Below are 72,089 nucleotides of genomic sequence, written 5' to 3'. Positions count from 1 at the left end.
TTCCCCAGGAAATTGAAGTCCCGGTGGAGAGGTCCATATGCGATCACAAGCGTGTCACCATATGGATACGTAGAGCTTCAGGATAATGATTCTAATAAAAAGTTCATTGTTAATAGACAGAGAGTCAAACATTATCTTGAAGGCAATTTTGAGCAAGAATGTTCAAAACTGAGGCTTGATTAAAGCTCAGTAATAGTCCAGCTAATGACAATAAAGAAGCGCTTGCTGGGAGGCAACCCAGTCATTTACAAAATTTAATTTTATTTGTTTTTGTTAATTAATTGATTTTTACAGGTATATGTCAAAGTATCTTCAAAAGGTAAAATAGCAATTGCTTGAATTCACAGAGTTACAGGGGAATTTGGAAGCTCACTGGCGTAAAAAAGACAGTAAAAAACGTTTTGGGCGTTAAACGCCCAAAAGAAGCACCCACTGGGCGTTCAACGCCAGTAAGGGCAGCCATCTGGGCGTTAAACGCCAGAAAGGAGCACCTTCTGGGCGTTGAACGCCAGAAAGAAGCACCTTCTAGGCGTTTAACGCCAGATTGACAGCGTCTTGGGCGTTCAGAAAAATGCCCAGTGACAAAGGACTTCCTGGCATTCAACGCCAGAAAGAAGCAACAGCTGGGTGTTGAACGCCCAGGAGAAGCAACAATTGGGCGTTAAACGCCCAAAACATGCAGCGTTTGGGCGTTTAACGCCAGAATGGTGGGGAGGAGGTAAAATTCGTTTTTCTTCACAAATTTTCTAATTTTTATATTTCAATTCATGATTTCTTGCATAAACATGTTTCAAAATATCATCCTTCAATTCCAAAAATTTTAATCCTAATTTCTAAAAGCCCTAATTTCTAAAATCCCTTTTACAAAAATATCACATGTATCTTAATCCATAAACACAAATCTTTTTCCAATCCAACTCTTTTTTTTCAAATCTTTTTCAACTCATCATATTTATTGAATTTCGAAATTGCCTCTCCCTCTATTCCTCTCCTATCCTTTCTTTTGCTTGAGGACAAGCAAACCTCTAAGTTTGGTGTGATTTGCCATGATCATTGAGCTAAAACTCATCAAGATCATGGCACCTAAGGGAACAGGAAGAGCAAGGATGTAACTTGAAGGAACTGAAGCGTCAGAAATTATCTCTTAAAGGATCAAGCATCCCACAGACTAGAGGAACACCCACTTCCCAAAATAAAGGTTGTTGAGTCCTAATCTTTGCCTTAACTCTGTGATAACTGTTCTTATTATGAATTTACCTTAGAAGTTATATATTAGTAGTAATAATTAGTATCTCTATTTTGATTTTATTTCCAATTAAGCTATAATTTATTTTTCTCATCATCATCAAACATGAATAAAACAGTAGATTTTTAGAATAAAGAGGCAATATTTTTTTTTCGAGTTCTTAATAAGGAAAATTCTAATTATTTATATGTGATGGCAATACTTTTTGTCTTCTGAATGAATGCCTGAACAGTGCATATTTTTTATATTGAATTTTATGAATGTTAAAAATTATTGGCTCCTGAAAGAATGATGAACAAGAGAAATGTTATTGATGATCTGAAAAATCACAAAATTGATTCTTGAAGCAAGAAAAAGCAGTGAAAAACAAGCTTGCAAAAAAAAAAAAGCAAAAGAGGTAGAAAAAGCCAATAGCCCTTTAAACCAAAAGGCAAGGGTGAAAAGGATCCAAGGCTTTGAGCATCAATGGATAGGAGGGCCCAAGGAAATAAATCCAGGCCTAAGCGGCTAAATCAGGCTGTCCCTAACCATGTGCTTGTGGCATGCAGGTCCAAGTGAAAAGCTTGAGACTGAGTGGTTAAAGTCGTGATCCAAAGCAAAAGAGTGTGCTTAAGAACTCTGGACACCTCTAATTGGGGACTTGAGCAAAGCTAAGTCACAATCTGAAAAGGTTCACTCAGTTATGTGTCTGTGGCATTTATGTATCCGGTGGTAATACTGGAAAACAAAGTGCTTAGGGCCACGACCAAGACTCATAAAGTAGCTGTGTTCAAGAATTAATAATACTATCTGAATTCTGAGTTCCTATGGATGCCAATCATTCTGAATTTCAAAGGATAAAGTGAGATGCCAAAACTGTTTGGAAGCAAAAAGCTACTAGCCCCGCTCATCTAATTAGAATCTGAGCTTCACTTAAAACTCTGAGATATTATTGCTTCTTGATTTCTTTTTATCCTCTTTTATTTATCTAGTTACTTGAGGACAAGCAACAGTTTAAGTTTGGTGTTGTGATGAGCGAATATTTTATACGCTTTTTGGGGGTATTTTCATGTAGATTTTAGCATGTTTTAATTAGTTTTTAATAGAATTTTATTAGTTTTTAAGCAAAAATCATATTTCTGGATTTTACTATGAGTTTGTGTATTTTTCTGTGATTTCAGGTATTTTCTGACTGAAATTGAGGGAGCTGAGCAAAAATCTGACTTAGGCTGAAAAAGGACTGCTGATGCTGTTGGATCCTGACCTCCCTGCACTCGGAATGGATTTTCTGGAGCTACAGAAGTCCAATTGGCGCGCTCTCAATTGGGCTGGAAAGTAGACATCCAGGGATTTCCAGCAATATATAATAGTCCATACTTTGCGCGAAGATAGACGACGTAAACTGGCGTTCAACGCCAGTTTCATGCTGCTGTCTGGCGTCCAGCGCCAGAAACAGGTTACAAGTTGGAGTTCAGCGCCCAAAACACGTTACAACCTGGCGTTCAACTCCAGAAACAGCCCAAGCACGTGAGAAGCTTTAGTCTCAGCCCCAGTACACACCAAGTGGGTCTCAGAAGTGGATTTCTGCACCAATTATTTTAGTTTAATTATTTTCTGTAAACCTAGGCTACTAGTTTACTATTTAAACAGCTTTTAGAGGATTACTTTGTATCTCATGACATTTTCATATCTGAATTACATACTTTTTGACGGCATGAGTCTCTAAACTCCATTGTTGGGGGTGAGGAGCTCTGCAGCGTCTCGATGAATTAATGCAATTACTTTTGTTTTCCATTTAAACACGCTTGTTCCTATCTAAGATGTTCATTCGCGCTTAAACATGAAGAAGGTGATGATCCGTGACACTCATCACCTTCCTCAGATCCATGAACGTGTGCCTGACAACCACCTCCGTTCTACATCAGATTGAATGAGCTTCTCTTAGATTCCTTAATCAGAATCTTCGTGGTATAAGCTAGAATTGATGGCGGCCACTCTTGAGGATCCGGAAAGTATAAACCTTGTCTGTGGTATTCCGAGTAGGATTCAAGGATTGAATGGCTGTGACGAGCTTCAAACTCGCGATTGCTGGGCGTGATGACAAACGCAAAAGGATCAATGGATCCTATTCCAACATGATCGAGAACCAACAGCTGATTAGCCGTGCTGTGACAGAGCATCTGGACCATTTTCACTGAGAGGATAGGAGGTAGCCACTGACAATAGTGACACCCTACATACAGCTTGCCATGGAAGGAGCCTTGCGTGTGGAAAAGGATTTCAAGGAAGAGTTGAAGTTCAGAGGACAAAGCATCTCCAAAACCCCAACATATTCTTCATTAATAAAGTAACAATTACTTATTCCAAACACTTTTACTTCTTACAATTAAATCCAAATAACCTTATTGGCATCCTGACTAAGATTAATAAAATAAACATAGCTTGCTTCAAACCAATAATCTCTGTGGGATCGACCCTTACTCACGTAAGGTATTACTTGGACGACCCAGTGCACTTGCTGGTTAGTGGTACGAGATCATAAGAAATCTTGATTTTGATATTGAGATTAGAATTTCGTGCATCAATATGTCCCAAAATTTTCCTTCATCCAGGTAATTATATCCTCCTCCTAGTGAAATTATTGTATTTAGAATAGCATTTGCAATTGTTGGATTGAATACTTCTCGAATTAGTGACTGGTTTTATGTGCTGTCCAGTAGCATTAAATATGAGATCCATTCTAGTCTTCGACCCTTTGTGGTATTAGGATTACGAGTAATTGCTTAAAAGTCTCTTAACCATAGGTCTTTCCAAATCCTAATTGTACTGTTGCTGCCTATTTACCATAGGATTCTTTTTTCCAAGACTTTTCAACCTTCCAAAACACTTTGCCAGCTTCAAGATGGGTTGTTTTCGGCCTCCGCCTTTAAAAAATTTGAGAACTTGAAATATTTACTCGTGTACACCATATATGGCTTAGTTATTAGTCTCCACCCTTGATTTGCTAGCATTGCAAGGCTAAAGACTTTAAGATCTTTAAAATTAAGATCCCTTTGAGATTTAGGTCTACAAGAAATTCTCCATCCTATCCATTGCATCATTCTCTCTGAGTCTCGTTATCCCCATCAAAATTGAAGCATGAGCTTTTGAATTTCATCAACCAGCGTTTCTGGTAGTTTAAAACAACTCAGAGTATAAATTGAAAATGCCGTTGCAATCGCTTTTATTAGTACTTCTCAGCCGCTTGAGAATAGCAAAGCCCTCTTCTAGTGCTGTGTAATTTTTGTGTCACTTTATTCTTGATATACAAAAATGTAGCTCTCTTAGATCTCTGAATAATCGCTGGTAGCCCAAGATACTTATTCTGATTGCCAATGTGAGGAACATGTAAGATGTGAGATATATGATCACGAATGTTCATAGGGGTATTTTTGCTGAAAAATACTGAGAATTTATCCAAATTTACTGCTTGTCCGCTAATATTTCATAAGCCTATAGGATTCGAAGCAGATTTTGACACCCTTCTTCTGTAGCTTTGATGAATAGAATTGAGTCATCTGTGAAAAATAGATAGTTGACTTTAGGACATACACCTTGGGATAAGTCTCAAGCCTGTAATCTCCAATTTTTGTTGTCCTCTGTGGAGCAAATGGGACAATCCCTTTGCGCAAAATAAAAATAGATAGGAAAAAGAGGGTCACCTTGATGCAACCCTCTACATAGTTTAAAGAAATCATGAGGCTAACTATCCACGGTAATAGAGTATGAAACCATTTTCACCCGTTCCTGAATCAATTCCATCCATCTTCTACAAAAATCCAACCTCTTCATAACCTCCCAAATGAAACTCCATTTCACCCTGTCATACACCTTACTCATGTCTAGTTTCAGAGCTAATTCATAATCATCGTATCTCTTATTCTTCAAAAAATGCATAAATTTACGAGCAATTAAAACATTATCACAAATCAACCGCTCTTTAATAAAAGCACTATGTGTGTCACTTATGAGTCTATTCATCACAAATTGAAGCCTATGCATCATAATCTTTGATAAGACTTTATAAAAAACACTACTCAAGCTTATAGGTTGAATCTGTTTCATGAATTTTGCATTCGGAACCTTCAGAATAAGGCAAATATGAGTGTGATTAAATAATTTCAGAATTTTATCTTCCGAGAAAAAGCTTCTAGCCACCTGAAGAACATCTTTTTTAATCGTTTCTCAGAAAAATTGAAAGAATTTAGCAGTAAATTCATCTTCTCCCGGAGCCAAAACCGAAAAGGTATTGATAGAAAAAACACCAGCTTTTTCACTTCTTTTTATGTGATTGGTCTGGTTAATGTACTGTTGGTGGTAGCATTGATTTTTGTTGGAATACCCTCAGTTTTCATTGCCGAATCTCTTGGTTTACTAGATGTAAAGAACTCTTTAAAGTACCGTTGGGTTGTTGATGCAATGTCTTCAGCGCTGGTGGCTACATTCCCTTCTACATCTTCTAACTCTTGCAACTTATTTCTTCTACTTCTAGTTTAAAATTTGGAGTGAAAAAATTTTGTATTGCGATCTCCCCATTTTAGCCATTGGACTTGAGATTTTTCCTTCCAATATGTTTCTTCTAGTTCAAGTGCATCTTCTAATTCAACCTCCCATACCCTGATAGTTGCTCCATTTGCTTGATTGCCCTTAAATGTCTCCCCTACTATTATTTCTCTAATTTTCTGAATTTTCTTTTTGGAATTAGAAGAATTCTGCTGCCACTCCACTATGCTATGTCTAGTTGCCTTGAGCTTCCCTGCCAGTCTAAACATAAGTGAAATCCTTAATGCCTAGCACCCAAGTATGCTTAATTAATTCCACCACCTCTTCATTTTCACATAATTTCTCTTGAAATCGAAATCTCCTCTTCGTTCTGCTCACCTCCTTATCCGAATCAATAAGAGTGGTTTGTGATCCGAACCTATTTCATCTAAGTGCATAACATAGCCATTTGAAAATTTTGCCCTCCATTGCATTGACACCAGCACTCTATCCAATCGTTCTTTCATAAAATTACCACTAAATTGCCTATTTGACCATGTAAATTTATCACTTTCATAACCCTTAGCTCATTTGAAACTCATTTCGTTGAACTCATCCTCATATTGGTTTATATCAACCAACCTGCAGCCATATCTTACACTTTCTAAATATGAACATCTTAGCCACCAGTCCTCATGTATTAATAAAGTCATTAATACTTCTTATAGATAATGCTGATTTATATTAGGTATGTCCCCTTCTTTTTCATGATGAGCTTTAATAGCGTTAAAATCTCTCATAACTATAATCTGGTCTCCACCGTTCTCAATCAATTGTAGTAACTTTGAGTATTGTTCCTCCCTAATAGTTTCATCTGTATGCAAATAGACCGCTAAAACCTCCCACTTCAAGTTACTTTGCTTAATCTCTAGTTCAAGGTGAATCGAAAATTTCTCTCGATTTAAAATCTGAATACTTACTCCATCCTTCCATGCCAATACTAAACCTCCAGATTAACTAATAGGATCCACCGTAATAGACTGATTTAAATCCTACTCTCATTAGAACTCTCTCTATATTCAATGTATTGTTTTTACTTTTGCACAAGAACAACACTTCGGGAGAATGAGATTTATTAATCTCTTGTATATTGTGAACTGTTAGAGGTTTTTCCAAATCTGGACAGTTCCACGACAGCATCTTCATACCTCTTTGGGTGCCCAATTTTGGGTGGCACCCTCTTCTATTGTAGCTGTCTCACGTCCTCGAAACATTACTTATTGGTTGCTGAATTTTCTTCCACCTCTATAGTAATTCTTTTAGCACTCGTCGCAGGTTTGTGATTCTACTCTTCTAGCTAATTTCTTTAAATTCAGTTTTTTCTTCTTCTCTAAAACTTCCTTTGTCCCCTCACACACCCTAATTGAAAAAGCACCAAATGATTTATTATGATAAGGCTGATCTGTTCCTTTTCCTTTTCCTATCCTTATTTCCTTCAGAACTCCTCTAGCTTCAGATTTTACTTTACCCGAATTGCTTAGTAGCAGCATCTTATTCACACTTTGGACTTCCTTTTCTTTTGCCCTAGCTTGTGAGCTCCTATCATTGACTAAGAGATTGGCAAAATCTCGTATGAGGCATATCAAAATTGGTTTTTTGTATCTAAGATCTCGTGTGTCGTTGCTAGAAGTATGATTTGGTTTGTTATTCTCCTTGTCTTCTTCAACTCTTCGACCAAATTGATCCGCTTTAAGCCATGTCCCCATGCTTCCTCTTCTATTTTTTTTTTTGCCATCGAATCTTCCAAATAACCATTGCAAGTACTAATTTCATGTCCAATTCCTCTACAATAGTGGCAAAAATTGCCAATTTTCTCATATTTGAATTGCACCTCCAAAATCAGGTTATTATTGCCTGAAATTTTCATAATTCTATGCAAAGGTTACCAGTACCTTAATAATACAATCTTCCTTTCCCCTCATCACAAATAAGTCGGTATTCGGAACTTGCCCTAACGATCCTCCTATCATTCTACCGTGTCCTTTACTTTTATATTTTTTTGATAAACCCCACAGCTGGATTCATATCAAAATGCAAGAGAATTCTTTTTATCTATCATCGAACTTTCCTTTCTCCAACGTTTGAGATGCATAATATAATTCTTAAACAACCATGATCTTTCTTTTTCTATCCTAAGCATATCCATTTCGCTGTTGAAAAAGAATTAGAATAAGTTTCTTTCATGGTCATCACTCAAAAGCCTTCTGATTGCCTCCTTATTGCATAGAGACCTGCTTCGGTGCTTCCAATGTTCTAACACAATTTTTAATCCACCAACAACCTCTCAATCACAATGTTCTAACACTCTCCTTAACATCTTTATCCTCAAATCTCAATATCTCATTATCTCCTTTTTCAATAATTGCATGTGTGGCATGCCTCTAAAGAGGCAGCAGATGTTGCCATTATTGAACCAAAGTTACTCAAAAAAAATCTCATAATTAAGATTTCTCTTAATCCTAATAGAATAGAATAAGATGACAATCCTAAAAATAGAACACTTTTCAATACAGGTGGTGGTGGAGGGTTTTTGATGCATTAAATATAATAGATTACATTACTTTTATTTTTATTATATTTGTTTGTAATTTGATAAGAAGATTCGTATCCAAAAATTCTAATAGTAAGTTAACAAAATATATATATAATGGATTGTAAGGCCCACATCGGTTGGAGAGGGGAACGAAGCATGCCTTATAAGGGTATGGATACTTCTCCCTAGCAAGACGCGTTTTGACGAGTGAGTGTGGGGGGCTTTTGGCTAGCATTTCTATTGTCAAAGGCAAAACCGTGAGGCCTTGTGTGCCAAGGCGGACAATATCGTGCTAGCGAGTGGTTTGGGCTGTTACAGATGGTATCAGAGCCAGAACTCGAATCGATATACCATCGAGAATGCTAGGCTCTCTTAGGGGGTGGATTGTAAAGCCCACAACGAAGCATGCCTTATATATATATATCGTCTTGCTTGTAATTTTAATTTGGATTATGTCTAGCTTCAGAATATTAAAATTACTCACATATTTTCGTTTTTTATTTTTTATTTTTTATTTTTAAATTTAATTTAATTTGTTGTATAAATAATCTCGATTAAATCGTCAACTTATACTAATATGACTCTAGGATTTTGTTATTTATCTATTATATAAAGGGACCAAGAATAATTTTGTGTCCAAATTATTTTATTTAAAATATTTTTTATTATTTATAATTTGTAGAATAAAATATTTTGTTATTTAGTATTTTGACTGATTTTAATTTTATTATTATTAACATATTTATATATAAAAAATTAGATTAATAGATACATTAGTACCTATTAATAATTTAATATACTAATTTTTAACGAGAAGAATTCCCTAGTTAACTGTTATTTTGTTGACCATTTTATTCTTATATATTTACTCATTTTATTATAGAATTAGAAAGTCAATTTATTTTTTTGGACCTAATTAAAAAATCAATTTAAATTTCTTATCTCGAGTAAAGTATCAATTTAGGCCCTATCTATTTACCCGGATGACAACGCAATCTTTGACAAAAAAAAAAGCGATTTATTTTGGTTCCTGATCTTGTATTTTGCCTGTAAACGTGATTTTTCTGTCAATTTCACGACGAAAACTTGACGGAAATTACTGACGTGTATAGACAAGTGGATGAGGTAGATGACTGAGATGGTTACGTGGAATAAAAAAACTCACGTGGCTTGATGGAAAAGACAAGGACTTATCTGTCCTCGTCAACTACACATGAACTGCGTTGTTTTGAGGTCTCCAGGCGTCTTTCAGTTTCGCGATTTATATGTTCTCCCACAAAGAGTAAAGACCCCTTAACCCTCTATTACAATTACCTTCTAAATCCTAGCAGAGAACCTTCTTCTCCATTAATTAAGGCAGTGGTGACAGCTTGCTGACAAGATTGCTGACGAAGCCTCTGACAGTGAAGTTGACGATGGTTGGACGACGTTATTGACGGAACTTAGACGATTCTATAGACAACACAGATTACTGAGGTTCGTGTTGCTACTGTCCCTTTCTCTATTTTTGTGTGTGGTCCTCATGTAACCATTGTTGTTTGTATTCAGTCATGGTGGGATTTAGAAAAGTCAAAATATTGTTTCTGTTGCCATATTTTAAGAGTTTTATGTATTTAAATAATATAAAAGTGTAGAGATGTGTTAAAAAATTAAAGAAAGTTGGAACAGGTTATTAAGATTGGGTGTTTATATTGATAGAGATTAAAAAAACTGTGTTACATGTTTAGATTTTTTAATTAGGATTTAATAAAGGTTTTTTTATTTTTTCAGATGGTTAAATGTCTGATTATCCCTGTATTTTACTAGAGAAAAATTTTAAGAAGGACATGAAGACATTTGATAACTTTATGATGTCGTTAATGTTACATATTATTGTTAGCTATAACTAGATTGCTTTTCATGAATTGCAAGAATTGAATGATAACACATTATAGTTTTCTAACACAGTCAATCTTTTTTCAAACAATCAACAAAATTATTCTATTTAGTAAAATCAAATTTACATTGTCAGGTGATACAACTATTTCAGCAACAGCCATTTTCAAAAAAAAAATAGAATCATAGAATTACTATCACCTACCCGATTTATTGGAGATAATTTGCAAATACAACTCCAAAGATAAACACAACAACTATCAATGGATAACTAAAACCCCTAATACAGTTAACATGTTTAGAATTTTTTATTTGCAACTCTAAGCTAGAAACTCTATCCTCTAGCTTACTCACTTGTTTCTCCGTCGAAACAGCTGGATCCAACAAGTGATTTTGCTTTGGATTCCGACTATGAAGACTGTGATAATTTATTTGCTCCTCTTCAAACAATGCAACATATTCATCCAACTATATAAAATATTTGCAATGAGATTTAGCAGTGTGCACAATAAATAGTGCAAAAAATAGAATTACAATGAGGAGATGCTTGCTACAGATCTTAACAGGACGAGAATATAACTAATTATTTCATACTTTAAAGTATGGACATCCAAAGAATAGCTTATTAGGGTTCGACTGTGTTGATGACATGAATCTCTTTGCATGAATCCCACAATTGCATTTTGGGATAACGAATCTTTTCTTCTTCCTCACTCCAGCACTGCCGATAGAGCTCACAGAAATACTCTTATCCTCATCGTTCAACGCATCTCTTCCACTCTCATACTCTCTACTATTGCTCATGGTGGTTTGGATTCCAAACATGAAACAAGGGAGAGAGACGACCAGAGTCGTCTAATAGGGTGCGTTTATTTTCGAGAACAGGACAAGACAAGACACTGAGAACAGGACATGACAAGACACTGATGGACAGAGACACAAAATTTTGTGTTCTTGTATTCTATTTGGCGATAAACTAGAACAAATTATGAAAATCCAATTTATTCTCATTTTTTTCATTCAAAAAATTTGAGATGAAAAATATAATAATAAAAAATATAATTATGAAAAACTAACAAGAATAATGAAAGAAAAAATAAAAAATAAGTTGTGTCCCTTGTTAGTGTCTCTGTGTCTTTCCTGTCAGGATGGACACAAAATACACTAATTTAGTGTCTCTGGACACATTGTCTCTGTCCATATCTCCTCTGCCAAATACGATTTTGTGTCTCTGTCACTGTCTTAGTGTCCTGTCTCTGTAAACAAACGCAGCCATAAAGACGCCTAAAGACCTCAAAACAACGCCGCTCATGTGTAGTTGACGAGGACAGATAAGTTCCTGTCTTTCCATCAAGCCACGTTGGCTTCTATCTTCCACGTAACCACCTCAGCCATCCACCTCATCCACTTGTCTATACACGTCATCAATTTCCGTCAAATTTTTGCTGTAAAACTGACAGAAGAATCGCGTTGGTAGATGGAGTACAGGGTCAAAAACCAAAATGAATAGTTTTTTTTTGTTAAGGATCGCATTATCATTCAGATAAATGGACAGAGACCAAATTAGTACTTTATTCTTCTTATCTCTTTCTCACCCCCTCACCTACGAGACTGGTTTATTTTTTTATTCATTCTCCGGACCTTCTCTCCTTTTATAATAACTGCACTAACCACAAACCACGTCCCCTAAGTATTTTCGTGGCTCATGGCAATTTATCAACTATTGTCAACTATTGAGCTTCATGTTCCTAAATATTCCTATCATTGAATTAAGCATTTCAAAGTTTGTTCTTTCTCTGAGACTGTGCCAACTGGAGTTAAAATTTGAGTGAAGCAAAAGGAACATATTTGTTCTTTATCTTACCTTCTGATAAAGAATAGAATAGTGTCCTTATGTTTATCAATTTGCCTGGTTTTTATTTTTGACATTAACTCCACCTTAAACAATTTTGATACTCACACTTATTCACTTACAAAATCCACCAATATCATGGTTTTGCAGATTGACGAAAAGCTTCTTCAGGAAGTGGTTAATATGGGATTTGACAGAAATCAATTGGTTGAATCTTTATGCAACAGGATCCAAAATGAGGTCTGTGCCCTTCATTCTCTCCTTTCATGTCTTCTTGATTGTCTCTTATTATTATCTATATATTTCTGGTACTGTGGCAAACTACTTGTTATTGGATAACTGGTTCCATGTTTCTAGTGGCTATCTTGGAGCTGAGTTTCAAGAGACTATGGTTGACTCTTTACCTTAGATAGTTGACTCTTTTAAGTCTTAATGGATCTAATAATATCTCTTCCTCTGCTCAATATCTCCCACTTGTTTATTTATTTTCATGTGGTTTTGTTGTTACCATGTTTGGTTAATGTGAGTGTTGAGCTGCAAAAGAGTAATGTCTGTGTTCTTTCAGCAATTGACTAATGTTGTTGGGAACCTTCATTTTTAATGTTTTTCTTTAATTTTTCAATATGAAGTGAATGACCCTTTTTGCCTTGTGAACATGGAGGTTACTAAGGAAGAGCTTAATGCAAAAATGAGAGAAAAAAGTTTCCAACTTTTGGTCTGAAAAAAACCATGCAAAGTTTTCAACATGTTTGTGTTTTGTTTTGTGGCGGATGGGGCTGGTGATGATTTGTTTAAAGAGCTATGGAGGCTGTGTAGGGCCATTAATGGATGCCCCTCGTGTTCAAGACAGAGTTTTCTATTTCCCTCAGGGTCACATTGAATTGGTATGATATACACTTCTTTACCTTGTTTCTGATTTTGTTTATGAATTTCATTTTTTTCCATTTTTGTGCTATGTATGCTTTCAAATTTAAGCCTTAAGGGGTTTGGTAAGTGTTATATAATTTTGATTTTTTTCTTTTGTAGTTGCCAGAACCTACAGAACAAGATTTGAGGCAGATGAAGAACCAGAAATCTCCCAAATACGATCTTCCGTCGAACAAGATATTTAAAGAACAAGATTTTTTCTCTTCTATCAGAAGGTTAATAACTTTTGTTAGAAGATACTTATGTAGGATACAATATTTTGGTTTTTTATAGTTTATTAGTAGTAAATCCTAAGTGGTCTAATGTATATTTTGATATGGGTATGTTTAATTTAGTGTGAGATGTATGAATACTCATTTATGATCATCCTAATATTTTTAGTTCATTATAAATATATTTTGTTAAAGGATAATTTTTATTATTTAAAGAATATTGTATGGTATTTTATGTATTTATTTTTATTTTATAATTTTAACTATTTAATTAAAAAAATAGGATTATATACATAATCATATTACTAAATATTAGGTTTTAGAAAAAAAAATTATTAGATATATATATATATATATATATATATATATATATATATATATATATATATAATATATATATATATATAGAAAATAAAAAAAAAACAATGAGGGACCTAAGGCTATACTTATATACAGTAGCTATAGTATACAAAAAAAAAAGAGGGATCTAAGGCTACGCTTATAAAAAGTAGCTATGGTATACAATGTGGCTACGCTTTACAAGTGATGCAGTAGTGTTGAAAAGCGTAGCCTATTCTAAAAAAATGAAAGCTGAAAAGCGTAGCCTTTGGTCCTAGACAGCATCACTTGAAAAGCGTAGCCTATTCCCAAACACTAAAAGCGTAGCCCTTGGTGCAGAAAAGCGTAGCCTTTGAGAATAGGCAACGGCTGAATAGGAATCACCTCAAAAAGCGTAGCCGTAGCCCAAAAAGCGTAGCTGTAGCCTAAGGCATCATTTTTTTTCACTTTTGGCTACACTTTTCAAATATACCTAAATGGGTGTTTTTCTTGTAGTGACTTCAAGCATTCACATCCTTCTCATTTATTCATCATTTTTTTATTATCATCTCAATACAAATGCATAAAATGGAAGGATGGGAAAACAAAAAATAGAAATTTGCATTACATATGGAAAAACAACAAAATAAAGCAACATGAAGTGAGGTTGACATGTGATGGAGTTAGTTATAGTTTTTTTTCACATCTTTGAAAAAATAAATTTATTACACTTTCACAGACTACAAATTATGTTTTGGTTTTAGCCTTGAGGGATAAAACATAACGTAAAAGATATAAAAATTTGAGCTACATTGAGTTCCGGGTTGAACAAACTTCTATAGAAAGTGGTTATAGAAAATAGTTAGAGAATATAATATATGTTCATGCCTGCTGCATCGGGGAAAAAATGGAAAAAATATAACAATTAGTCATGCAGTACTAGGTTCGGGTATAATTTTTCTTCTTTCAACTCAATTATTAGATAATTGTTACAATAATCTACCTTGAGAGATATAAGATACAAAATTTATGAGCAGTGACGAATTCAGAAAATTTTGATAGTGAATGCAAAATTTATATAACATGATAATAATTTTTATAATAAAAATAATATGTATATATAAAAAATTAAATATTAAATTATCTATTAACCACTATATATTTGTGTATAAATATATGTATTGTTTAACTTATTTTTAATGTGTATTTTATATTTTAACATATATTTTATACATATAATTATTTTTTATGTACATATAACATGATTATTGTTATAATTATATTTTATTATTATTGTAAAATATGATTAACCTTCAAAATATCTAATATACAAATTAAAATACTAAAATAATAATTTAAATAATAATATATAATTTAAAATTCTATTTTTTTAGGTTTTATATTTTTAAAAAGTTAAGTAAATTTTTTTTTTGAGCAATGCTTGGGAACCAAAAGGGTATTAGCCAAAAACCAGCCAAATACCTTTGGGTGAATTCAAAATCTCTACAAGTTAATATATATGGATGTTTCTTCTGTTAAGTATCAGAATGTTTCTTTTTCATACTAAATGGATGTTCTTTTATATATTTTTCGAATTTTTTTGTATTGCAAATGTGAATGTCTCTATTTATTTAAGAATTTCATATTTTTTTTTTAAATTTTATAAATATTTAATTATTTTTGCTAAAATATAATTAGATGTTTCTTTTGTTTAGTATTAGGATGTTTTTTTTCATATTAAATGAATGTTTTTTTTATAATTGTATAGTTTGCAGTCTTTTTAATCATCAAAACGGCACGTAATATCCAAAACGCAGAGAGCAACATCCTCATATAAACAATGGAATCAACTTTCTCCCAAACATTACAAACAAAATTATCAACCGTCTCCTGACCCAAATAGTTAACACCGTCCAGCCAATTGGATGAGCTCGCGGTTGGTGACGGAAACTGTTAATGGCTCTCACAAGTTTGTAATCAAAGGTTACTCTCTGGCGAAGGGGATCGGAGTTGGGAAGCACATAGCAAGCAAGACCTTCAGCGTTGGAAGGTACCAATGGGCCATATACTTCTACCCTGACGGCAAAAACTCTGAGGACAACTCCGCCTATGTCTCCGTCTTCATTGCCCTCGCCAACGACGGTACCGACGTTAAGGCACTCTTTGAGCTCACCCTCCTCGACCAGAGCGGCAACGGCAAGCACAAGTTCCATAGCCACTTTGACCGCTCCCTCGAAAGCGGTCCCTACAATTGAGGGCGTCGCGAAGTGCATGGAAGTCGCCGACGCTTTCAGCAGCATTGGTGAGAGAGAGAGGTTTGTGTGTGTGATTGTTGGAGGTAGGTAGGTTAATGTGAGAGAGAAGAGGAAGGTTTTTATAGGTTTTAATTAGGTTTACTTGATTAATTTTAAATTTTTTAAATTTTGAATTTAAAAAATTTAAAATTAATTATTAATATAAATTAATGTAGTTTTGTTTAGTTTTTTGCTGGTAATCTCTTGGTTCCATATACTTTTCCTTTTTCTATTAACACTACCATCAAAATTTCTCTCTTTCCATATATATTACTAAACAATTATTTAAAAAATCACTTTCCAACACAATTAGAAGCCGACTCGTATTGATATTCATAGTTAAAAAAGTTCTTTCAACTAATATAGTTGCTATGCAAAAATTAAAGCTAATTTGAAAAGAAGATAAATAATATTCTTTTTAGTTGATTTTTAAAAAAGAACACTAATTTCGTTTAAACCTGAGAATTGATCATTCTAATGAATATCTAATATAAAATTTTTAAGTTGACGATTAAGTACCAAAAGTTGAATAAAAAATTATTGTGGGGTCAAATTTAATAATTTAATGAGGACAAATAAATATTATTATCATATACTACTCAAAAAAATTCCAAATTGTAGCCTCCACACCTCTACAGTTGGAACCGTCCCTGCTTATGAGATAATAACTGAATATAACAGTTCTTGTTATAATAAAATTTCTAGGGACTCCATCACATATACTTAATTAAAATGCAGATACAACAAAAGACAAAATAACTAAGAAGCTAAAAATTAAAATACATTATTACAACAAAATAAACTTAAAATGCACCACAATTTTCAAGCTATTTTATTTCTAGTTCTAGTATTAATTATTAGACCCTATCTAGCTGATGGAGTCATATCAGTACTAATTAAATTCACACTGAACTGTTCAACTAAATCTTCATTTTGAAGGTCACAAATATTATGTTTTCGGGCTAACTCTGCGGCCAAACAGTCCTTCAACTGTGTCACTATATCTCTCATGTATGGCCTTTGCACTGAAGTGGCAGATACAGAGGCCATTGCTATTTCAACCGCTTTCCATGCAGAATTATTGTCAAAATCTCCTTGTAACCTTGAGTCAACAACTTTTGTTATATCCCCTTCAGCAATCATTGAATTAACCCGTTGAATTATATGATGAGTTGTGTCTTCCTTTATTATTATCACTGGTTGACCTGTAATTATCCTTAAAAGAACTACTCCAAAACTATACACATCACTTTTTTCTGTCAATCTATTTGATGTTGTGTACCTAACACAGCGAATCAAATAATAATTTCGTTAGTTAATTTTTCGTTATCTCTTATCAAAATGTCTTTGATGGATAATTAATCATATCATTGAAATTAAACACATACTCAGGATCTAGGTAGCCTGGAGTTCCCGCCACATTGGTTGACACATGTGTGTCGCTCTCAGCCGCAAAACATTTGGATAATCCAAAATCAGCCAGTTTGGCATGGAAGTTTTCATTTAATAGAATATTTGGACATTTCACATCTCTGTGAATTATTGGTGGCTTACAACCATTATGCAGATATTCCAATCCTGAATTTAAATTTCAATCATGCATGAATAGTTAAGAACTAAAATTTGATAAAGAATTTTGCATGTGTTTGTTTCTTTTTTCTCTTGATTACCTTGGGCTGCATCTACTGCTATTCGAAGTCTATCTTCCCAGTTCAAAGACCTTCCCCTATTGTTTTTTCCTGTTAAAAGAAGGAAAGAAAAAAAAGTAAGAGATTTCACAATATTCCCCTATTGAATAACATGAATAGAAAGAAATATAATATTCTTTGACTTAGTTATATTGTATTTTAAAGTAATAGAATATTTTTAATTAAAAACTTTTTAAAAATATAAGATCAATTATAATTTTAGATTATAGGTTTAGTAAAATTACAGGGACTTCGAGAAGATAATTCAATTAAAATAAAAATAATTATGATTGTACCTGAAAGATTTTTATCTAAATCTCCATTTTTCATGTATTCATAGATGAGTCCTATATTAGTTTCTTCATTGCAATAACCAATAAGAGAAGTCAGATTTTGATGATGTACTCTAAGCTTAACCTGTCATTCCAAAACCATTTTTTTGTTTTGGTCAAACATAGCAACAAATTTTGATTGAGATTTCTTTCACTTGTTTTATTCTATATCTCAATATTTTGGGCACTTGCCTCTGCAATAAATTGTTGATATCCTTGCACTGATGATAACGAAAGCATCTTGACAGCCACTTCAATGTCCTCAATAAAGCCATGGTAAACTGTTCCGAATCCACCTCTGCCAAGAATTCTATCAAAATTGTTGGTCATCTTAACCACCTCATTAAATGAATACTCTCGTTGCTTAGTTTCCATTTCTGACTCCTTAATTGGATTATGACGCCTCCCAAGCACAACGTTCTTAGCAGCATCTGATTTTCACGAAAAATTGAAGTTATTCGCAGAATCAAAACCCGTGCAATCAACCAAACTTATTTAATCTGTTTCATAATAATATTCTTTATATTCATAAGACTGTATAAGACAGTTAGCAGCAGTTACCATAGGTCTTTCTTCGGCGAACGATTATAACTGCTGCAATCCCTAGAAGCAGCAATATCCCTGCAATTGATGCTACCACTGTAATAACTGCATTATTCTTTTTCTTTCTTGTAGCATTTGTTTGCAGGGTGCATGAAGTTGTTACACATAGAAGATTTGGATTTTTCCCCACACTAGAATAAGCATTAAGAGGACAACAAAGTTAATGCAAGGTTAGTTATGTATTCGGTTACAACTTGTAATCTCTAAATTGTGAGAGTAATTAACTAATTATTATTAGAAGACTCAAATAAAAGAAAAAAGCTAGTTCAAGACATCATTTTCTAATAGGAAAAGTCTAGGGGGCAGCAACTTTGTTAAATTCTGGTCAGCATATAACTAGCAAAGAAAAGTAAGCCATTGGATGAAATCTAACACCAATCTCACACCATTAAAACCATCATTGATGGCTATTTGATGGCTACAAATCACAAAAGTTGCTGGCCCCCTAACATTCCTCTTTCTAATATTAAGTAGTACTATGATACAGAAGTACAGAACCAAGATAATATACTATTGATTCTTGGTTTTAAGTATGTATCAAGGATAATATATACCTCAAGGTTAATCGACCATCACTTTGTTTTTGAAGGAGTTCATTTGAAACTGACCCTGTTAGGTTGTTGTTTGCCAAGTTTCTGCAAAAGCACAAGACAAATATGACATAGATCCTAATCAAATTTTATAACCGATAAAAAATCACGTGGACTTACAAGTATTCTAGTGATTGCAGTTGCGCCAAAAAATTAGGTATATTCCCACTTAAACCATTGTCTGATAAATCTCTGAGAGGGGATTTCAAATGCACAATTACAATCCAAAAGGAGAAAATTGAAAGATAATCAAATCATTGGGTCCATAAGTCCATCATTTAGACGTGATCAAATGAGATAAGATAGATACTCACAAGGACTTTAACATAGTAAGCTTGGAGATATCAGTCAGTATATGTCCGGTGAGTCCACTTGAAGACAAATTCCTTTATATATTATTCCATTTCCAAAAAATATAATTATTTCAATAATGAAATTATGCAATTAAACGGATAATAGTTTTCTAATTTAGGTGTTATTTAATGAATGATAAGCTTACAAGGATGTGATTCTTAGAAAGCCATCAATAGTGCTACAGTCTACACCTTGCCATTTGTATGCATTGGGAAGACATGGATCTCCTTGCCAGTTTCTACTGTTCACCCTATAAGCCTTCTTAATGTTTGTGACTGCATCCGCTGGTGGTGTATATATGTATATATATATTCATCATATTCTAGAGTACACATGCAAGAAGCAAGCTAATTAAGTTTAGACAAAATTAAATAGCAGCAATAGTATACCGTCGTCTTTGTCGGTTTCTGACTGTGATGAGAAATTTTTCGCTAAATAAATCTCAAGAGCACTGATAATGGGTGGAAGGGTGGAAGATTCTGTCCGAATAAGTGAAATGTTACACTTTCTGCATCCAGAGGAAAGTCCTCTAACATGTTTGGTGTATACTTTTCCGTATTTGAGTGATTCAGCTGTATTCCAAGTCTCACCATCCATGTTGATATTGAATGATCTTGTATGATCTGCACCCAACTGCTGAAGCTCCGTGAAGTGTAGGTAGAAATAGTATTGGTGCTGAGTTTCATTGTCATCATTGTCCCAATGGAAATCTAATGAGGCAGTAGCAGTTATTGATGTGGCTGCAGTCTCTAACACAACTGCTGGTGGATTAAAGGCATCCTGATCAAGGGCATGATTGCTATGGTTGCTGCTTATTAGTCTCCACTTGTCGTCCCAATAAGGCTCCCATATCCGGTCATAAGGATCATCTTGATACCTGTATACCAACATAACATTTGTTCCCATCACTTATATAATAATAACAACAATTTAATATAGAGAAATGGAATATTGGTACAATGTACAACAATTTACCACCACAGCACCACTAACCCCGACAGTCATGCCCTGCTCAGACCAAATCTAGTTCCTTGCACCAGATCGCAAATCATAATGACGATGGCAGTGGCAAATAATGGTGCAAGAGGCAGAAAAGTGAATGAGCTGTGTGCTGCGGGGGATGAATATTGATACGGCCATAAAAATTGTACGTGGTGGTGGCTGCGGAGGTAATGATAAGGAAGATATAATTAAGAGAAAAACTGAAAAAATATTTGAGTAAAAGGTGATTATTAAAAAAGAATTTGGATAGTCCAAATTTTGAATTTTTACTTTCTAAAGTGTGATTTTTCATTCTTAAATGATTTTTTTCTTATATTTTTTCTTCGTCCTGTCTATGAAATAAATAGTGAGAGATCACACTTTATTCTCTAAAGTAAAATTCAAAATTTAGAGGATTCAAATTTATTAAAAGAGATGAAATTCATTGTTAACTTTACATAAAATTGATACTTAAGAACGGTTCGTTATTAATTTCAAGTGAAATTGACTGCAACTGAGTTTCCACTATTAAAAAATGGAAAAGTCTAGGGGTCCAGCAACTTTATCAAATTCTGGTCAGCATGTAACCAGCAAAGAAGAGTGAACCATTGGATGAAATCTCACACTAATCTCACACTATTAAAAGCCTCATTGATGGCTATTTGATGGCTATAAATCCCAAAAGTTGCTAGCCCCTAACATTCCTCTTAAAAAATTATAAATAGAAAGAAAGAATTAAAATTTAATTTAAATAATAAAAATAAAATTGAATCAGACTAAATTTTTAAATAATATTACAACTTTTTACATATATTAAGGACAAAATGCATATATAATTTATGGGAAAGTCTAGAGGACCAGCAACTTTGTTAAATTCTGGCCAGCATATAACCAACAAAAAAAGTGAGCTATTTAGATGAAATTTCACACCAATCTCACACCATTAAAACCATTTTAATGGCTATTTGATGGCTACAAATCACAAAAATTGCTGGCCCCTGACATTCCTCATAATTTATTATTCATATATTGATACATGAGATTGAAACATGTATATATATACAAAAGAGTCATCTGTTTTCTTTTTATTTTAGTGTGTTTTATTTTGTGAACACAGGATGAATTTTCCAACCGATCTAACAACTAATTAATAAGTCTCTATTACCATTAAGTGTTGAAATATGAATCGATCAGTTATATTTAAAAAAAAAAAAAAAAAAAAGGACTCACCTGTATATTAAGTTGGTGATAGAACTAAAATACAACCTTCGGAATCGTGCCAATCGTGTAGATGAGTCTATAGTGCTATAAGTAGAGTCGACATTGCCCAAAACCCTCATTTCTATAGCTGAAATGAATGGTGTCCCTGTGCCTTTGTTAACCAAGCAGATATGGATATAATCCAGCGATAGAGTGTGAATGATCTCATAGTTTATGCTGACTGAAGAATTTGTGAATTTTACCGTGTCCCAAAAATGAACTCCAAGATAAAGATCAAACTCTGGAAGCGTATTAAGACCATCATAGTTTCCATACAAAAAACTAGCTCTGATTAAATATCTAGTAACACTTGTTACATTTATTCTGTAACAATTTCTTATTCCATTAGGAAAACTCCGAAGGTAATTAAAATATTGTGGATGAGTAGTCTTATCTTGGGGTGACACAGTTTTACTCACACCAGAATCAATGAAATTAGCATCTGAAATGTAATTGATTCCTGTGTTCTTTTCAGTGTAATTGGAATTTTCAGGTAGCCCACAATCTATGCTAATAAATCCTGATAATAGAAATTAATTATTAATCAAATTATATATTAAATTAAAGAAATTGTGAAACTTAAAAGTGAAAATGACTTCTTCAAATTTTAGTAAGTAATCGAACCTGATTGATCCTGGCCTTGGACCGTTGCTATGAAAGAAATAGCTCCAAGCAATAGAAAAACAGAATTTGCGAACATCTTTTCCATTGCATGCATATCCTATTTTGTTTGGGGTGACAAATTGCGAGGGTTCAGTGCTTCTATTTAACTAAATAAAACTCGCGATTTTTAATATACAAATTATGTACTATTATAAAGTTGACCCGTAAGGACAGTGACAATTAAAAAGTCCTCAGTCAGCTTTTATTATTAAGAAATTAAAATGTTACTCTCTTGTCTTAAAAGGAGTTAAAATAATATTTTTTTATATTTATAAAATATATATTTTTATCTCTTATAATTTTTAAAAAATTTTATTTTTAATGCATTTTAAATTTTTTGTATTAACAACATTAATTTTATCTATTTTTTTAAAAAAAATTAATTTTTACAAAAATACTCTTTAACAAAAATTTTATTTTTTTGTGATTAAATTTGTTTATTAAAATATCTTTTAACAAATTATTTATCTACTGATTAAATTATTTTTTAAGACATTCTTCAATAATTTTTAATTATTAAATTATAATTTTATCAAAAAAAATTTTAACAATTATTTTTGTACTTTATTATTGACTTTTTGATATTAATGTATATTATTTTAACATTAAATTAAAAAAATCTTATTACTGTTAATATGTATAATAATTAATATTAATAAATAATTTGTTTCATATAACTATTAAAAATGATTAACTTTATTAAAACTTAAAAATAAGTCGAGATGGATAAATTCCAAATTTAAAAAATTAACATCTCATTCCTTCACATCGTTACAAAACAAATTTCTTAATAATTAAAATATTATTAAAAGATATCCTAAGAAAAAATAATTTAATCATTAAAAAATTTAAAAAAATATTTAAAGAAAATTTAATTTAATCAATAAAAAAATAATTTATTAAAATATATTTTGGTAAACAAAATTTAATTAAAAAAAATAAAATTTTTGTTAAAGAGTATTTTTGTAAAAATTAATTTATTTTTTCTTAAAAAATAGATAAAGTTAATGTTAGTTAACACAAAAAAAACTTAAAATAGATTAAAGTTAATGTTAGTTAACTTTAAAAAAAAAACTTAAATTAATTTATTTTTAAGACACAGATTAGGTATCTATTAAAAATTGAAAACTATGTTTGAATCCCTTCTTGCATTGTCTCTTTTAATGGTAAAGGAACTAATATCTGATAGTCAACATTTGCATCATATAATTTCTTTTCTAGAAAGAATGCTTCAATACATTGCTTGACAAGAATTTGACTGTTTAAAGTAAATATAATTCTAATAGGTGAAAAAAATATTTTTCGTCACTTATTTAATATTATATAATATCTGGCATTTTTCTGTGTTTTGTTTAGAATAAATTGGGAATGGTAGTTAAAAACTAAATTGGCTCAATAAATTCTTGATTTAATTATATTTGTTTGTCATTACTTTTATAAGAAACAAAGTGATCGAATTAAATTAATCAAGTAAATTTATTACTTTTGACATGTGATACATATTAAAAAAAAATATTTAATTTGAAATATTTATAACGTTTTAAAAACCACTACTTCTCATAAAAAGCCATTAAACTATTCTTTATAAATATTATTATCTTTCTTTCTTTCTTTCATGTAAATATAATTAATAATATAATATCATAATAATTCTATGTTTTTAGTTCGCGTGTGATGCCCTGTGCATTGCCTGGACATGAACACTAGTAATAATTAATCAAAAGGGTAGTGCTAGGGAGCCAATGGCTTAAATGTACAATGTGTACAATGGACTAAATCTTTGGTCCATGAATAAAATGAACATCACCATACTATCTAGAATAACCATCCGATACCAAGGATAACCATCCGGATACCAAGGATAATAAACATCTCAATAAAAAATTAAACTAATTTTGGGGTTCACCAAGGATCGAACTTTTGACCTTTCGAATCTAGAACTCTAATACCATATCTGAAACCACTCATCCCAAAAGTGTAACCTAACAGGACAATGTAACACTAATGATCATATCTCTAATACTTCTTAAACCTCCATTGTGCACATTGTACGCTTAGGCCATTGGCTCCTATACTTTATAAGCATATTCGTAGATACCTCAATAATTGTTATATATAAGATAAGCAATAAAATCAACGATTATTCAACCCCGCATAAAGGAAAATATATGTGTGAACAAATCAAATACAATTAAATTCCATTTTGTTTATTTCTTGTGTCATTTTATAAGATTTCACTTTGATTTTATCAATTTTAATTCTCAACATACTTATGATGAATTTATATATTAGAATAATTTAGTGTAGAACTGTAGATAAAATACTTATGATGAACCTATAAACTAAACTAAAAATGTATTAAGTGAGGTTAATTCACTTATTCAGAATAAGCAGTTTTGTCGATTTTTTTTTTTTTAGATTCTCGACTCAAATTCTGTTATGTATTGAAAAATAAACAGAAATATCTTTGTCATTGCATACATATCCTATATTTTGTTTGGGGTGACAAAGATTACGATAGTGGTTCTGTGCTGCTATATAAATCAATACTTCCAATAAATATATATTAATTTTTTTTAAATAAATTGTACAAAAATACAATAGAGTAAATTATGTACATGATTTGTGCGTAACACAGATCATACATTAGAGATCTAATAATTAATATAATTAAATATCACTTATAGTTATTAGTATTTGTTATATTCTTTGTGTAATTACAATATAAATTATTTTTATTAAAGTTTTAATTTTTGGTATTTATATCAGTAACAAAATGTAACAACATTTATTTAAATACATAAATATAATAATCTTCACATTGAAGTAAAATTCGTTAATATAGACTAAAAAAATTATAAAATTATTCGGTTTTTAAAAAAATAGATAATACAATAATTTTATATATTGTACAATAAATTTATTATATAAAAAAATTAAATTAAAAATAACAACTATTAATATTAATAAATAAATATTAACAAATTTTTATAATGGATCAATATTTGATAGGAACCGGTCTTACACTAGTTTAACACTACTTTAACTAAAGCTCAAGATTTTTAATATACAAATGATGTGATTTTTAAAGTTGACCGGTAAGTCAGCTTCTGATGTTCCGTCCTAGGATTTTTTATTTATAAAAAAATATAGGTAACTAATAACTTTTTTAAATAATGTGAATTAATAAAATTAAAAGAGTAAATTAATTTTAAATTTAATTAGTAGCATTAAATTAGAGTGTAATATATTTTTATTTAATTAATAATTATTTATGTTGTTCAAAATATTCATTGTTTACTTAACATTCCCTATTATTTATTTATTGTGAGGTAATGGTTTATTGATGGTCTCCGTCCCATCATTCCTTAAACCATTGAAGCACAATAAAAACAATCAATGACAAGGTATACCATTTTGGTCTTTTTGTTACAAAGTACACAGCTAAGTCCAAGTCTTCGTTTACCTGCTCAATAACACTACATGTGGATTCGTAGCTGTGATTAATTAAATATATCTAAATTCAAGATGTTTTTTTAATATTTTTTAATCTTTTTACGTAAGTATAACTGGTACTTTTGATAAAAAAAAAAAAAAATCATATATATTACATTTACAGCTCTTGAGCCAATAAAATAACAAAAAGGAAGTAAAATATTTTTTTTTATCTCAAATATTTGAAAAAAAACATTAATGTGTTTCTATTATTTTTGTTTTATTTGTATTCCAAATATTTTAAGAGTGTCATGAAAGATTAATAAAAGTCATTTTCATTTATCACATTAGTCGTTTTCATTAATGAAAATTACTTTTTCTCTGTGATTTTTTTTTAATATTTTAAAAATATTTTTATCGTTAATAAAGTTATAAGACATTTTTGTAAGAAATTAGACAATGAAAATATTTTTAGTTATTTACTCTTTTGAAAGAACATTATATGTATTTTTTTTGCATTAAAATTAAATTGTTAAAAAAAGCGATAAAGAAGTAAATTTATCTTATTAAAATTATTAAAGAATGGTACAAATATATATGCTCACTCTAAATATGCCATATACTACATTCAACGGAAGTTGACTACGTTACCCCTCAAATTTCTTTTAAATCCTACTTTTGCATTTATAAACCATATTATGGGTTTAATAACCTTAGATTCCTAGTAGTCCAAGTCATAGTCAGCTTCACAGAAATTTTAAATAATATGTTTATTTATATGTATATATATAAATAAAAGAAAAATTTACAGTGAGTAAAAGAAAAATCGGTAGATATAATTATGGTAGATATAATCATCTTATCATCTGAACATAAGAAAAATGGGTATAAAAATTAAAATTAGGTAACATTCTAATAAGAATAATATAATGTAAATTTGGACTTAAATTTCAATTAGATATCAAATTCAGCTTGAATATATAAGGTTAGGTTGATGAAATCCAAGAGTACCGTAACATCAACAAATAATAAATAACTCATATATAGAATATAATGTCACTTTTAATAAGTTAAAATTAAAACTTCATTTATCAACAAAGTCTGAGTGTCTGAATTAAAGATCACAATTTAGTCACATGCTCAGGCATTAAATTACAAATTATAGACTTGACTCGAGGAGTTTAAGGTAAAAGTAAAACTGAATCGAAGAGAAACTAGATGAAGGTGATGCAGTGTTCTAGTGTAACAAAGTGATGAAAATGAACTTATATTAATGATTGCAATTATATTTACAAGAACAGCTATGTGTATATATAGCAGAGTACGCACTACTATAGCCAAGAGTTTGTTACACCGGAAAACAGAAATATCGGAAAGTTTCCTTTAACAGAAAGTACCTGAATTCTGTTAAAAACTACATCTACCTCATACTCTAAGCTATTAATCTATATTCTATACACTCCTTCACTGACGGACACTTGAAAAAAATATATATATCTGCATGAAATTTCTTATGTGAAAAAGAAAAACTTGATGCAGAAAATATACATTTGGAGAACATGCAATAACTTCCGGAGAGAATGAAAACAAAATACAAGATGTTGGAACATCAATTCCATCTGCTATCAACCTCATCAATGACCCATACAAGGGAAATTTTCTATTTTGTACCAAATTTTTGGATCCTTCATGTGGACAGACTCTTTCCTCCTCATCTTTGCCTTTTATTCATGCAGACCTCATTACTCTTTACATATCCCAAAATCAGTTGAATGGTTCAAGATTCACGTGGAAGAAGAAAAGCTCTTCCTTCTTGAGGATTCAAGAAGCCACACACTAAAGACGCAGGTGATTTTCTAGTTTGAGACATTTTAGCTAGGTGCAACCAAGCATTGAATTGCTACCAGTTTTTTCCGCACCACATAGGCTAGCAGTTTCAATAGTTTCAGGCAAGAAATTGTACTGCTTTCAGGGTCTTTTGGAAGCCCAATACCTGTACAGGAAACCAAAGTTTTTGATTGTCAAATTTACCATAAGAAACATAATGACATAGTACCATAATTCTGGCAAAATATAGGAAATAGAACATCTGCTTTACGAAAAATGAAAGCATCAACCTATGGAGCTAGCGCTGTGTTTATATACATATATTTGATGAATTTAATTTTTTTTTGCCAAGATTACCCACATCTGATGTCTTTCAGTAAGCGCAACCAAGATATGATGGCCAACACACAAAACAAGATGCTTGAAACTGCGCCTTTCTCAGAGTCAATAACTCAATATACATCAAGGAAGGAAGCCTTTTACAAGAACCATTCATTAGTTTATCATCGGATGCTTGCATTATCATATCCACGAAACGACATGCATCTTCTTGCAATCTTAGACTCTACATTTTAAAACAGAGATAACTATAATTAGACAGGGACAAGGAACAAGGAAAAAGTACGAGCAATGATGGAAATTTTAAATAAAGCATAACATCAGCACAAAAAGCTATAAACAGTATGTAACCTTGATTATTTGCTTTCTTTGCAGCAGAAGCAAATTCTTTAATTGACATAGTGGGTGGTTCAAGAGATTCATTGGTATAGCAAGTTGCTCCATTCATAAATAAACCTGAACAAAGCAAGGTAGGATTATTCAGTCAATAAAAATGTAGAGAGACAGTGCAAGAGGTGGCTTTGCAAGACATGGACAATGCAAACTTAGTGCACCTCAATTCTCACCTTGCCTCAGCCATGTATTAATGTTGACTCTTCAATCTTTCCTATAATAATAAAAACCAACATTTCATTTCTTTTTGCACTCACAAACTATATAACACCTTATGACTATGAGTATATTAGAGATCGTAGATATTGACATACAGAAGTATATTGGGATACTAACATTCAATTTTGGCAAATGAAAAGAGTCAGATGAGCAATACATATCGAATTCCATGAGCGCAAATCTGGAAGACCCAATGCAAGAGTATGCTGAAAAACATAGAACCTGTCAACAAATAAAATCTAGGTTTAGACCAGCCTTTTACACACAGAATTAAGATAAATTTAAAATATACTTTCATAAATATTATATATAGAAAAATAGACTGAAGCACTTTTATCAAGGTGACAGAAATAAAAACAAAATTAAAATTAAAATAAGATGGCATAAGAAAAGTAAGCTATTTTTTCCTAAATGGTATGACTTTTCAGTTGTTACCAAAAAAGCAAGATAATCCATTTCATGAAGTATTGCCTACCCGAATGCCACTGACTCGCTTTCATTGCACACTACATGGTGGAGCATGGATTAGGATCATAAAGAAAAGGCGGATCTGCAATAAACCAGACAAATAATGTAAGCAATATAGAAGCGATCATGAAAAAGTTTACCGTTTTGTTATTTTCTAAGCATCTAATTTGTTATCCTTAAAAAATTGGAAAAAATGGCACCCATAAGAAATGAAAAGATAATAAATATTGACGTGGTGTATTAACAAGAGAATGAAAATGGTTGATGCAAACGATTATAATAGGAGAGCAGTGAGTTTAGGGAAGAACAGAACAAAAAGACTTACTTGGAATGAATTGAATCCGTGGGTGTTCCATCTCTTCCAGCTTACGCCTCAAAGGACATTCTTCCCCCATGTAGATATTTTCTATGGAGGCAAGCCAATGTTTTTCTGTGATATTCTCAAGCTTTTGACAGTCACCAATTGCTAAGGTTTTGAGAGAGGTAAGATGGTGAAGCCCCTTGCAGTCAAGCGTCTCCAGATTTGGAAACTCGCGCAATATAAGACAATCAAGAGAAGCAGGAAGGCAACCCTCTCCTGGGAACGACTTTATATCAAAGCATGAAGCAAGCTTAAGATTGATAAGGCCTTCACACTGCAAAACATTTGATGTAATCCAACTCGCTAGTTTCTCGCACTCAATGACCTCAAGAATGTTCAAACTCGGAGGGAGGCACTCCTCAGCAAAACAATCGATTTTTCGGCAATCTTCTATACGCAGCCACTGTAGGTTGGGCGCAGCCAACCCTAGCGACGGCAAGGATACTAGACTGGGGCACTTTGAGATCCTTAAAAAAAGGAGATTCGGAAGAGCCTGTGGTACCTCAACATGAAGTTTTTCCATGCTTTGGCATTCACTGATTACGAGTTCCGTGAGATTTGGAAAGCCCGCCATTGGAAACAACGTCAGTGAACCACACCCCTTTACCTCTATCTCCGTTAGCGACTTGTGTTGCACGTGCTCGGAGAATGTTAATTTTGAACAATCAGAGATTTCCAGATATTGTAATGAAGCCGGCAAATAATCTCCTGAAATTGATATCGCTGACTCACAGTTAATTATACGCAGACGATGGACACGTGGCAGTTGGATGTGCAGTAGTAGCCACTCCAATACGGAATTCGCCAGCTGGGTTCCTGAAATTAATATATTGGGCGGGAACCCTTCCCTGTAAGACGCAGAAGGACCCTCTACAAGTAATCGGTGAAGCTTGGGAGCCCTCGGCAGCGGACATGCAAGCTCTTCACATTCAACAATCTCAAGTTTCTCCAGAGACGGAAGGTGAGCAGGCAGACCTCCCCTCAACACCGGACAACTTCTTATCTCAAGGAATCTAAGCTCAGGAAAACCATCAAACTCATCAGGAATATGCCACTCTCGCCAACCACACATGCTCTTAATTTTCAGAGTTTCAAGAGACTCGAAGGGTGTCCTCTGCTGAAATGATCCATTTTTTTTGTTGTAAATCTCAAAATCGATTCTCTCCAACCCATCAAGATTAGAAAACTCCAGATGCTGTAAAGAGGGTAACTGTCCCAATGAAGGAAGCTCACAACAATTCATACAACAATCCAGACTCAATTTGGTCATATTGGAGTAGCAAGAAAGGCCTAACCAATCTGGGAATGTTTCACCCCGATAACCCCCAATTGATAACTCTTTCAAGTTTTGATGAGGTTGTAACTTGTCAAGTATATCTCTTTCAGTTTGAACATCATCAATGTCACCATCTCGAAGCCAATTCAATTCTAAAGTGTTGATGTGCTTCTTGTTACCCATCTTTGCCTCCAAAACTTCACCACTATTCTTGACTTTCTCTAACTTGGAAATGCAAAATGAGCCATGGAGATTGTCCAGCGTTCCCAGTTCTCTTATCCCATTTTCTTCATGCTCGCCGACGATATAATCACTTAAGAAGTTTAGATGCTTTAACTTGCTCATTCCCTTCGGCATCTCTTTCAGACGAGAAGCTCCTCGAATATCAAGGTGACGCAGGTTCACAAGATCTTCCATGCAGCTGGGAAGCATCTCTAATCGAGCACAATTCTTTAACTTCAAAGTTTGGAGATTGTATAATTTACATATTGACTCGGGCAATGTCACAATAGGTGCATAAGAGAGATTCAAGTAACGCAAAAGAATCAATTCACCTATTGAATCAGGCAATGACTCTATAGAAGAGCGTTTAAATGACAAAACTCTTAAACACCCTAATTGTTGTTGTAAGAGCCAAGAATCGCTTTCAATATCAATTGATTGACGACGGCGAAGCAAAGTAAAATCTAAAAATGTTCTCAGGTGTACTGCTCCATTATAGGCCTCTCGAAATAATTTGATGCTATCCTCAAATTTTGTAACATATGACAAATGACGAGTTTTGTTATCTATCATGCATCGATTGCCAAAGTCTTTAAGTTTGAAATAGAATTTCCCAGCAAAAAATGTTGCTAGATCGCGCATAAGATCATGCATTATAAATAACTTTCTGTTAGTACCAACAGGTTGAAAAAACGACCTTGCAACTAATTCATCAAAATATGCACAACCAATATTTTCTAAGGTGTTGTTTTCCTTTGGTTGTAAAAGATCTTCAGCCATCCATAACAAAATTAATTTGTCTTTGTCAAATTGATAATCCTCTGGATATAGTGAACAATAAACAAAACATCGCTTTAAATGTGAAGGAAGGTAGTGATAACTAACTCTTAATGCAGGACTGACATCTTCCGAGAGTTCCCAAATTTTACTATCAAGTACATTCTCCCAATCTCCTTCATTATACTTATTGCGCAACAAACCCCCAAGTGTCTTCACAGCCAAAGGTACCCCCTTACACTTTTGAACAATTTTTCTACCAATTGGCTCTAAAATTGCATATTGTTTAGAACCAGAAGAAATGGATGAATGCTTCAAAAACACTTTCCAACAATCTTCCTCCGACAATAAACTTAGTGGGTAATGTAGACTGTTAGGTGCGAACACAGAAGCAACATTTCCGCTACGGGTTGTTAGGAGAATCTTACTCCCGTTATTCCCATAGTGAAAAGGTTTTAGAAAATTCTCCCACATGTCTGGTTGCTCATCCCAGACATCATCTAAAACAACAATAAAGGTCTTGCCTGTCAACTTCTTCTTCAAATCAGTCTGAAGTGAATCAAAGTTATCTGTGTTATAGGGAGAAGAATCTATTGCCCCTATTATTGTCCTTGTAACATGAACTGGGTCAGGATTTTCAGCAACACACACCCATGCTCTGGTGTCAAATTTTCCCATGACTTTGGCATCATTGTAAACCAATTGAGCCAAAGTAGTTTTTCCTATCCCGCCCATACCCACAATGGGAATCACAGTTACATGTGATTCAGCATCGCAGGTATCATCTAACAGCAATTTGATTATGTTCTCCTTGTCTTCGTCCCGACCAACTACGTCAGAACTAATAACGAGAGATGTGGATGGAATTCTCCAAGATGTGTCCAACTTGGCACTCTTTTCCAGTCCAAGTTTACCTTTTCGTCGTACAAGAGATTCTAGTTTGCCAACTATTTTTTCAATGACATTGACATCCCTATCTTCAATAATTGAATCAACAGGGCGAGACCAGGAAGAAGAGTTACCTGGAGTGGCAGTGGCAGCTTTAGTGGAGAGTTCATCGAGAAAGTCATCAGCCATGTAGAGAGCATCTTGGAGATCAACAAGCCACTTCTTCACTCTATCGTTACGGAACTGCTTCAGCTCAGCATCATCAAGCACATGTTCAACATCACACAGAATTTCATCCAACCTTTCAAGCAACTCCAGGACAGAGTCATTTCCTTCCAGAAGAGAGTCATCTTCAAGTATTGAAGATAGCTTCTTTGAAATAGCATCAACAAAAGAAGAGAGGTAAGCTCCACCTTCAAGTTTTGAAGCCATGATTCTAAATCAAGTGCAGCAGATGATGAGAAAAGAATGAAAAGGGTTGAGAGAAGTTGTTGTAGCTAGATCTATGTAAAGTATTCAGTTCTCTGGGTTTTCTCAAGCAAAAGGAATCTCAAGTGTTTTCCGTTTGCAGAGCACAAATAGGGTTTTTTTCAGAAATTAAAAAAAAATTCATATTTCTCCTAAAACCATTTTTAAACTTTAAATATAAATAATTTTTTTTTAAAATAAAATACGACTTATATTTTAAATTTTTTTTATTAGATATGGCTTATTCCAGTGTACACGGTGTATTTCTAGAGAGAATGATAATAATTGTTATTGTTAAACATGGCTTATTTTTTTTTGTACTCCGTACTCAGAGAGAATGAGAGAAGGAGAGAGCGAGAACGAGTGTTTGAGGGTGGAACAGAGTGAGAATAGCGGCCATGCTGTCGGAAGAGATAAGGGGGAGAGTGTGGGTGGGGTGCATCCGGTGCCAAGGAGGGTTTTTCACGGGAGGGTTTTTCAAAGTCTACAAAGATCTCCTTTAGAGATAAAGTCATTGGTCCAGAGAAATCGAAAGCCTTTGCACTTGCAGGATCTCTATCTGGGGATAGTATAGCGACAGTGGTGGGCAAGCAGGGCGATCCCCAACTCTCCATGTGTAAACTTCACTGAAGAAGCCAAGCTTTGTTTGGCAGAGCGTTATCGAGAAGCTTTGGTAATAAAGGTTCTTGATAAAAATTATAGTTACACAGCTTTTTCACACAAGCTTCGGATGGTTTGGCGCATCAAATGTGGCTTTGATCTGCTTGATGTGGGGTTTGGGTACTTCATGGTAAAATTCGATGCAGGTGAAGATCGTGAGAAGGTCATGCTTGGTGGCCCGTGGTTGATTGAGGGACACTATGTTGCTGTAAAACTGTGGGATATAGATTTTCGGCCATGTGAGGAATCCTTCGGGTCTAAACTTGTATGGGTTCGGATTTCGGGGCTCCCATTCTGGTGCTATCAGGAACAAGCCATGATGCGTATTGCTTCTGCAATAGGAGTTCCCATCAAAGTGGACTTAGCCACTAAGTTGGCTGAGAGAGGACGATATGCCCGAGTATGTGTTCAAATAAATTTAGGACTGCCAGTGATCAAGCATATCATTGTGGAAGGCGTAACTCATGTAGTGGAGTATGAAAGTTTAAATTTAATTTGTAACTCTTGTGCACGTTATGGTCACGATATGGCACAGTGCTTGGGTAGAGACTCTAGGGAAGGAAAGAGTGCTGATTCCGATGCCACCAAGCCACGAGACAGTACAAAGGCAGTGCCACATCCTGAGACCAAAATTCACAATTCAAATGAAGTAGAACCTGATGTGGTAAGTGGCGTTACTGGCGAGAATCCTGCACCGAGTTTACAAAAGGATTTAGAGGCTAATAATTTGGAAGGAAATAATGTTGAGGAGGCTTGCATGCATGATGAACCAGGCTGGGAGCAAGTTGTGAGGAAAGGTAAAACCAAGTTGGGCCAGAAGCAATCTAACAAGGTCCAAAGAGGCACTAAATCCAGAACCGATTCGGATAGAGTAATCAGGCCCACCATCCACTTCTCTCACACGAGTGGATCCAGCTTTTATCGCGCCAGGGTCGGGTCACGAGTCAAGGTCGGACACAGCGCTTTCCGTGTTGGTGAGACGTCGATCTCCTCAACCCGACACACCCCAGTGCCTTGCGGGTCCTCTCTCCGGAAACGACCAAGGCCGGGGTCCCTACAAAGCTCGCCAGTTGAGAAGAATGGAGGCACGGTGGTGGAAGCATCGTCATGTCTTCCTACAACCGTGAAGGAGGATGTTACCGTGGCGGTTCCATTAGTGAAGGAAGGCGCATTGCCGGCTGTTATTGCGTCGGTATGCGAGAATAAGGAGACATTCCATGGAGATCCGGAAAACCTGAAGGTCACGGGAGTCACTTCTGCTGGGCAAGCCTCGGTTTGAGGTTGGTGAAGCACTTTGATTTCCTTGTTTTATAATTTTATATTTTATATTATGGATAGCTTAAATATAATAGTTTGGAATATTAGGGGTGCTTCTAATAAGTTAGCCCGGGTGAATTGTAAAGAGCTGGTTAGGAAATTTAAACCTGTAATTTTTATTGTGGTTGAAACTCATTGTCCTTTTCAACACTTGAAACTGTTCTGGGAAAGACTTGGTTATCACCCTATTGGTATAGTGGAGGCGTCAGGACATAAGGGGGTATCTGGTTCCTTTCTGCAATGCAGGGTGTTCACTGCAAATGAGTTGATGCTTTCGATCAGTGTGTTACAGTTGAGGTTCAGGTAAATAATGTGATTTGGAGGTGCAGTGGTATCTATGGTAGTCCTCAATTTAATACCAGAGTTCTGCTATGGGATTATCTTGTTACTCAGTCTTCGTCTTTCTGCGGGCCATGGATTGTTCTTGGTGATTTTAATGAAGTACTATTCTCTCATGAATCTAAGGGTTGCCTCTTCTCGAGTTGTCATGCAGATCGGTTTGCTACATCTCTAGGGGATAGTAATCTGTTTGACTTGAAGACTATTGGAAGACGGTTTTCTTGGTACAGAAGGGTTAAAAATGGTGTTGAGGTGGCAAAAAAACTTGACCGGGTCTGTATCAATAGTGGTTGGCTATCTCTCTTTCCAGAGGCTTATGCAGAAATTTTAAATAGGCTTCAGTCTGATCATTGTCCTATCCTAGTGCGCTGTGCAGGTCGTCCCCAACCGAAAAAGAATAGACCTTTTCGGTTCATTGCGGCTTGGGCAACTCATCTGGAGTATAGAAATATTGTGAACCAGTCATGGCAGGCTGGCTACAGAGAGATGCATGGCAAGCTTTCAGAAGTGCAGAAGAACTATTTATTAGAGTTTAATTCTAAAGTGTTCGGCAACATTTTCGTTAGGAAATGCAAATTGGAGAGACAGATTAATTTTCTTCAGAAGCGACTTGAAGTAATGGAGGATTTGTCTATGCGGCAAAAAGAAAAACAACTGATTGAGGAATTTAATAACACGCTTGTGCAGGAGGAACTTCTATGGTTTCAAAAATCTAGAGAGCAGTGGGTAAAATTTGGGGATAGAAATACCAAATTCTTTCATGTCCAGACTCTTGTGCGGAGAAAACATAATAAGATTCATGGTCTCTTTCTTCAAGATGGGGTATGGGAAACGGACCCGGATGTCCTTAGAAGGGAAGCTGAATCCTTTTATAAACACCTTTTCTGCCAGTTGGAGGATGTAGACTTAGGTTGTCTTGGTGATGTGTCGCTACCTTCCCTGAATGATGAAGCCTGTTGTAGCCTCACAGCGCCAGTTACTCTGGAAGAAGTTAAGTCGGCCATTTTCAGTATGCATTCTTTTAAGGCGCCGGGCCCTGATGGGTTTCAAGCTTTATTCTTTAAAGAATACTGGGAGATTGTTGGTTTTGATGTTTGGACTATGGTTCGTCATGCGTTCTCTGGTTTGGATATGGATCCAAGGATGATGGAAACTCTTGTGGTTCTTATTCCGAAGGTAGAAAACCCGATTTCCATGAAGGATTTCCGGCCAATTAGTCTCTGTAATGTGGTTTACAAAGTTATAACGAAGGTCCTGGTCAATAGACTTTGTCCCCATCTCAAAGAGATTATTGGGCCCCTTCAAGGAGGGTTTATCCCGGGGAGAGGAACCCCAGACAACATCATTGTAGCACAAGAGGTTCTCCATTTCATGAAAAAGACAAAGTCAAAGAAAGGCACCTTGGCCTTTAAGATTGATCTAGAGAAAGCGTACGATAGAGTGGATTGGGGATTCCTGAAACAAACCCTAGTGAGTTTTGGCTTTCCTCCTCCGACAGTCAATCTGATTATGCGTTGTGTCACTGCTTCCTCACTGTCTATCCTCTGGAATGGGGATAGATTAAATAGCTTCATTCCGAGCAGGGGTCTTAGGCAAGGAGATCCTATATCACCGTATCTGTTTGTGTTGTGTATGGAGAGATTGTCTTGTTCTATTAATCAGCAAGTTGATAAGGGCTTGTGGACGCCGGTTGCGATTTCTAGAGGGGGTCCAAGAATTTCTCATTTGATGTTTGCCGATGATTTGCTTCTTTTCTGTAAAGCTGAAAAATAGCAAGTTCAAACTGTAATGGTAGCTTTGGAAAATTTCTGCAAAGCCTTTGGGATGAAGGTTAATGTGGAGAAATCTAAAGCTCTATGCTCTAGGAATGTTTCAGCAACAAGAAAAGAGATTTTCACTGGAGTCTCCTCCATCAGATTTGTCCAAAACTTGGGCAAGTATTTAGGGGTGAACCTTAATCACTCTCGGGTGACACCCGCTACTTTCAATGATGTTCTGGACAAGATTTGGGGAAGGCTAGCCAGCTGGAAAGGGAGATTGCTTAATAAGGCAGGTAGACTCTGTTTGCTCAACTCGGTAGTGACTGCGATTCCTACTTATCGTATGCAAGTATCTCTCTTCCCTAAAGGGGTAACTAATAAGATAGAATCCATGATGCGAAACTTTCTATGGAAGGGTCAAGCTTATGGTAGAGGCTTGAATCTAGTTAACTGGAAAGTGTTGGTCACCCCTAAGAAGTTTGGAGGTCTGGGAATTAGAGATCCTTTTTGTGCCAATATTGCTCTTCTTGAAAAACTAGTTTGGCAACTTTTTCACCATCCCGATAAGCTATGGGTTCAACTGTTGACAGAGAAATACCATTCTTCTAAGGATGATTGTCTTAGTCGGTCTCGAGAAAGGGGATCTTATGTTTGGAAGAGTATATGTCGAGCTTGGGATATCTTGAAGGAAGGTTTTATTTGGTGCATTGGGGATTTGGAACAGAACTTTTGGTTTTCTAAATGGAGAAGAGAGGGGCGACTGTGTCAGGAGATGGATTATGTTCACATTTCTGATTCGGATCTCAGGATCTTGGACCTTTGGTCATCTGGACAGTGGAACCTTGAGAATATCTATTCTCCTCTGAATCAGTCTCTGCAGAGCAACATTAACTCTTATAACCCAGATGTTCAAGCTGGTTCAGATGTCGGTTGGTGTTGGACTGGTGCGGTTTCAAAGGTTTATGATGCTCATAGTGGTTATTTATGGCTCAGTAAGAAGATGTTTAGTTGGGAGGATAGGGGTAATTGGCTTTGGCTTTGGCGTCAATATGTTCCAGAAAAGCACAAATTTTTGGCCTGGCTATGTCTTCGGGAGGCTCTTCCTACTGCTGCATTTCGTTTTAGGAGGGGCATTTCGCACACGGATAGCTGTCCACGATGTTTCTCAGGTCAGGAATCGGTATTACATTGTATTCGGGATTGTCCAAAAGCCCAACTTATTTGGCAAGTTTTAGGGATCTCCGATCAACCAGTGGATTTGATGAGTTGGTTCTTACATAATAGCAAACAGTGCCCCTTTAGATTCTTTTCTGGTCTTTGGTGGATTTGGCGTTCGAGGAATAACGAGATCTTTCATCCTCACGACCATTGGACCACAGACAAGGTGATTGGTATGGCTTTGTCCTTGGAAAAGGAGCTCCGAAATATTTTTGAGTTGCAACGACTGTCTATCCCCTCAACCATTAGTGGCTCTTGGATTCCCCCCTCAGTGGGTACCTTTAAGATTAATTGTGATGCTAGCTATCCTGACAGTGGTGCTCGAGTTGGTTTTGCTTGTGTTAGCAGAGATTTGAAGGGAAGGTGGCAACGAGGCTGTCTGGGAACAATTGAGAGTCGTAGCATTTTGCAAGGAGAGTTGTTTGCTATTTAGAGAGGCTTTCTTTTAGCATGGGACTCGGGACAAAGAGACATTATATGTGCGACAGATTGTGTGGATGCTTTTACTATTGTCAATAATTTACAAGATTGCTCTGGGTTTATTGATCCTTTGGTGTTAAAAATTCGAGATATCATGTCTTGGAAATGGCGTGCTGATCTTCGGTTGATCTTGAGAGATGCAAATACAGTAGCAGACATCATGGCAAAGACCGCAATGAGGACCCTTTCTCCCCAAGTGGAGCTTCCGTTGCCTTGGAAAGAATTTGAGAGTAGTATTCAGCGGGACTGCCTTTCTTAAGCAGTTTCTTGTTTTTTTTCTCGTTCTTAGTTTTTGTTTATTTTCTTTTAAGTCACCAAAAAAAAACATGGCTTATTTTTTTAATTTATAATTAAAAAAATCCTTAAAAAAGCTATGTTTGTTGTTTGTGTATTTTTGTGTACTTCTATATATTGTTTGTAGATCTATATACTATTTAGGGATGATAATAATGGATTAAAAACGTAGAATTAAAAAAATTAAAAGAAATTCGCAGGGTTAGACGAACTCTATAATTTTTATAGAGTTCGCTGGTGGGTGCGGCAAACTTATTCTAAACAAAAAAAATCGTATTTAAAAAATTAATGTTTAAAGATGGTTTTGGGAGAAATATAAATTTTTTTTTATTTCTGAAAAAATCCGAGCACAAAAAATGAAGTAAAAATGTTCTTTGCTTTAGTAACTAGATTAAGGTCTGAGAGTTAAATTGATTATATAATATATAATATATTTAAAATACTATTAGATAATATGTAAGTTAATGTTAAATTTAGAAGTTAATTTATAAAAAATATTATACAATATATTTATTTGACAATTTATATATAATTTAATATTATTATTTAATAGAAAAATACAAAAAAATATAATTTTAATATAGAGAATAATTATATTTAACAGATACTTTGTAATTTAATTAAATAATTAATTATATGTATTTAATTTAATTGATTAAAAAATTAAAATTTTATATTAGCCTATCAAAATTAATTTAAATTTTGTAACGGTTGATAAATGATAATTAAGATAATAAAAATTAATTAAAAATTTAATAATTATAAAATTAATAAAATTATAGATAAATTGAATTATAAGTAATAAAAAATTTAATTAAATTTTATTCACCAAAATTTATATAATTATTTTTTATTTTTGTTTTTTAAATTTTTACTTTTGTCTTTTATTTTATTTTTTTAGGTTATATTTAAATATTATAGTACAATGATAAAGATGTTAGATGAAATATAAATATGAATATTATTAATATTTTGATAATTAAAAATGACATTCAATTTTTTTATTTTATTTTATTTCTTATGAATAATGACAACATGTATTTTTAATAATATTATTTGAATTAAATAATATTAAAAAATATAAATAGTTAAAAGAAAAAAAAAAGTGATATATAAGCGATAAAAATATTATATAACTAAGAATATAATGAGATAAAAAATAGAAAAAATAATAAATACAATCATACAACATTTAGTACATACGTTTTTAGCAACTTAAAAAAAATTATGGTTATTAACCAAATTAAATTTTAGTTGTGCAAAAAATTAATAAAAGTAAAAAGAGAGAAAGAAAAAGAGATATGAAACTATGTGTCAAGAGATATAGAATATATACAAAATGAATGTTAATTTATATAGTAAATATAGAAAAAAATAATGAATATAAAAAAAGAAAAAGAATTAAATTTTAATTAAATTTATATCTATTAAAATTTCATTAATGGTAACAATATTATTTTTAACACTATTATTACCACTAAAAAAATATTAAAAGAATGTAAATTGTTAAAAGGAAAAAGAAGTGATGATATATAAGCCACAAAGACCTCATGTGTCTTATGAATACAATTACACACCAAAAAAAAAAACTATACAATCACATAATTACCTAGTATATACCTTTAGAAAATTTTAAAAATAAAAACACTTATGGTCATAAATCAAATTTTAGTTGTGCAAAATAATTAGCAAGAATAGAAAGAAAAAACGAAAAAAAGGTATGATCGAATGAAATTATATAAAAGGGAATAAAAAAATGTATGAAATAAATATTAATTTATATAGTAAATATAAGAAATAGTAATATAAAAGAAGAGAAGAAATTAGATTTTAATTAAATTTTTATTTATTAAAAAGAATTAATATTAATATTAAAAGTAACCGTTTAAACTACATAAAATAAAAAGTAAAAAATATGAAAAATTAATATTAACCATCAATTTTGTAATGAAGAATAATGAAAAATGAGAAGCAATATAGATTTGATATGAAATAATAAAATAAATTTTATAATTCAATTATAGTTATTAAAGAGAAATAATATTAAAAAATATTATAATATTATACAAAGATATATATGTTATTATAAGGGGATGAAGGAATAAGAATTTTATGACGTATTATAAAGATAGAAAATTATGTTATCTAAAAAAAATTATTTAATAATATAGAGTGAAATTAAATATCGAATAATGATTGTAGAATTATTTTGTATTATTTTTTAATATAAAGTTAAGGTTAAACACTAATTTTATAATGAAAAATAAGAAGCAATAGACTTGATATAAGATAATAAAACAAATTTTATAATTCAATTATAGCTATTAAAAAAATAATATTTTAAAAAAAATCTTATGACACTGTACAAAAATTGGTTATTATGAGGAGATGAAATAAATCAAATAATAGAAATTTATGGCATATTACAAAAATAGAAAATTATGCTACCTAAAAAATTTTTATATCTGTGGCAACATAGAAAAAAAATAAAATGTCTAATGATGATTGTTGAACTATTTTGTATTTTTTAGTATATTATATTATGATATTATACAAAAATAGGTTATTACCAAGAGATAAAATAATAAAAATTTTATGGTATACTATAAAAATAGAAAATTATACCACCTAATTTTTTTTTATGTGACAATATAGAGCAAAATTAAATATCTAAGGGTAATTATGGAATTATCTTAGGTTCTCTTTTAATATATTATAAATAGATAGATAGATATTTATATAATGTTAAAACATGGATAATAAATAATTAATAAATATTCATAACAATTGTTATAAAATCTTTTATTTATTTCGTGCGTCATTTTATTAGATTTCATTACCATTCTTAATTCTCAACATAATAATAAGGAGTTGTTTCTTTAAAAAATTTATCATTTATTTATCGGTCTGAGAAAAATAATAATGCTAGAAGTCTAGAACAGTTTAGCGTAGATAAAATACTTATGGTGAATTTATAAACTAAATTGAAAATTTATTAAGTAAGGTTAATTTACTTGATTAGAATAAGCACTAATTTAAATAGGTTTATAAGTATTTTTTTATTTTTAATTTATGACAAGTTATAGGATTAATATTTAGTATAATTTTTAAAATTAAATTATAATTTTTTAAAAAATTATTTAAATGTTTATGAAGAAATTAAAAAAATTATTTTTTTATAATAAAAAACTTTTTTATCATTTTTTTAAATAAATGTTTTTAAAATTAAAAAATTAAATACAAAATAATTTATTTATAAACTAATTTTAATATAAATATTTATTATTTAAATTCTTTTTTCAAATAAATTTTAATTAAGTTGTTTACTAAAATTCAACCTAAGTAATTTTTTTTTATAGATGTTTGACTTAAATTCTATCATGTATTAAAAAATAAACAAAAATACCTAAGAAAATTTTCATTTGCTGTAGAGCAACCATGACAAAGGAAATAAGAAATGCTACATGTACAAAATTTTTTTGGCAACTAACTTAAATAAATTGGTTCGACTACAATAAAAATCACTTTTAAAATAAAATGGTGCTCTACTAGTGCATAATTTAAAGAATTTGCAGTATATGTATAAACTTTTTTACACTTTGGAACATAAATTTTTGTTAGAAAACACACAAATTCGAAATATAACACACAAAAATTAGAAAATAATACAAAATTATCGATATAGCACAAAGTTTTGTACATAGTACACAAATTTTTGAACCATAACACAAATTTTTGCTATACCAAAATTTATGTGTACATTCTTTTATTGAGTTTTGATATACCATACTACATCATATGTGTAAATCAAACAAAGTGAAACAACATACACATTCCTTCATTTTCACAGCACACAAATAATCGAAACTAATAGTTTGGTAATTCACACTAATTTGACAGATATCATTAAACATATTTTAGTTTATCATAACACACAAATATTTAAGCGTAGCACATATTTTTGTTCATTATAACACACAAATTCACGTATATAGCACAAAAATCAGAATCATAAAATAACACTAATTTTTCGAACAACTCAATTAAAGAAAACTAAGATCATCATAAATAATCATAATCAAGAAAAAAACATAAATATCGAGTATAGAAAAACAACGCAAGTAATCGAAGTTAATAGCCTGGTAACTCATAAATTTGTCCGAAATCATTAAACAAATTCTGGTTTATTACAGCACACAAATATTTAAGCATAACACACATTTTTGTTCAACATAACGTACAAATTCTCACATATAATGTATAAATATTGCGCATAAAAAAACAATATAAAAGACATTCGTACCTTTTTAATTTCACTCAATAAAAAAAGATACATCTAATTTACAAAGAAGAAGAAATGAACCAACAATAACAGTAAGAAGAACTTAAAAAAAGAAAAAAGAAGAAACGTAAGAAGAAAAAGAAGAACAACAACAACAAAACGTTGAACACAGAAAAAAAGAAGAATAAGAAGATGGTGGCAGTGGCAGCAGCGACGAGCAGATGACATGATGGTGGTAGTAGCGATAGCGACAATGACGATATTTAAGAAAAAAAAAAGAAAAAAAAGAAAAAGAGCGTGACTGAAGTTTAAATTTTAATAACTTAGTTAATTTGGCTAATGAAAACACTTGTATACGTAGTATTTTTGTAATATTAATATTAATTAATTTACGAATATGAGTTTTACTTTTAATTTTGGGTAATTTCGGATACACCTCTCTGCCTTTTTAACACTTCATTTCATTGTGGCAGCTGCAATAATTTAAAATTTCAATGATTTGTGGCACCTTGGGTCCACATGCAGCAATTTAAAATTTCAATGATTTGTGACAACGTGGGTCTACATGCAATAATTTATCCCTTTTTGATAATGATAATACATATAGTGGAATTTTGTAGGACCCTTTTGATTTTTCTTATGAAAAGTAGTGTAAATTGCTTCTTTATTCGTCGTATTCATGCACAAGAACTACAAATTATTGCCACTATTACAATCTTTTTTTAATATTAGGAACATCAGAATTTCCAGCAACACATACTTATAGTCAAATTTCTCCTTCCTGAACTTACCTTGACCTTTCTGAGTGAAAGTTTCAGGGTAATTATATTCTTCTTTTATTTTTCTTTTACAAACACAAACACGATAAGAATTAGTAACAGATTGCTACAAATTAAAGGATATTCACTTTAGTCTTTCTCACAATTATATTGATGGTTGTGCAAGTACAAATTAAAATAGTGGAAACAATTATAAGGGAAAAAATAAAAGAGAAAAAAATTGTAAAAACTTAGGTGGTGTTATGATATAGCTAGGAAAAAACACATTATACAAGTTGAATCATAGATGGATTCTGAGACATGAACTTCGTCATCACTCGCTATTTTACTGTCAGATATGTAGCACATTAGAATATCCAAAATTCAAATATGTAAGAACTCAGATCGCTTAAACAGAATGTAAATGGTAAGAAGAAGCTTACACGATCAATGAAATAGTGTATATATCCATACCAATAAAAGAAATACTGAACTAAAGCATACACCCAATGTGAGATTACAAAATGAATTTTGGTACTCTATGCCAAGTTGCAATTTGTAGTAAAAAATTCAAGTCAAAGAATGATGCTTAGCATGTACCTAAGGAAAGCAGGCATAAATTTAGTTTGGACTTGAGTCAAAAAGATAGGCATGCATATTGCCAACACATACATACAGCTTGCAATTTCAGGTACCTAACACCCAATAATTCATTTTTTAATAAAGCGTTTCTAGGAACATACTTGTTGATAAAATCTACAATAACATGTGGCCGGCGACAAAGTCGTGGGCATCAAGTCTTTCGATTTTATATCCACAGTGAAAAGACAGAAACCATATCACTGATTATTGAGTTGACTGCTAAGCACTTTTTTAGTTTTTAAAGAGAAAAAAAAAGGAGGAAGTTTGTTATCTTAATTTCCCAGGGAAAGACTATGGTAATGAGATTAGTATATCTTCAGGACAATACTTGGAGGCTAATATATGATTTTTTTTTTTTGGTAATCATTTTATAAAAAATAAATAGGCTAAAATGATATTTTACCAGTTTACCATGGGATCAATTAGTGAATATCGATTTTCACTTTTTGGGATAGAATTCTCTACCCTTCCACCTATCACCAACGTTCTCGAGATTTATCTTGTTAAAAATTTCTAAAAGCCACAAACTAAAAAGGATCATGTGGTATGATAACCCTATAATGCTATTTATCTAATTAAGCATAGTCCTTAATTTCCATTCTCATTATTTATAACTTTTCGATTTAAATCTATGTGTGTAGAGAATGACTTAAAATTATTCAGAACTGGTGTTTACCAAAATAAAATGGTAGTTGATGCTATGACAAATATGATTTACTTATAAATTTGTTTCTTATTTTGATATTATTCCTTGGTTTTGCTGCATAAAATGTTTTGCTGGTTCATCTCTTATGAAGTTATGAGTTGTGACAAGAAAGCTTTTCAATAATTTTTTATATTGGTATTTACGGTACATTTTTTGGTTCAAATAAATTTCTTATTTAGTTAATCTGAAACCATTTAATATATATTCCTTTCATGCTTCTGTTTGTTGTTATATGATATTTTATCCCCCATGTTAAGGTGGCTTTTCTTTTATTATTATTTTGTACTAGTTATATTGCAGTATTTATGTTTAAATTTTTAAGACAACTATACCTTTAAATATTGGCTGCATAGCGCATACAATGTAAATTGGAAGAAAAAGAATAAAGCAATTTAATTGAGTGATTTATGACCATATTAATCGCTTATTATTTCAATCATGAATTTATGCATGAATTCTATTAATAATATATTAAACCAAAGTTTAAAGTAGCCTCTAGATATATTGTCAGCGTATAATAAATGCTTAATTTACACAATTTAAATATAATTTATCTAATTAAATTATTTTTTAATTTTTTATTTCTAATTAAAATACTTCTCAATCCTTTTAATGTATTTTCATTATTTATCAAATTTAATATTGATTTTTAAATATAATTAAAAATTCGTTACTATTCATTTATTATGTAATAAAGGTAATCAAATGTTACAATTATTTTTATATGTTACTATTCTTAGTCTTCTAACTCTTTACTATATTATGTCACATCAGTTTAAGTGGCTAATTAATACTATTTATTCATTATTTGTCTAGTTAAATTATTTTTTAATTATTTTACTTCTAATTGAATTGCTTTTTAATTCTTTTACTTCTATTTTTTATGTGTTTGATGTATATCATAAAAAAATTCGTTAATATTTTCATTATTTATTAACTGTGATATTGATTTTTAAATACAATTAAAGATAACATAATTATTTATTACGTAAGGAATTACTACTGAAATGATAATTAATTAAGAAACGATAACCTCTCTTTGAATATTCAACACAAATGATAAAGCATCCTTACTTCAAGACTAGAGGTCCATAACCTCTCCAAACATCTCACTCTCCTCTTTGTTTGATTGTTGACTCATTCATTTTTTTGTGTTTATTTTTTTATATATATATATATATCTCTCTCTCTCTCTCTCTCTCTCTCACAGATAAAAGCTATAGGTAAAAGCTTTATCTGGACCTTGTGATTTATAAACTAAGAAAAGACTAATTATACATGCATATTTCATTAATTTGGTTTGATTTGGTTATCTATTTTTTTTATTTTTACAAAGTTTAATGATGTATTAATCCATTTCTTTATGATAATTTGGATAATGTAGAATTATAGAAATTAGAAAAATATTAATGGTAAAACAACGACAACAATCACACAAACAAGAGAATAGGTACTCTATTTAATTGATTGATGGTGTAATGTCTATAGTGATGATTCTCTACAATATTAATTTCGTTATTTTTAATCTATTGTCTATCTTAATCAGTCTCTTTTTGATTCATAAATTAAATTATAAGTATTAACTGTCTGAAATTTTAATAGTATTTTAGATCGATAATTATCTTTATGACCATGTCCAAGGAATAGTATCGGTACAGTATATGAAATTTGGGTGTTTATTACTACAATTATCAGATGATGAGAATTAAGCTAATATAATTATAATTGTGATTGGATTTGGTATCTAAAAGATATATAGGGTGACCAAAGCTTACAGGAAATACATTGTTGAAGGAAATTTTGGCTAGTTGATCATCATCAAGACATTCTTGGAGTAACGTTTTATTATCGGGTGTATCTAAACTTTGTAAAAAGGCACTTGGTGTATTGTACTAGTGCATGTATTTGTAAGTTTTGTATTTTTATTATATTGTTCTTTGATTCTGTTTTAATGGAAAGAGCAAGCTAAAGTTTAGACAAAATAACAAGTGTTTATTCATGTTGATAATATAGTTCCTATGGATATAATAGGTATATATAAAGCAAACAAATTTACACCATAAATAAAAAGTGAGGAGAGAAAAAAAAATCCAAACACTCAGAGACCTATCCAAAGTACTCTGCTACAAGAAACCTCAGCCTTCAAAGGTTAACTGTCTCATGGTAGATACAATCATCTTCTCATCTAAACATAAAAAACGGTCTAAAAACAGGTAACATTATAAAAAGGATAATACAATGTAAAATTTGGACTGGATTTCAATTAGTTATCAAATTCAAGGCAGACATTGATAGCGGGACAAATTTGAAAAAGATATAATAAAAATGACCTCTATTCACTGACCCTCTCCACCAAATCAGCTACACAATGAGCATTTCAATGACTTTTACTTACACGAAGCAAAAGCGAAACCTCAGACACAGAAGTTTGTTTTTCGGCTTCCATTGAAACAGCAGAATGAGAAGAGACATAGCACGTATATATGGATGATCCACTTTGATGTTCCATTTGTGAGTTCAGCCATAGATCAATTAAAGTTACTCTGGTTGAATATAAGGTTAGCTTGATGAAATCCAAGAGTACTGTAACATCAACAAATAATTCATACAATAAGTATAATGTCACTTTCGATTTAGTTAACAAATAACACATCACTTATCCACAAAGTCTGAGTGTCTGAATTAAACATCATGCTTGGCCATTAAAAATTACAAATTATAGACTTGAAAGACACCTGAATATATATACATTTGGAAAACATATAATAACTTTTGGAGAGAATGAAACAAAATACCTCTTGAAGATGTTGGAACATCAATTCCATCTCCTATCAGAAAGAAATTTATGCCCCCAGATATCACCTTTGCCTTTTATTCGTGCAGACCGCATTACTTTTTACCTATCCCAGAATCACTTGAATGGTTCAAGATTTACATGGAAAAAAAGCTCTTCCTCCTTGAGGATTCAAGAAGTTTTCCTTCATTTGTTGGTGTTCACTGGCAGAGGATTTTTATTGATGAAAAGCCACAGAATATGCTACCAGCTTTTATGTGTTACACATGCTAGCAGTGCCCATCATAGATTCAACAGTTTCAGGGAAGAAATCATACTGCTTTCAGGGTCTCAAGGAAGCGCAATACCTGTATAGGAAACCTTAGTTTCTAATTGTCAAGTTTACTATAGAAAACAATGTTCTACGAAAAATGAAAGCATCAGTCTAGGGAGCTAGCACTGTGATTATGTACATATATTTGATGAATTTAATTTTTGTCAAATCAGTTAGTAGCATCTGAGGTCTTTCAGTAAGCACAACCAAGATATAATGGCCAACACACAAACAAGATGTTTGAAACTGCACCTTTCTCAAAAGTCAAAATACATCAAGGTACAAGTAAGAGGAATGATGGAAATTATAAATAATGCATAACACGGACACAAAAAGCTATAGACTGTACGTAACCTTGATTATTTGCTTTCTTTGCAGCAGAAGCAAATTCTTTAAGTTGCTCCATTCATAAACCTGAACAAAGTAAGGTAGGATTATAAGGTCAATAAAAGTGTACAGACAGCACAAGAGGTAGTAGCATCGCAAGACATGGACAATGCAAACTTACCTCAGTGCACCCAAATTCTCACGTTGCCTCAGCCATGTGTTAATGTTGACTCTTCAATCTTCCCTATTTATTGAAAACCAACATTTCATTTCATTTAAAACTCACAAACTATATGACACCCTATGACTATGAGTATATCAGAGATTGTTGATAATGACATACAGAAGTATATTGGGATACTAACATTTGGTTTTTGCATAAAAAAGGTAAGCCTTTTTCTTGCTAATTGGAAATTGGAATGACTTTTCACAAATGAAGCAAAATAAGATATATTTCATGAAGTACGTACCCAACTGTAGCCTGTGACCGCTCTCATTGCACATTCATTGGTGTAAAATCAGAATCACTCGAGATTGGAATCATGTTCATGGCCTGCGTCTGAAATAAACCATACAAATACTGTAAGCAATAAAGAAGCCATCATGAAAAAAGTGTACTCTTTGTTCTTTACTAAGCATCTAATTTGTTATCCTTAAAAAATTGGAAAAATTGGCACCCACATAAGAAGAATTTATTTAAAAACTAAACTTGTAGTGAAACGGGTACCTACAGAGAAATGGCTAAGAATGAAAAGATAATAAAATTGTGTTGGTTTATTAATTAACAACGGAACGAAAATGGGTGATGCAAACAGTTAGCATTGTAATTGGAGAGCACTGAGTTTAGGGAAGATCAGAGCAAAAACACTTACAGTCGTGGAAAGTATCAAAACGATTCCGTAGGTCTTCCATCTCTTTCAGCTTACGACTCAAAGGACATTTTGTCCCCATGCGGATATTTGCTATGGAGGGAAGTAAACATTCTTGGGTGATATTGGCAAGCTTTTCACAGTCACCAATTTGTAAATGTTTGAGGCGGACAAGATGGTGAAGCCCCTTGCAATCAAGCGTCTCCAGATCTGGAAATTCCCACAATTCTAAATACTCAAGAGAAGCAGGGAGCCAACCCTCACTTGGGAACGACTTTACATGAAACCATTCACAAATATAAAGACGGGTAAGGCCTTGACTCTGCAAACCCTTTGATGTCATCCACCTCGCTAGTTTCTCGCATTGCACGACTTTAAGAGTTTTCAAACTCGCCGGGAGGCACTGGTCAGCAAAACAATCGATTTCTGGGCAATCCCATAGATGCAGCTCCTCCAGGTGGGGCGCAGCCAACCCTAGTGCCGGCAAGGATACTAGACTGGGGCACCCTGTGATCAGTAGATAACGGAGACCTGGAAGAGCCTGTGGCAAGTCAACACATTCCATGCTTGGGCAGTGAGCAATTGTCAATTTCTTGATATTTGGAAGGGGCCCCAATTGAACCGACGACAGTGAATCACACTCCCGTACACGTATCTCCGTTAGTTAAGCCGGCAAATAATCTGCTGAAATTGATTTCAGCGACTGACATCTAAAGATTTCCAGACATTCCGCACGTAGCGATTGCAGGTGGGGGACCCACTCCAACAGGGGTTGCGCCAGCTGGGTTTCTGAAATTTCTAACGTGCGCGATTGTGATAGTACCGGATTACTGTAAACGTGTAATTGTTGAATCTTGGGAGCCCTCGGCAGCGAACATACAAGCCCTGAACAATTAAAAATGCAAAGTTCCTCCAGAGCCGGAAGGTGAGCAGGCAGACTTCCTCTTAACTTCCAACAGTCTCTCACTGAAAGCTTTCTAAGTTTTGGAAAACCATCAAACTCATCAGGAAAATTCCACTCCCGCCAATGCTTCATGTGCCAAATTTCTAGAGTTTTAAGAGATTTGAAAGGTGTCTCCTGCTCAAACGATCCACTATTGTTGTAAAACGCCAAATCAATTTTCTCCACCCCATGAAGTTGAGAAAACTTCAGATGCTGTAAAGAGGGTAACTGTCCCAGCGAAGGAAGCTCACAACAATTCTCACAATCATTCAGACTCAATTTGGTCATATTGGAGTAGGAGAAAGGCTTAACCAATCTGGGAATGTTTCACCCCGATAACCCTTAATTGATATTTCTTTCAAGTTTTCATGAGGTTGTAACCCCTCAAGTATATGCCTTTCAGTTTTGACATCATCCGTGTAAGTTCCTGGAAGCCATTCCAGTTTCAAAGTATTGATGTACTTCTTGTTACCCATCTTTGCCTCCAAAGCTTCATCACTATTCTTGATCTTCTCCAAGTTGCGAATGTGAAATGAGCCGTGAAGATTGTCCAGTGTTCCCAATTCTCTTATTCCATTCTCTTCATGCTCGCTGATGATATAATAACTTAAGAAGTTTAGATGCTTTAGCTTGCTCATTTTCTTCGGCATCTCTTTCAGACAAGAAACACCTCGAATATCAAGGTGTTGTAGGTTCACAAGATCTTGCAAGCGGCTGGGAAGCATCTTTAAGCCATCACATTTCCTCAATATCAAAGTTTGGAGATTGTATAATTTACATATTGACTCTGGCAATGTCACAATCCATACTTTAGACAGATTTAAATAACGCAAATAAATCATTTCACCTATTGATTCAGGCAATGAATTTATAGGAAATGACAAAACTCTCAATTGTTGTTGTAACAGCCAGGGTTTGCCTTCAACATCAATTGATCGATACGAAGAAAAATCTAAAGCTGTTCTCAAGTGTACTGCTCTCTTACAGGCCTCTCCAAATGACGTGATAATACCCCAAGATCTTGAAGAAAAGGACAAATGACGAATTTTGCTATCTACCCCGTGTAGATTCTCAGATCCCTCGAGTTTGAAATAGAATTTCCCAGCAAAGAACGTTGCTAGATCATGCATGAGATCATGCATTACATATAACCCTCTCTCACTATTAGATGGTTGAAAAAATGACCTTGCAACTAATTCATCAAAATATGCACAACCAGTATTTTTTAATGTGTTGTTTTCGTTTGGTTGTAAAAGATTTTCAGCCATCCATAACAGGATTAATTCGTCTTTGTCAAATTCATAATCCTCGGGATATAAAGAGCAATAAACGAAACATCGCTTTAAATATGAAGGGAGGTAATGATAACTGACTCTTAATGCAGGAACAATTTTACTGTTGGAGAGTTCCCAAATTTTACTTTTAAGTACATTCTCCCAATCCCCTTCATTATGCTTGTTGCGCAATAAACCTCCAAGTGTCTTCACTGCCAAAGGTAATCCTTTACACTTTTCAACAATTTTTCTACCAATTATTTCTAGAGTTGTATATTGTTTAGAATTAGTAGAAATAGTTGAATGCTTCAAAAACACCGACCAACAATCTTCATTTGACAGTAAACTTAGTCCATAATGTAGATTGATAGGTGCGAACACAGAAGCAACGTTTTTGTTACGGGTTGTTAGGAGAATCTTACTCCCATTATTCCCATAGCGAAAAGGTTTTAGGAAATCTTCCCACATGTCTCGTTGATCATGCCAGACATCATCTAAAACAACCAAGAAGGTCTTTCCTGTCAATTTTTCCTTCAGATTAGTCTGAAGTAAATTAAAATTATCCTGGTCACGGGGAGAAGAATCTATTGCCCCTATTATTGTCCTTGTAACATGGAGAGGGTCAGGATTTTCAGCAACACACACCCATGCTCTAGTGTCAAATTTTCCCATGACTTTGGCATCATTGTAAACCAATTGAGCCAAAGTAGTTTTTCCTATCCCACCCATACCTACAATGGGAATCACAGTCACAAGTGATTCAGCATCACAGGTATCATCTAACAGCAATTTGATTATGTTCTTCGTGTCTTCGTCCCGACCAAATATGTCAGAACTAACAACGAGAGAGACGTGGATGGAAGTCTCCATGATGTGTCCAACTTGGCACTCTTTTCCAGGCCAAGTTTATCTTTTCGTTCAACAAGAGACCCTAGTGTGCTTTCAATGACATCGACACCACTCTCTTCAATACTTGAATTAACAGCGCGAGACCAGGAAGAAGAGTTACCTGGAGTGGCAGTGGCAGCTTTAGTGGAGAGTTCATCGAGGAAGTCATCAGCCATATAGAGAGCATCTTGGAGATCAACAAGCCACTTCTTCACTCTATCGTTACCGAACTGCTTCAGCTCAGCATCATCAAGCACAGGTTCAACATCATACAGATAATCATCCAACTTTTCAAGCAACTTCTGAGTAGAGTAGTCATCTTCGAGGATAGAGTCATCTTCAAGTATTGAAGACAGCTTCTTTGAAATAGCATAAACAAAAGAAGAGAGATAAGCTCCACCTTCAAGTTTTGCAGCCATGATTTAAAATCAGGTGCAGCAGATGATGAGAAAAGAATGAAAGGGGTTGAGGGAAGTTGTTGTAGCTAGATCGATATAATGTATTCAGGTCTCTGGGTTTTCTCAAGCACAAAGGATCTCAAGTATATGCGTTTTGCAGTGAACTATCAATGTTCTTTGCTTAGCATTATATACTTGTATAGTGCTGAAACATGTGCAATAATTAATTAATTAATTTATAACATGATAAACATGTTATTTGTTTATGTATAAGCAACAAAACCAACGACTCAACCCCGCATTAAAAAAATTACATGTGAACAAATCAAATCCAATTAAAAATCCATTTTAATTTTTTATGCGTCATTTTATAAAGTTTTACCTTCATATTATCAATCTTAATTCTCATACATAATAATATGGAATTGTTTCTTTTAAAGATTTATCATTTTAACAGTCTGGAAAAAGAATATTGATATATTGAAATAGTTTAATATAGATAAAATACTTGAGCTGAATTTATAAATTAAATGTGCTAACCGAAGTTAATTCGCTTGGTTAGAGAATAAGTAACTTTTGTCGTTTTTTTCTTAGCTTTGACACTCAAATTTTATAAACTAAACTAAAATACTAACTGACGTTAATTCACTTGGTTAGAGTAAGTAATTTTGTTTGCTTTTTCTCATATTTTAGACTCAAATTCCATTGTGTTAAAAGACCAAAAAAATTTTATTTGCTGATCAACGGCAACAAGCTACTAGAAAGTTTTTACTTTCGTTTCTTCGACAATAGTTGTGTTCACACCTATTTATTTTTTTAACATTTCTTTGAAAGGTGCTTCATCATAAATTAAGACCACCTTACAGATAGTCACCCAAAAAAAATAAAGTAAAAAACTACTTGCAAATAAAATAGCAACTTAAAATACCTTGGCTCAACATAAAAGAATTTAAAATCCTTCCAAGACAAAGAAATGCTAATGGTGTCTCCTTAGATTTCTAATTTAATGCTAATGGTATGCTCTAGTGATTTGAGTTTGTTGCGTCAGGGATTAGCCTAGGAAAAATTTTCCTTTGCTGAAGGGCAACTAGTTGTTGGAAATAGAATATTAATATTACTTAATATACGAATCTATTAAAAAAATTTACCTTTTTTGTTAGGAAATTTTATCGGGAGGAACTTTCACTCCATGATTGTATTTGAATGTAAGTCAAAGAGGTTAATACAAGTTATGATTCAAATAAATGTGATAATGAAAGTTTAGAAAAAAAATTCGATGAGAGGCTTATCTTTTTAGAAGCTTTGGTTGAAACCTTTCGAATATTTTTTTGTGGTTGTTTGTACTGTACTGTGGTTTCAATTTTTCTTTTTGGGGCCTTTTTTGGTGAGTCTTCAGCAGTTTGGAGAATTTTTATTGAAGAATTTTTAATCTCATCTCAGGTGCCACTGTATTGAAAATAATACTTAGTCTACCATTCGACAAAATATTTAGTAACAAATAAACTACGCACGTAGAGAAGACGAGAGTAGTTATTTCGGTGTTGATGATTGATGGCGAGGTAGTTCTCGATGTTTTTCTTCGATTTGAATTTGATATGACAAAGAGCTTTGTCATTTCGAGGAATAGGTGAAGGGATGGCTCGAGAGAAGCTCATCTGTCTAGCAATATAGTGGGGGGGCATAAAGGGTTACCTTGAACTGTTCTTTCTTATATTGAGGTAATTCAATCGGAAATATTTGAACAGCAAAGAAATTTGCCCAAGTTGTGTTGGCCATTTCATTTTCTTCATCATCAGATGGAAAGAGAAGATGTTCGAACCATGCTGGTCCACAATTTCGATGCAGAAATAGAGTGAACGTCAAATCATTGTTGTTGAAGTTCTTGCAGGAGTGAAGGAGAGAGAAGACAGTCCCAAATGGAATTGGTATTTTCGAAATTTGGTTGAAAAGGGACCAATCGAAACCTTTCAATATGTTGTTTTTTGAAGCATTACCCCGTCTTGCTTAATGTATTTTTCGAAAATAGCATTCAACTAGAGTTGTAAAAGCCAGAGAGAACCACCTACACTGATTGATGAATTATTTCGAAGACAATCAACTAAATGTCCCAATTTATCGTACAAATTCCCCAAAATCAATTTGGCTAAGTTGAATTTGTAGCCTTCATGCAATAGGGCAACTAAAGGGAGAAATAACTTTTGCATTTGAACACTTTTTGAACAGAAAATGATGGCATTCAGCCAATAATACAGGAATGCCACACTCTCTTCATCAGTCACAGGATCATCTCTAATTCTCTATGTCCCATATGGTGACTGATGAAATCGCTATAAGAGTTCTTTTGGGCTATCTTATAGGTTCGATCTAGCTGCATATCACATGTTACTTTGAGGAAGTTTGTTGGGAGGCCAATAATGGCAACCACGTCGAGTAGTGTGGGCCCTATCATTCCACAGGAAAGGTGAAAGTTATTAGTTGTTTTGTTCCAAAAACATGCAGCTACTCCAATCATCTAGTAGTGTGTGGTAGGTGAGAAATGAAAAATACGAAGAAGATCATGAATGCCTAGTACCTTCCAGGAAAGGTGAAAGTTATTAGTTGTTTTGTTCCAAAAACATGCAGCTACTCCAACCATCCAGTAGTGTGTGGTAGGTGAGAAATAAAAAGACGGAGAAGATCATGAATGCCTAGTACCTTCCAGGCATCACTCTTTATGGTTTCTAGACGTCGATACTAAGCTCGAAAATCAACTCCTTGAGGGGTGACTTTAGGATTATTTCTGAAGGTTTTTTGGGGTCGATAAAAGGGGCAATGAAAAGATCTTGTTTGATGAGTAAATCTTCCCCCCTATTAGGAAAGAAATCGAATTTCTTGTTGGCACGCTCCAAAGTCTGAATAGGGCCAACGAAGCAGCACGTTTCATCGTCGACAATGAAAGGGATAAGAATCCTCTTGTTAGCAGGCAAAAGTTGAGGATCTTCATAATTTCGTCATTAAACTAGTTCGATACTTGCAGATTTGGTTGTTCAAAGGTTTGGGTTGCAAGTTCTTTGTCTTTATCTTGGTCAGTGGGGGTTTGTTGGAAAGAAGAAGAAGCCATTGATGGATGTGAGTAAGGTATATTGGTGTTTGAGTTGGTTGCAGAAGGTGAAATCGTGTGGGAGAGTTCAGAGATGATAGTTTTAAAGAATGATAGTTTTTGAAAGGAAGGATATTGAAAGATAGAAAGTTAATGGTGAATGATGATGGAAATTCAATTCAGTAAAATAAAAAAGGTGTTTTGCCATTTTATATGTTGAAGCTTATACTTTGAAATTGGGTAACTTCTTGAAGAAGGTGAAGGGGTGGAAAGAGAAATTGAGAGTAGTGGGAAATGTGTCGGAATAGGCGCGAATAAATGAAAGGTAATGATATTGAAAAAATAATGGTAAAGATCAAGCAATTAGGATTAAGTGCTTTTATTTTGGAATGATATCGAGAAACACATTAATTTTCGGGGACAATTTGTTAGTAAAACATAATTAATTTTGAAGGAAGGTTAGATTCGAGATTTAAGCGCGTGTCTAAAGAAAAAGGCTGCATCGAGACAGAGGCCAGCAAATTCGACGGAGGTCAGCTATGTCGAAGAAGAAGTTAGCAGTGTAATTTGTTAGTCGGAAAAAATAACAAGTTTTGAACTTTAAGATAGAGAATAACTATATTGATTCATCGAGGAATGTCAATCGATGAAGGAGATGATTCTGATCTACTAGGACTCATCGAAAAAGAGTGAAGCAATTGAAGAAAGTTAATAAGTGAAGATAGTTGGTTGCAGTTACAGACAGCACTTAACGAGCGGGAACGGTTACTCATAGATTAATGTACGTGGAGGTTACATTTTAATTTGATTGGTTGAAGATTCTTATAAATAGAAGAAGACTCGAAGAAATCGGGGTTGAAACTTTGCTTCAGAAAATACTCAAACACACTCATATCCCAAAAACTTACTGAGTTTGCAATCGAGTTACTTTTCTATAGGGTTCCTTCCACTGGTTTTACTTTTTCATTTACGTTTTCTGCAAACTTTACTTTTCTTGCAAATTTATCTTTCAAGCAACATTTATTTTCTCTGTTCGACTTTACCTTCCAGTATTTTAATTTCCATGTCAAAAGTTATTTGATCTAATCGAAGGCATTTTTACTGTTTCATTTAAGATTTAATGCAATTCATTTCAAATTAAGTTAATTTATTGTCAAAGTCTTTTATTTATGTTTTCAAATTTTCTTAAATTTCTGTTTGATCGAAAGGTCTTTGATGCACTTAAAAAAATTGGTACTCACATAGAGGAGTAAGTTTCATTCCCATACCATTAGATATCGAACTACCATCGTTTTTTGCTAAAAATCGACAAAAACATGTAATAATATGGAATTGTTTCCTTTAAAGATTTATCATTTTATCGGTCTGGAAAAAGAATAATGATATATTGAAATAGTTTAGTATAGATAAAATACTTAAGCTGAATTTATAAATTAAATGTGGTAACCGAGGTTAATTCGCTTGGTTAGAGAGTAAGTAATTTTTGTCTTTTTTTTCTTAGCTTTGATATTCAAATTTTATAAACTAAACTAAATACTACCTGAGGTTAATTCACTTGGTTAGAGTAAGTAATTTTATCTGCTTTTTTCTAAGATTTTAGACTCGAATTCCATTGTGTTAAAAGACCAAACTAGAAATGTAAAAAGCTTAAGAAAATTTTTATTTGTTGATCAACGGCAACCAGCTATTAGAAAGTGTTTACTTTCGTTTCTTCGACAATTGTTATGTTCACACCTATTTATTTTTTTAACATTTCTTTGAAAGGTGCTTCATGATAAAATAAGATCACTTTACAGATAGTCACCTAAAGAAAATAAAGTAAAAAAACCACTTGCAGATAAAGTAGCAACTTAAAATTTCAAGAATTTGGTTATAATAATCAAGCGTAATAAGACCACTTTACAGATAGTCTCTCAAAAAAATAAAATAAAAAACCACTTGCAGATAAAATAGCAACTTAAAATTTCAAGAATTTGGTTATAATAATCAAGCATCGACTAATAACTTGCTCTTGTTTTGTCCCTTGTGATAATGATGATACATATATGGTGAGAAATTGAGAATCTAGTAGGACGCTTTTGATTTTTCTTCTACATACATGATTCCACTTTCACACCCGCTACTACTTTTAGTTTTAGCTGGCTAGTCGATACCTCTTTGTATTTTTAATTTGAATAATAAACGCACCAAAAAAGGGATAAAATAATAATCAACCACTAAAACTACTTACATTACGTATATACTTGACTATATTATATAAATGACTAATATTTCAATAATATCCTTCATTCTAACATATATATTCAGATTTCTGTGTTAATATTGTCACTGTAACGTCAAATCTGATATAGTGAGAGTGAGACTGGTGTTAGAATTTTCTCAGAATTTTTTAACTTAAAAATTATCAATGTTAAATTATTAAGAAATAAAATACTTAAATGCGAAAGTATATCTGAATTTGTAAACATAAATCATGATTGGAAAATTTTGAATCTTATAGTTCTTTTGATTTTGCTCAACCAAAACCTTCTGTATTCTTAAGCGGCTGAATTGCAACTTCTCTTATGGGGAAGGAGTTGCTGAGGCAACTTTGGTATCTTGAAGACCGAAACCTTGAAAGCACTATTATATTTGAGTATGACACCCATTAAACCCTAAAGTCCAAATAAAATAGTATTTAAAGTCCAAAAGATAATATATCTAAAATCTAAAAGATAATTATCTAAGGAACAAAAGATAATATCTGATTTTATTCTCATTTAATTCCAAATCAAAAATAATTATGACTTATTCAATTTAGCATTTATAACAATAAATGAAATCACCATTATATAAGTCATTTAATTTGAAATAGCATAAATTTGTGATTATAATTAATATATGTATTGCCCACAAACAAAATTAGGAAATTAAAATACTTTCCTAACAATCTCCTACTTGGACTATATATATATATATTCTCCCTTGACATAATCACATCTTTATGCGCGCATCTGAATGCTATTTCCCTTATTACCTTAACAATCTGGTCTATCTCACATATTAGATATGATATCACCGCAACTTTTATCACATTAATGTCGTGACTGAACCACGACAATCACCATCCTAATATACTTAACGACATAGATCAAATTTGGATGAGTAATATGGAAATTACATGCCAAGTGATCTCATGCATGCTATTTTCAACGGGTCCAACTTTAAAACTTTATTGAGATCAAACACAAAACAAATATTGTAAAATGAACATTTCACATAACATGAAATAAACCATCAACTTAATTTTTCAGAAAAATAATTCAATATCTGTCATAGAACATATAGCATAAAATAAACTCCCACTAAACCAAGGCATCACAAATATTGACACCCATCCTAGCAGTGTGCTCATGAAAGACTTTAGGGATCAATCCTTTGGTTAATGGATCTGTTAGCATATACTCTGTTCCTATATGTTCTATAAAAATATGTTTTTCTTAAACTTTTTCCTTGACAGCTAAGAACTTAATGTCTATATTTTTTTTTATTTTGTCAAGCTCTTATTGTTGTTGGAGTATAGTATTGCTGACTTATTGTCACAAATATTTTTAATGGTCTTTCAATGTTATCTACTATACGAAGCTCAATGACAAGGTTTCGCAACCATATGCCATGAAATTGGAATCAGAATACCCAATGATCTCCAAATTTTCTAATCTCCGGTAAGTAAGCATGTAATCCTTTATTCTCTTCAGATAATGCATTACGCGTTTAATAGCTATCTAATGATTCATGCCCAAATTGCTCAAGTATCTACCTAACACTTCCACTATAAATGATATATCGGGACGTGTGCAGACTTGAGCATACATTAAGCTCCTTAGTGTTGATACATAAGGTTTATCATGTATTATTGTGCTCTCAAGATCATTTTTAGAGCATTACTTGAGACTGAACTTGTCCCCTTTAGCTACGGGTGTGTCCATTGGTCTATAACTTTCCATGACATCTCTACTTAAAACCTTTTCGATATAGTTCTTTTGTGATAATCCAAGAACACCTTGAAAGTGATCTCTTAGTATCTCAATTCCTAATAAAAAAGAGGCATCACCAAGATTTTTCATTTTGAATTTGTTCGATAGAAATTTCTTAGTTTCATACAACAAGCCTATATCGTTACTGGCAAGTAGAATGTCATCAACATATAAGACCAAAAAGATGTATTTACTCCCACTGAACTTGTAGTATGCACTCTCATCTATGATATTTACCTCAAAATCATATGAGGTAATGACTTGATGAAACTTGTGATACCATTAACAGAAAACTTGTTTGAGACCACAGATGGATTTTCTCCTTTTTCTGTTGGATCTTGTTAACGACACTTCTTAAAGTTGTTGAGCTTGCTGTATGGGTTGGAATTGAGGAGAATTCTCATTATTTTTCTATACTGTAGCAGCATCTTAAGCAACAACAATATTCTCATTGTTCTCCTATACTGTAATTGAATCTACAGTAGGATTCTCATTATGCTCTTGTACTATAATTGTATCTTGAACAATAATAGGTACAAGGACCTGATCATTGTCAGTTAGAGAATCCTCATCAAAAGCAACATTCCTAACATTTTCTTCCCCCCAAACTTAACATCCTCAAGAAATCTCGCATTTTCCATTTCAAAAAATAGACCTTGATGCAAGATTGTAAAACTTGTACCCCCGTGAAAGCTCAGCGTAACCAACAAAGTAGTAACTAATTATCCTTAAGTCCAATTTTCTTTCAAGTGGCCTATAAGGTTGCACCTCAGCTGGATATCCCCAAATATGCAAATACTTTATACTAGATCTTTTTCCAGTCCAAATTTTATAAGGGGTTTTGTTAACTGCTTTGCTTCACACCCTATTAAGGATGTACACTGCGGTCTTTAAGACTTCTCCCTATAGTGATTCAAGTAAGGAAGAATGACTAATCATACTTCTTACCGTATTCTTAAGAGTTCGGTTCCTTCGCTCTGCAACACCATTCAAGCTAGGTTTGCTTGGCATAGTCTATTGCAGAACAATACCACACTCCTCTAGAAAAAGAGCAAAAGGCCCGGGACGTTGCTCATCTGAACCGTCATATTTTCTGTAGTATTCACCACCACAATCAGATTTGACAGCTTTATTTTTTTTCCAAGTTGAAGTTCAACTTCAACTTTGAAAGACTTGAAAACATCTAAGACTTAGGAATTTTCATGAATTGAATATAGGTACTCGTAATGAGAGTAATCATCTATGAATGTAATAAAATACTGTTGTCCTTTCCAAGAGACAGTAGGGAATGAGCCACATATATCGGTATGTATTAGTTCTAAGATATCTTTAACTCTCTTAGCACCTAATTTTCTTTCGTTTGTCCTTTTCCCCTTTATGCACTCAATGCAGACTTTAAAGTCCACCAAATTTATGGATCCAAGAATTTCATCTGACACGAGCCTCTGAATTCTTTGTTTAGAGATGTAGCCTAGGCGTTTGTACTATATTGATGCCGAATTCTCATTTAGTTTTCATTTTGTACCTGTTTACAGTATTTCATTATTATAGGAATTTAAATCAAGCATATATAGATTATCCACCAAACGACCAGAGCAAATATTATTCGAATTATAAAAGAGACTGAATTTATTGCTTCCGAACAAACAAAAATAACCTGATTTGTCCAAACGAGAAACAGGAACTAAATTTTGTCTAAATGACAGTACATAAAATGTCTCTAATAAATCCAAATAAAATCCACTCGTGGAACATAATCTAAAGGTTCCTATAGCTTCGACTGTAACTATATTGTCATCTGCCACATAGATGTATCTTTCAGCATCACTTGGCGTTCGGCTCCACAGGCAATCCTGCATAGTAACACTTACATGAGTAGTAGCAGCAGAATCTACCCACTAAGTATCAACAGGTGCATAGCTTAAACTAGCCTCAGAAAAAAAGAAAGTAAGAATTATATCCTTCTTTACACGCCAAGTGGCATATTTGGTACAATCCTTCTTCATGTGTCCCACCTTCTTACAGAAAAAATAAGTTGAAACTTGATCCTGTTTCTTAGCTTTTTTCTGCTAAGAAGGCACATTCGCAATAGTATCACGCTTTCTTTTATACTGAGAAGATGAAACCGTATGAGCACTTTCAGTCTTATCTTGATATAGCCTCTCTTCTTCTTACACACAGTGAGATATAAGCTCATTTAAGGACCAAGTGTCCTTCAGAGTGTTATAACGCACTTTGAATTGCCCAAAGTGTGCAGAAAGGGATATCAAAATGAAATGCACGAGTAAGTCTTCAGACAAATCTAACTTTAATGTTTTTAATTTTGAAACAAGATGAGACATTTCCATAATGTACTTCCTTATGTTCCCTTCGCCTTTATACCTCATGGAGACAAGTTTGCTCAAAAGGCTATTTGCCTCCGCCTTCATTCTTAGCAAAGAATTTTTCAATATTTTTCAGGAACTGTTTAACATCTTTATCCTCAGTAATTGGGCCTCGAAACGCCTCAGAAATTGAGTGTTTCATGATTATAATGCTCATTCGATTGGATCTCTCCCACTTCTATATTTTAACCTCATTGAGATTTTCTAGAGTGAAAGTGGGTTTCTTCTCTCGAAGAGCTATATCTAGATCTATACAACTGAAACAATTTCAAAAGTAACCTTCCAAACCTTAAAGTTTGATTCATTAAGCATAGGAATACTGCTAATTTGTAAAGAAATATCGGTAGCTGAAGCTATAGTTTCTTTATTAGAACAAAAAGGAACATACCGTAAATATTAGTTAAATAATGGAAAAAAAATCTATATTGAGATATCTAGAACAACATTAATTTTTAATATTTGGATAGAAAAATTAACTGTAAGTGATACTCTCATTGCAATAATAAAATATAAGGCAAAATTTCTGTCACATGTTAAGCCTTTCTTTGGATCGACTGAATGCACACATTGAGACTTAAACTCTGCAACTTATTTAGTACCGCATATATTTTCTATTAATTGGTCAAACAATAACCTTCCTTTGGGCCGATTATTGATCGTATAATTAATAAAAAATAAACAAAAGTGTGCACGGCTTTTTATTTGGCCAAACAATAAACTTCCTTTGGACCGATTATTGTCCGCATAAATAATAAGTATTACTTTATTCTTAATTAGCTATCCAAACATGTATTTACCATCAATATGTGTATGTAATTCGGACAAATATAGACATTCCTTTGGGCTGTCCAATATTTACATAAATTATATATTACCATATTCCTAATGTTTTAAATAAATCAATTTTCACAAAAGAAGCTACTTTGACAGCATAATGTTCAATCAATTTATTCCAAAACTAAATCTTTATAAAATAGGTGGTATAATAATCCAAATTGTTACTACTTTCCTTATGTAACAATTAAAAAAAATATTTAAATCACAAAAAGAATTAAATCTTAATGGTATCTTTTCAGACTTTAAAAAAGACATGATTATAATTGTTCAACAAATTCATATGTCAAAAAGTTTTTTGATTCATTAAAATTAGAATCAATCATTATTATTCCATCCACACAAAATAAAAAAATAATGAATTTGTCAAAAGAATGAATCCATATAGAATGGTATAAAAAAATGATAAACAAACGAAGAACTTTTTTTTCTTTAAAAAAAAAACTAAATTTATATTTACATATTAAACCATAGTGCATACAAAAAAAATTTTATGATAAATATGTTAAATCTATGGATGTGCAGTGTCTATGATAAAAAAATTAATTAAATTCTTTTAATCTTATTAACATGTGCTACACAATTCAAAAGCAACACATATTTGAATCTGATTTCACATACTCAAATTAAGATTCAAATCAAAATAAAATAAATTTACAATTTATTAATGATTTAATCATAGACGACTCGGATACTACTTGTTGGAATTTCCTCAGAATTTCTTAACCCAAAGATTATCCATGTTAAATGATTAACAAATAAAATACTTGAATGCGAAAGCGTAGCTAAATTCATAAACATGAATCATGATCGGAAGAGTTTGGATCTTGTGGTTCTTTTGATCTTTCTCAATCAAAGCTTTCTATATTCTAGGCGGTTGAATTACAACTTCTCTGATGGAAAAGGAGTTGCTGAGATGATTTTGGTATCTTGGGAATTGAAACTCTAAATGACACTATTTATATTTGAACATGGTACTATTAAACCCTAAAACCCAAATAAAATAGTATTTAAAGTCCAAAAGATAATATATCTAAAATCCAAAAGATAATTATCTAAGGAACAAAAAATAATATCAGATTTTATTCTCATTTAATTTCAAATAAAAAATAATTATGACCTATTCAATTTAATATTTATAATAATAAATGAGATTACTATTATATATATCATTTAATTTAAAATAATATAATTTATAATTATAATTAATATATATATTACTCACAAATAAATTAAAAAATTAAAATAATTTCTTAACAACCAGAGCTTACCTTGATCCTTCTGAGTGGAAGCCTTTAGGTAGTGTTTGTTTTCAGGTACTGAGACAGGAACTGAGAGACTGAGATTCAGTATCGTGTTTGTTAGTTCAGAGACTGGTACTAAAATTTCTGTCTCTGTCTCCAAAATTTCAATATTTCAGTACCTCCAAAAAGTAGGGACACAGGGGACTGAAATTTTTAGAGATGGAAACTGAAACTTTAATAGCATTTTATACCTAAAATACTTTCATTTCAATTAATTAATTCTAATTTTACCTTTTGTGCAAATTAAATTAGAGTTTAATTCTTGTTTTAATTCCTGTCTCCCATTTTGCACCAAACAGAATACTGAAATTTGTTTCAATCCCTGTCTCCTAGTCTCTGTCTCTCCGTCTTAGTCTTTCTGTCTCTATCTCTCCACCAAACGCTACCTTAGGGTATTCAATTTTCTTTTTGTAAGGACACAAGATAATAAAAAATAAATAAGAGACGCGGAATTATATTGGTTGTTGTGCAAATACAAATTAAAATCATGGGAGCAATTATAGAGAGAAAAAGACAAAAAGGTGTAAAAACATAAATGGTTAATATCTGAACATAAGAAAAAAGGGTCTAAATATAGTTAACATTCCAACAAGAATAATATAATGTAAATTTTGGATTGAATTTTTTAATTAGATATCAAATTCAAGGTGGAAATTAGTCACCAAAAAAAAAATTCAAGGTGGAAATTTGTTCGGGACAAATGTAACATCAACAAATAACACCTTATTTATCAACAAATTCGAGGGTGTCTGAATGAAACATCACAATTTAGTCACATGCTCAAACATTAAATTACAAATTATAGCTATGTGTTCTACCGTAACAAAGTAATGAAAATGAACTGGGATTACTTATTGTAATTGTTTTACAAGTACAGCTATGTGTATATATATAGCAGAGCACGTAATACTATAGCTAAGAGTTTGTTACACCAGAAAACAAAAATCACAGAAAGTTCCCTTTAACAGAAAGTGTTATATATCCTATTTGTTTGAGGTGATAAAGATGACGAGTGGTTCAGTGCTGCTATTTCAGGCAATGATTTTATAGGAAATGATAAAACTCTCAATTGTTGTTGTAAGAGCCAAGGAATGCTTTTAACATTAATTGATTGATGATATCCATACGAAGAAAAATCTAATTATCTAAAGCTGTTCTCAAGTGTGCTGCTCTCTTACGAGCCTCTCCAAATGACGTGATGATATCCCTAGATTCTGAAGAAAAGGACAAATGACGAATTTTGCTATTTACCCCGTGTAGATTCTCAAAATTTCCCAACAAAGAACATTGTTAGATCATGCATGAGATCATGCTTACAAATAACCCTCTTTCAGTAGTAGAAGGTTGAAAAAATGACCTTGAAACTAATTCATCAAAATATGGACGATCAATATTTTTTAATGTGTTGTTTTCTTTTGGTCATAAAAGATCTCCAGCAATTCATAATAAGATTAATTCGTCTTTGTCAAATTCATAATTTTCAGGGTATAAAGAACAATAAACAAAACATCGCTTTAAATATGAAGGGAGATAGTGATAACTGACTTTTAATCTAGAAACAATCTTACAATCATCGTAAGAAAATTTCCAAATTTTACATTCAAGTTCCCAATCCCCTTCATTATACTTATTGTGCAATAAGCCTCCAAGTGTCTTCACAGCCAAAGGTAATCTCTTACACTTTTTAACAAATTTTCTATCAACTGGTTCTAAAGTTGTATATTGTTTAGAATCCATAGAAATAGATGAATGCTTCAAAAACACTAACCAACAATCTTCCAACAACAAACTTAGTCGATAATGTAGATTATTAGCAGCAAATACAGAAACCACATTTTCACTACGGGTTGTTAGGACAATCTTACCTCTATTATTCTCAAACCGAAAAGGTTCTAGAAATTTCTCCCACATGTCTCGTTGATCATGCCAGACATCATCTAAAACAACTAAGAAGGTCTTTTCTGTCAATTTTTCTTCAGTTAGTTTGAAGTAAATCAAAATTATCCAGGATACAGGGAGAAGAATCTATTCCCCCTATTATTGTCCTTGTAATATGAAGAGGGTCTGGATTTTCAGCAACATACACCCATGCTTTGACATCATTGTATCATTGTAAACCAATTGACATCATTGTAAACCAATTGAGCCAAAGTAGTTTTTTCTATCCTGCCCATACCCACAATATGAATCACAGTCACAAGTGATTCAGCATCGCATGTATCATCTAACAGCGAATTGATTATGTTCTCCTTGTCTTGGTCCCGACCAAATACGTCAGAACTTACAACAAGAGATGTTGACGGGATTTTCCATGATGTGTCCAACTTGGCACTCTCTTTCAGACCAAGTTTACCTTTTTGTCCTACAACGGACTCTAGTGTGCCAACTATTTTTTCATGACATTGACACCACTATCTTCAATACATGAATCAATATAGTGAGACCAGGGAGAAGAGTTACCTAGATCCCTTGGAGTGGCAGTGGCAGCTTTAGTCGCGAGTTCATCGAGCAAGTCGTCAGCCATATAGAGCGCATCATGGAGATCAACAAACCACTTCTTCACTCTATTGTTACCGAACTGCTTCAGCTCAGCATCATCAAGCACATGTTCAACATCACACAGATAATCATCCAATTTTTCAAGCAACATCCGAGCAGAGTAGTCACCTTCGAGGATAGAGTCATCTTCAAGTATTAAAGACATCTTCTTTCAAATAGCATCAACAAAAGAAGAGAGATAAGCTCCACCTTCAAGTTTTGAAGCCATGATGCAAAATTAGGTGCAGCAGATGATGAGAAAAGAATGAAAGGGGTTGAGAGAAGTTGTTGTAGCTAGATCGATATAATGTATTCAGATCTCTGGGTTTTCTCAAGCACAACAGATATCCAAATAACAAAATGGATATCCAACTAAGTAAATGGCTACTCGGGAATCGATCACCTCGAGACCAACAAAACGGAAATTCAAATAACTCAACGGATATCCAAATAAGTAAACGGCTACCCAGGGATCGATCACCCCGAGGCCAACAAAACGGATATCCAAATAATAAAAAATGGTTTCTCTGAAATCGATCACTTCGAGGCAAACAAAACGAATTTCCAAATAACAAAATGGATATCCAAATAACAAAAAATGGCGGCTCGGGGATCGATCACCCCGAGACCAACAGAACGGATATCCAAATAACAAAACAGATATCCACATAACAAAAATGGCGGCTCAGGGATCAATCACCCCGAGGCCAACAAAACAGATATCCAAATAATAAAACTGATATCCAAATAAGTAAATGGTGGCCCGGAGATCAATCACCCCGAGAACAACAAAAAGGATATCCAAATAAGTAAACAGCGAGTCGAGGATCGATCACTGCGAGGCCAACAAAACGGATATCCAAGTAACAAAACGAAAAACGGTGACTTGAGAATCGATCACTTGCGAAACCAACAAAACAGATATCCAAATAAGTAAATGGCTACCCCCAGAAACTGATCACCTCCGAGGCCAACAAAACAGATATCCAAATATGCTAAATAAGCAAAGTATTAAAATAAGTTCACAATAACGGCCCAAAAAGGCCAGACAAAACAAGCATAAACTGACGGTCTTCCAACTCACGGAAAGCCAAACTCACTAACATCCTGCCATTCGGCGCAGAATGACATCACGCCCTTTCCAAGTACCTCACGGCATCCCCATAATAGAAAACCAAAAAACAAGCTCCTTGCCAAGTCACAACGGCGAGGAAAAGGTTCCTCCAGCGATGAGACCGAGCACGCTCACTCTCTCACTCTGGGGGAAACTATTACGGACCCGATTCTTGGGTCCCACACCGGAACGGCCTCTGACCCGGTTATCAGGGGTTTGTCTCCTTTTAACGGCCCAAACCGGTCCTACAATCTCTAACCAACATTCGAATTCAAATACCTCTCTTATCTTAGTTAATAGTCAGATTAGAAAAGATGAGATAACTACCACCAGTTATATAAAAGGGTGCCAGAGGCCCCCTCAGGTACTCACTCATTCCTCACACCTCTTAGATCTATTATGACTTGAGTGTCGGAGTGTCTTTGTAGGTACTCACCCCATTGCTCCAGTTAGATAATCTGGCAACCGCCTCAACTCGCAAGTCCCCGATCCATCTCACAATTCGTACCAGAGACTTCTGGTACAGAATACACGAAAACAAAAAATTATAAAAATAATATTAATATTAATATTTATATTTATCTCAAATATTTAGAAAAAAACATTCTATCCTTTGTTTTTTATTTAAAACCTAACTTTTTTTTGACAGTATATTTAAAACCTAACTTGTCTTTTGAGACAATGATTAAAATAATTGAGTTGTGTTGTGAAATAAATAAATAAATAAAGGAGATATAACGAATATAATAAGTATAAATAGAAGACTGGAGAGTTGATATTTACTAATATAATTATCTCACTATAATATAAGTAATTTATATATTTACTATTATATTGCAACTTAAAAAAACTCACTGAAAAATAGTAAGAAAGAGAATTTTATATATTATTACAGTGTACGAGAGAAAGAGATAGAGAAATGTTTTGTTTTATATATTGTTGTGTGTTCTTGTATCAGAATTAAGTTCTCTATTTATACACGTACAGGGTCATTACTTTCAAACTTCATTAAATATAATTTCTCTTGAAAACCTGAGCCTTCCACTTTTGGAAAGATTGAACCGCCCATTCCTTGAAAAAGTCTCAGGCTATTAAATGGGCATCCATCGCATCACAATACTCCCCCATGGATGTCCATTTAGGATTATACCTCATTAAAACGTTACTAAAGAAAAATTTAGTGGAAAAAAAATTTAGTGAAGGAAAAAGAGTACAAAATCCTTTGTGATGGGGACTGCCTCATTAAAAACCTTCTCAAGAAAAACCCAATGGAAAAAAAACCTGATCAAGGGAAAAAGAGTACAATCTCCCCCTCTTATCAACATTATTTAATATCTCGAAATTGGCCCATCCCAATCTGATGTACCAATCTTTCAAAGGAGGATTTTGGGAGTGACTTTGTGAACAAATCTTCCAGATTATTGCTTCAGCGAATCTGTTGTACATCAATTGTTCCTTGATTTTGGAGGTCATGAGTGAAGAAGAATTTGGAAGAAATATACTTTGTTCTATCACATTTGATGCATCCACCCTTAAGTTGAGCAATGCATGCTGTATTATTTTCAAATAGAACAGTTGGAACTATCTTATGATCAATCAGTCCACAAGATGATAGAATATATTGGATCAAACTCTTGAGCCAAAAACACTCGCGGCTTGCTTCATGTATCGCTAGTATTTCGGCATAATTAGAGGATGTTGCAGCTAGGGCTGGAAGTGAGTCAAGCCAACTCACGAGCCAGCTCGAGTTTAACTCATTAATAGCTCGATAAGCTGAACTCGTGAGCTGGTGAGCCGAGCTTGAGCTTGGAATTGAGCTCATAAATTAAATGAGCCGAGTTTGAGTTTGGATAAGTTTAGCTCATTAGCTCGTGAGTTAGCTCGATTATATATATAATATTAAAAATATAGATTAAATACATATAGGATATGCGTATTAATAATTTAATATATATTTTTACACACACACATATATATATAATTTTACACACACACACACACACACATATATATATATATATATATATTAATGTTCTTAATTATTTAAAATTTTATAGTCATTTTTTATATATAATTTTGATGTAGGACATACATAAAAAATTTATAATTGATAGATAAACAATATATAAAATTTATTTTTTAATATTTTTTAATATATATAAGTTATAATTTATTGATATAGAATTATAGATTATGTTCCTATTATTTGAGACAGCTCATGACTTTCGTTGAGCCGAGTTTGAGCTTACGAAATAGGCTTGATTGTTAATGAGTCGAGTCATGAGCCAAGCTTAATTTTCATGAGCCAAGCTTAATTTTCATGAGCCGAGCTTAAGCTTGGTCTAGCTCAACTCATCTCGGCTCACTTCCAGCCCTAGTTGCAGCAATCGTCTATTTTGTGGACCTCCATGATATAGCTGTACCACCATATATGAACATGTATCCTGTTTGAGATCTCCCTTTTTATGGATCATTCAAGTATCTTGCATCTGCATAGCCAACTATTTGTGACTTGGATCCATATGGATAAAACAATCCCATATCAACCGTTCCATGAAGATATCGAAAGATTTGTTTGATTCCATTCCAATGTCTTCTGGTTGGAGAGGAACTATACCTTGCTAGAAATTCATCGCAAATGATATGTCAGGTCGTATATTATTAGCAAGATACATTAGCGCTCCAATGGTACTAAGATATGGTACTTCAGGACCAAGGATATCTTCATTTTCTTCTTTAGGGGAATTGATCATTTTTCACATCCAAAGACCTTATGATCATTGAGATACTTATTGGATGTGACTTATCCATATAAAATCTTTTCAAGATCTTTTCTGTGTGTGTTGTTTGATGAACAAAGATCCTATTTTTTGTATGCTCGATTTGCAAGTCGAGACAAAATTTAGTCTTTTCAAGATCTTTTATCTCAAACTCTTCTTTTAGAACTTTTATAATTGTTGGAATCTCTTCATCAGGGGTTCCAATGATATTTAAATCATCAATGTACACAGCAATTATAATGAATCCAGATGCATATTTCTTTATAAAAACTCATGGGCAGATATCATCATTCTTAATTCCGTTTTTGGTCAGATACTCAGTAAGACGATTATACTACATTCGTCCAGATTGCTTTAGACCATATAAAGATCTTTGCAATTTGACTGAGTATAATCCATGTGAATATTCATTGGACAATTTAGATATCTTTAATCCTTCTGGGACTTTCATATAGATATCACAATCTAATGAGCCGTATAAGTAGGCTGTTACCACATCCATTAAATGCATATGTAGTTTGTGGTATGCGGATAAACTAACCAAATAATGCAATGTTATTGCATCCACTACATGGGAACATGTTTCTTTATAATCTATATCGAGTATTTGTGAAAAACCTTGTACCACAAGTTGAGCTTTGTAGCGTACAACTTCATTTTTCTCATTTCGTTTTCTCACAAATACCCATCTATATCTAACAGATTTTACATCTTCCGGTGTATGGACTACAGGTCCAAAGACTTCACATTTTACAAGTGAGTCTAACTCAGCCTTCATAGCTTCTTCCCATTTTGGCCAATCATTTCTTTGTCAACA

The 72,089-nt window shown here is 32.9% G+C and overlaps 4 protein-coding genes and 1 pseudogene across 7 annotated transcripts; 1 reads left to right on the top strand and 4 right to left on the bottom strand.

Moving 5' to 3' along the window:
- Window positions 1-16,681: 16,681 nt before the first annotated feature.
- Window positions 16,682-22,334, bottom strand: LOC130948906 (probable LRR receptor-like serine/threonine-protein kinase At1g05700). The gene is made up of 13 exons (XM_057877769.1): window positions 22,250-22,334; window positions 21,596-22,145; window positions 19,774-20,261; window positions 19,530-19,668; window positions 19,345-19,416; window positions 19,151-19,222; window positions 18,995-19,075; window positions 18,399-18,571; window positions 18,030-18,268; window positions 17,802-17,922; window positions 17,488-17,556; window positions 17,206-17,395; window positions 16,682-17,099 (listed from the first exon to the last, which is right to left on the bottom strand). Exons 1-13 carry the CDS (start codon window positions 22,332-22,334, stop codon window positions 16,682-16,684), a joined length of 2,697 nt encoding a protein of 898 aa, XP_057733752.1.
- A 4,635-nt stretch (window positions 22,335-26,969) lies between these two features.
- On the bottom strand, window positions 26,970-33,050 carry LOC130951502 (putative disease resistance protein At3g14460). Of its 4 annotated transcripts, none has more exons than XM_057880163.1 (7): window positions 29,295-33,050; window positions 28,977-29,051; window positions 28,619-28,723; window positions 28,456-28,496; window positions 28,241-28,345; window positions 27,908-28,115; window positions 26,970-27,716 (listed from the first exon to the last, which is right to left on the bottom strand). In XM_057880163.1, exons 1-2 carry the CDS (start codon window positions 32,923-32,925, stop codon window positions 29,008-29,010), a joined length of 3,675 nt encoding a protein of 1,224 aa, XP_057736146.1. In that variant the 5' UTR covers window positions 32,926-33,050; the 3' UTR covers window positions 26,970-27,716; window positions 27,908-28,115; window positions 28,241-28,345; window positions 28,456-28,496; window positions 28,619-28,723; window positions 28,977-29,007. The 4 variants fall into 4 exon arrangements, with proteins under 4 accessions (XP_057736146.1, XP_057736145.1, XP_057736148.1 ...); XM_057880162.1 differs by having other exon boundaries at window positions 27,912-28,115; XM_057880165.1 differs by having other exon boundaries at window positions 27,912-28,115; window positions 28,659-28,723.
- A 248-nt stretch (window positions 33,051-33,298) lies between these two features.
- Window positions 33,299-37,050, top strand: LOC130948905 (uncharacterized). The gene is made up of 3 exons (XM_057877768.1): window positions 33,299-33,418; window positions 33,536-34,894; window positions 35,221-37,050. The coding sequence occupies exons 1-3, from the start codon at window positions 33,299-33,301 to the stop codon at window positions 37,048-37,050; spliced, it is 3,309 nt and encodes a 1,102-aa protein (XP_057733751.1).
- A 10,338-nt stretch (window positions 37,051-47,388) lies between these two features.
- LOC130948903 (putative disease resistance RPP13-like protein 1) lies at window positions 47,389-53,244 on the bottom strand. The gene is made up of 7 exons (XM_057877767.1): window positions 52,947-53,244; window positions 49,724-52,827; window positions 49,322-49,410; window positions 49,033-49,095; window positions 48,879-48,938; window positions 48,213-48,558; window positions 47,389-48,000 (listed from the first exon to the last, which is right to left on the bottom strand). Exons 1-2 carry the CDS (start codon window positions 53,242-53,244, stop codon window positions 50,948-50,950), a joined length of 2,178 nt encoding a protein of 725 aa, XP_057733750.1. The 3' UTR covers window positions 47,389-48,000; window positions 48,213-48,558; window positions 48,879-48,938; window positions 49,033-49,095; window positions 49,322-49,410; window positions 49,724-50,947.
- Window positions 53,245-66,280: 13,036 nt separating this feature from the next.
- LOC130948902 (putative disease resistance RPP13-like protein 1) lies at window positions 66,281-67,544 on the bottom strand (annotated as a pseudogene).
- Window positions 67,545-72,089: the final 4,545 nt, after the last annotated feature.

The sequence above is a fragment of the Arachis stenosperma genome, chromosome 9 (genome assembly GCF_014773155.1).
Source record: "Arachis stenosperma cultivar V10309 chromosome 9, arast.V10309.gnm1.PFL2, whole genome shotgun sequence".
Taxonomy (NCBI): Eukaryota; Viridiplantae; Streptophyta; class Magnoliopsida; order Fabales; family Fabaceae; genus Arachis; species Arachis stenosperma.
This window is presented reverse-complemented; position numbering and strand designations above follow the sequence as displayed.

What these genes read in the sequence shown, in the direction of transcription:
- LOC130951502 (XM_057880163.1), bottom strand. Translation starts at nt 32,925, where the DNA reads ATGGCTTCAAAACTTGAAGGTGGAGCTTACCTCTCTTCTTTTGTTGAT. An exon ending in ACGGATTCAATTCATTCCAA is followed by an intron (nt 29,052 to 29,294) that starts GTAAGTCTTTTT and finishes GGTTTATTGCAG; the next exon opens with ATCCGCCTTTTCTTTATGAT.
- LOC130948906 (XM_057877769.1), bottom strand. Translation starts at nt 22,334, where the DNA reads ATGGAAAAGATGTTCGCAAATTCTGTTTTTCTATTGCTTGGAGCTATT. An exon ending in ATCACCAACTTAATATACAG is followed by an intron (nt 20,262 to 21,595) that starts GTGAGTCCTTTT and finishes GTTGGTATACAG; the next exon opens with GTATCAAGATGATCCTTATG. An exon ending in CCAGGCTACCTAGATCCTGA is followed by an intron (nt 17,100 to 17,205) that starts GTATGTGTTTAA and finishes TCGCTGTGTTAG; the next exon opens with GTACACAACATCAAATAGAT.
- LOC130948905 (XM_057877768.1), top strand. Translation starts at nt 33,299, where the DNA reads ATGAGAGAAGGAGAGAGCGAGAACGAGTGTTTGAGGGTGGAACAGAGT. An exon ending in TGCATCCGGTGCCAAGGAGG is followed by an intron (nt 33,419 to 33,535) that starts GTTTTTCACGGG and finishes GGGATAGTATAG; the next exon opens with CGACAGTGGTGGGCAAGCAG. An exon ending in CTTCTGCTGGGCAAGCCTCG is followed by an intron (nt 34,895 to 35,220) that starts GTTTGAGGTTGG and finishes GCTTTCGATCAG; the next exon opens with TGTGTTACAGTTGAGGTTCA.
- LOC130948903 (XM_057877767.1), bottom strand. Translation starts at nt 53,244, where the DNA reads ATGGCTGCAAAACTTGAAGGTGGAGCTTATCTCTCTTCTTTTGTTTAT. An exon ending in AGCTGCCACTGCCACTCCAG is followed by an intron (nt 52,828 to 52,946) that starts GTAACTCTTCTT and finishes GGCCTGGAAAAG; the next exon opens with AGTGCCAAGTTGGACACATC.